Source organism: Hydractinia symbiolongicarpus, chromosome 3, assembly GCF_029227915.1.
Source record: "Hydractinia symbiolongicarpus strain clone_291-10 chromosome 3, HSymV2.1, whole genome shotgun sequence".
NCBI lineage: Eukaryota > Metazoa > Cnidaria > Hydrozoa > Anthoathecata > Hydractiniidae > Hydractinia > Hydractinia symbiolongicarpus.
In genome coordinates, this window is record NC_079877.1 from 12,221,680 (window position 1) to 12,293,051 (window position 71,372).

Here is a 71,372-nt window from a genome sequence, read left to right on the forward strand (position 1 = left end):
TGTAAACAAGAATGAGATATTGTTCAGTTGGTGTTAGGAAAGAAAACAAATAATTATTTAATTATTTTATAAAAATTAGTTCCAAATAAGAATTTTTTGTCAAAATTTTAGTTGATTTTTAATCGGACAGTACCTTTAAAAAATTTTCTCCATATAATTTAAAATTTCTTCTTTATTATTTTCTTAGTCATAATCTATCAATTTCATAAAGACTAGTTTTATTCGACAAAACAATTTTGAAAAGTATTCTGTGAGTATCAAACGGTTTTTCCTTGAATGCTACAAAAAACCGGTAATAGAAAAATTTTAAGATTTGATTTTTTGACCGCTCATTAAACAAGGTTTTGTATGGAGCTACACTAACCGGTTTGGAAAGCCATAATTTAAATGGCACCATAAAATAAACGAAAACAAACAGATTTTTATAGCGCAAAAAAATACAAAAGTAGCTCATCTAAAACCATATGTTCATCTTAATTCGTTTCAATTCATGTAAAACGATTTGAATTTTGTTACCTTACAAAAACTTCAAATTAGCCGTAGGCGAAGAGACGTAAACGTTTAGGCTCCTACTTTAAATCTCGGGACAAGTGTATCGCAATTGATCACTATTTAAAATGTTACCAAAGGCAAAAACCCGCAGATTTTATAAATTTGAAAAAAGTATGTCACTTTTTTACTTTCTTATCGTTCACTACCAATTCCGCCCTTTTCAATAAAAAGGATGAACACCGCTATAATTATTTTGCCGAACATCTTCTTACTGTGAAAAATTGCTTGTATGAATGTTCTGTTCAACGTCAAGCTTTGGGGAAGAAAGTGCAAGCCGTAAATAAATCTGGGGCCAATTTAGGTAAGTTACCTAACCCTGGGTCCCCGAATCCGTTGCGGAATGGACGGGTTGATGACGTCATCAAAAACCTTTAAACCCCAATATCTCTGCAACCGTTTGTCAAAGATACATGAATACATGTCCTAATCACCGTTTCAAGATCTATACGATGAGGTCTCTGCTGATGTCAGCAAAAGTTTTAAACCTTTATATCTCCTTAGGTGATCGTCGAAAACATATAATCCTATACATTATTTAGATCAGAGTTTTAACCTCATTGCGGGCAAAGAGTAAACTAAATTTCGCCAATTTTTTTTTTGTATCCGCACTGCTGACGTTAGCAGGTATAAATTGTTTTTCCACTCTCGCTGGTGAAAAGTAATTTGATTTTTAGCGTGGCAAAAAATTGCTTTTGATTTTTTTTACATAGCTTATGGATATAAAGTAGGGTGAATTATTGATGTCTCGTTAATAGGCGATTTTAATTATTTTTTGTAGGAAGGATTTTTTACTACAGCCTAAAATTATACATTTTGGTTGTAAGACTATTAAATATTAGATATGTAACTATCTATATATTTAAATAGGATATAAATCTATTTTATTTATTTTTTTGTATTTCACATATTTAAAATGAAATTTTATTTCGTGTGTGATTGTCAGTCCATTGTAACTGCTATTTTAAAACATTAAAAAGAGCAAACAGAATGCTAATTTTACTATAAACGGCTAAGAAGATATATCATTGAGATCAGTAATACATTCACATAGCAAGCACGTGTCATAATAATCTTTTCCTCTCTGTAATACATCACAGGGGAGGTCAGGAACTAAGAATTATCACAGTTGATGTTAGGAGAACAAGAATTGTTATTAATTATTTGAATGAAACATCAAATTTAAATAGCTGGGCATATTTTTGTCAAGTAATCAATCAATGATTATGTATCTTCAATGTTTCTTCATTTAACTTAGTTATCATACAATTGCTTTGATTTATTCTAGCCATTTAAAGTGATCCCTCCAGCTGGATCTTACCAAGGTAACCCGTGTTGTAAAAGAACCATCCACTTGTTCTCGATATAACCATACCCTTGGTCGTTTTAGGCGTTTTAACTTTAAAACCCACCGTTGTTAGGGTGTATTGAAATTTGGTGTATTGTGGCCCAATATTTTATTCTAGAGCGTCAGATAACGTTGGGTTAGTGCGTGGTTTAACTTACCAAACTAGCCCCCTTCTCCAATGTCTTTGAAAAAGGGCGTCCAAAAATAAATAATATATATTTTCAAAAAAAAAAATCATAAAAAGTTCTATATTTGTAAATGTTACATTATTTTCCCTATTTCAAAATTCAAGTGAAAGCCGTAAAATGGTTTCATTGCCTTTTTAATATTTGAAAAAATGTCCGACTTCTCTCGACTAAAGTACCTATACTGCACAACTGTCACGGAACACATTTAAGTAATACAGTAGAAGATAAAGCGAGTTTAAATCTCTTAAAGATAACTCATTTTAAATCCATCAGATGTCGAATTATTTTATTAGCAAAACTTTCAATACGATTGACCGTTTATCAAAAATCAAAAAATTCAGTTTTATATAAATTTTTACTTGCTGAGCCAATTAAAATGATGACATAAGTAATATTATTTTTCTTCCTTTCTTTTTTCTTTAATCGTCAGCCAGCACACTACAATATTCGAACTTTTAAAAAAACATTTCTGTAAATTCTCGCTTACTTTGAGATTTTACTTATTTAAAATTAATCATATACTGATATATTTCATATAGGCACCGTGGTCCCTCAGTTTTAAAAATAAATCCTTGTCTTTCTATCCCTGTAAAATTGCTTAAATCAGAACCGCCCTGTTAACTAAAGAAGAAGAGCGTTTATTAGTCTCAGGCGTCTCGCATTTAAACTACCAACACTTTCATGCCAAACAGCAGCAACTAAATTCTAGCTTTCAGCCTAAAGCAATTATAAATCAACGCTTTACAGTAAAGATAATGGCGAAGAAATATGAGAGCATTATCTTAGTATGAATCATTAATTAACATTACCTTAAATTACAATAAATTACAATAACACGTAGTTTCATATTTATTGTAATTTGAATGATAAAGACATGAATGACACATATTTAAAATTCACCTATTATAATACATTTCCGTCATCGTGAAAGTGACAGCTGACATGTCACGATTTTCAAATACACGTGCCCGCATACAATGTCATTTATATCTGCTAGCATACAATTAGTACATCAGGACACAGCATTTATCAAACATTCTATCTGCAAGGCATCGACACCGCCCTTACCGGAGTATTGTTTCCACAGATCACGTCGCTGTAAAACCATTTGCTGTTCTCGGGATTATTACAAAGGAAAAATAGGATGGCAAGAAAGTATAGAAAGCCCAAACCAGCAGAGAAGAGGCACCTCATTTAATGGATTTTAAGATGACGACACGTAACGTCATAATTTTCGTGGTTTTACTCTCGCTTACTTCGTGCAGTAATGCTACTGTAAATTTAAAGATTGGCTTGTACAATTACATCCCAGATGTTGCTGGCGATCAATTGCAATCGTATGCAAATTATATTAAGACAAAGTGGGATGCGCTAGGAACTGGTACAACAATTCAGCTGGTCGTTGATAGTAGTGTATACGACCCTTATGGCGATCTTAACACCTACCTTGGTTCTGGCGCAGGAAGTTTTGATATAATTGAGACGGACATGGTAAGATCAAGTGAATTAATTGGAAAGGTGGTGGAAATACAAGCTGGTGCAGCTTCTGATCAGATCAATGTTACTAGATTTGTTCAAGCTACTGTTGATGCAGTAAAACATAACACTGCTTATTTGGGCTTTCCTACTTTTGCCTGTGGCAATTTCATCATCCAAACCGTTCTTTCTGGACAAGCGGGAGTTTCTCTAGATGGAACAAATTACACGCGATTTATTCAAAGTGCTGATCAGGCTCAGAACACAATGGTCTATGATGGACCTTGTGGATCAGCCAAACCCAGTAATAAACGTGCAAGATTGCTAGGTGGAAAGATAGACAGTTCATCAGGCTGGTATCTCCCCTTTATCTATCTCGACAGCGTTGCAGACATACTTGGACCAGCCAGTGTTCAGGCAGAGATCAACAACGTTTTGGCTGGCAACCCGAATAATGAAACCATTCAAAAGCTTCGAAAATTCTTTGGATACTTCAAAGACAATTGCAATGCAATCGATCAAACTGACATTGAAGATGATGTAGTCAATGGAAAAGACGGGTACTTTTATGGATTCTCTGAGAGATTGAGCATAATTTACAAGAAAGCAAATTATCAAAACATAAGAGTATTGGGATCCATAGCACCACCGTTTGGCCAACAAAATCACCTTTTAATGTACACAGATGCTTTAGTGTTAAATAAAGTCAAATATGACCAGCAAGATGATGAATATAAAGCAGCTGTTATGAGATTTTCAAAATTTCTTTCAAGTAAGTAAAGGCTGTTTTTTTTTTAAACCAGATTTTTATTTATGATGCTTGGAACCTAATTATATTCTTCATTTTGTAGGCGAAGAACTCCGTAAGGAATTAGTGATGGGTAAAGATCTTCAACCAGAAAGAATTCGATACTTACTACCTCCGGTAAAAGAATTTTTTGAAACAACGCAGAATACACTGTATCAACAGTACTATCAAATTATCCGAAATGGTTTTCCCTCGCCTTCTCTTTCCGAAGCCACCAGACAAGGAATGCAAGCTATTTTGAAGCCATTGGTGAATATTTAAAATATTGCACTGTTCCGTTGTAACCGCATCGCTGCTTCTAAGGAAATAAAAATTGAAACAGCAATTTGGTGTATTTTCTTTTATAGAAGTGCGCAACCGCCTTGCGACTGGCATTTTCTCCCTTCGACTGTAACTATTTTTTTAAAGTCACAGACAGATATTGGACGCTCTAACTTGCTTGCCTACAACAAAACCCGGTTCGTTCGTAGTAAATGACTTAGTGTATTTTCTTTTATAGAAGTGCGCAACCGCCTTACGACTGGCATTTTCTCCCTTCGACTGTAACTATTTTTTTAAAGTCACAGACAGATATTGGACGCTCTAACTTGCTTGCCTACAACAAAACCCGGTTCGTTCGTAGTAAATGACTTCAAATGGGCTGACAAGGCACATCGTAGGTGCGCCGGAGTAGGGAATGAAACCTTATGAGTACGATTCGAATGCGCTATCACTACACTATCTCCGCATATCCCTTTGTATAAAAAATACCCCGGTTTTTTATTTCAATTTCAGTAAAAGTCAATGTGATCGTAACAACTGGTTTTCTGATTTCCGAAACTTTCTTTTTTTTTAAAAAAATGAATTTCCACGCACAACAGATTTCTCTAGATTTTAAAATCTTACGAAATTTACGTCTGGGTTGTTTTGTCGTTAATGTTATTGAAAAATAAGTTCATGTAAAATGTTTTATTTGCGATTTACCATATGAACAAAGATTAGTACACGCAAATATTTGTACGAATAAAGTGATGTCTTTTTAAAGTGCTACTCTCTTTTTGCAATAAGTGGTTCCTTCGAATTATTGGATGCGCGGCATGGTTTACCGGCGGTTGAGCGCTCAATGTCTGAAGGACTTTATCGCTGTCGTAAACCTAGTGGAGCTCTTCTCCAATGGATTTGCGACAAGCTGTACATCTGTACTAAAGTGCTAAAACTGGATACGTCGAGCAGATCAAGACGTAAATAACACAGTGGCTAAAATCAGTATTGACCACGGCACTCACTATAATTATTACTCCACAAGTACTTTTGTTGTGACCCCGCCATAGCAAAAACCGTGTTGGACATCTGTAGAGGTTTAATATCCTCTTCAAAAATAAAAACACAGGCAACAATCCGTTGTTAACACCAGGCTGAGCGCTTAGTACAGGTGAACCGTGTTGCACATCCGTATAGGCGTAACAACTTTTTCAAAAAAGCTTGATCGCAACTTCGGTTTAAGTTAAACCACAAATAGCCCGTCCAGCTAAAACACTTACTCATCAATTTTTTGTAAATAAGTTTTCTTTTTCTAACTAACATTATTCTGTATTATGTATGTATCACAAGCCCGGCGGGTATTACTGATTTAGTAACAATATATTCAAACCTAAATTTTGTGTTTTGTTCCCTTTTAAATGCGTTCAAATCTGGGTGAAAATGTTTAGTTTTTTCTTTAATGTAATCTTTTCTACATTTGCTAAATTGAAGTGTCATTATTCTTAAATCAACAATTTTTTTTCCAACTTATATTAAAAGGTTTTATCCCGTCATGGTGAAGAATGACCATAGAATAACATGGAAATATCTAGAATAGTTTTCACAGTATTCATGTCCATTTGCTTTAATACATTATTTATCACACAAGAGCAAATACACTTGCATGATTATGCACTTAAAAGTTTATATATTGCTACGTTCTTTTGGAGCAAATCGATATTACACCTCAACAAGAATTTAGTGGCAACAATCGACAATGATGGGTTAATATGTGCAAACGACTACAATATCGTTTGACAATTTTTTTTATAAAATTATATTTATATATAATCAATTAAAATATTAATTTTGCTTTTGTTGGGCGGTAACTGGTCTGCTTTCTTCGGAAATAATTAATGGCTAAAGGTAATAATAGTATGTCGCAGGTTTCGTATTACTACATTAGTGTATTAGCTTATGATGTTGTTGCATTTTTCTCGCATTTTTTATCTAAATGAAGTATTGTTATTTTTTTTGTTGCGAGAAACGAGTGCAATTTCTTATTTATTCTTTAATTCTACAATCCGGTTGGTTAATAGTTCGATATTGTTTTTCTGAAAAACAAGAAATTTGAGTCAAATTTATTCCATCATCTTTTCATATAAAAGGAGAAACTTTTATGAAACCAACGAGCTCAGGATAAATGAGGTTAAATGTAACTTTAGATGGTAGAGTTTAGTTTATAATATATCGAAGGAGTTTTGTCTGTATAATAATTTTTACGAAATATTACGAAAAATTCGTCTGTTAAGTAACAGAGCATTTTTGTTTTGGAAGGTAATTACCTTAAGGTAATTGGGAGACCATGTCTTGTAATTACGTTATGGTTGAGCTTTTATTAAAACTTCAAATTTTTTTAGAAAAATGCTTAAGAAGAGTCTCTAATAATTACTTCCCCAATTTTTTTTCGTCATCCATTTTGGAATTCTTTTCACATACGTAGAAAATTACAAAATTATTTTGAATATTTGGAGAATTTCATGATCCAGTTTGCAATAAGTTCCATCTTCTACTGTGCACTATGAAATACGGATATTTTTAATTATTTCAGTGTATGATCTACATTTTGAATTTGTTTCTTGCCTTTGAACATACTCAAAAGTACCAAAATTATCATAAATGGCCCTGTTATATCTTTTTCTTATAGCAGAGCACTAGTTAGTAGAGCACTAGTTTGTCTTACAAAATGAATATTTTTTTTTAAGTAAGCTCATTGTGACTCATTATTGTAAATTTTTATTGGATTGCATCTCCCGGTATAGCGCAAAATAGCGCGTGCGCAGTTAGACAAAATCTCTTATTTTGTCAAATTGAGCACACACTAACAAAATAACTATTGGTGGAAAATTGATTGACAAATGGTGGACAAATGGAACTGTACAATACAGACTCAAGAAAAGATGTATTGTTTCCCTGCTACAAAAAACTTGAAAAAATTGATTTTAATCACGAAACTGAATGTGTATTATAACATGTTGTTAGAGCAGAAATATTTCCAATATTAAAAGAAAATTCAATCGATTTTCAAAAAGAAACCTAATTTGGACCTAATCGTGACAAACATAAACAACAAACAAACAAACAACAACAAAAAAATGGTTATGTGGGTTTTTGATTTAAATTCTTTTTCCACAAAACACGTTAATGGATTACTGTTAGATTTCATTTTTTATCGTAAATCTAAAGTTTAGCCGCCTAATTTGCCCAAATGGAATATTGGTCATTAGCCAAATAATCCGTTGGCTGATCAAAACATCCATAACTTCCTTCAGCAAAACTTAAAGCGTTGTTTCCGAATTGAACTACTTCTTTAAAGTTCCTAGACTCGTATGGAACATTTTGTGTTGACCATTTCTCTTTTAATGCCATAGTGCATGAAAAATTTTGTAGATTATTTGTTTGCGTGTAACAAAGAAATGGCAAGGCGTTGGATTCACCAATGAAGTATTTCAAAACATCAGAGAGCATAGGAGTTTTGTCGAAACGAGTTGTAACATTTTTCCACACTCCAAGATTTCTTTGGCATGCGAAATCTAATTGTTCAAATCGAGTTAGCTTGTAAAGCATATTCAACACAGAAGTTGTAATTCTTTGATTGGGAACAAGATCCTTAAGTGTTGAAATCGTTGCGAAGTTGTATCCACTTTACGTATGACAATGTGTTACAAATAATAATTGGGAAGGATAATTAGGATAATTTGGGATAGTGAAAAAGACATTTATTTGGTTTAATCAAAGTTATCGTAAATCCCCTCCATGTTATGCGGAATCGTTAACAAACATTTGTAAATGTGAAATGTGTACCTTTGCAACTGTCTTTAATGTTAAATCTATTTTCTTTTACATTCAAGACATTCTAAATAAGGTCACATTATGTTCTGTAAATCCGTCAATGGAAAAACGAAAAATATACATATCCTCGATCATGATTCCAACATCATGGTCTAAAGAAGCACTTCTGAATTATCAAGTCACTATTTATCCTTGTAGATTTTAATTCATTCCAAAGGAAAAAACCACAATTATCCAAAATAAATAAAAATAAATATTCAATTTCTTGTAGATTTTTTGTAGATTGTTTATTTCACAGGCCTTCGGTATTTCTCGATTAACTTCCTACTAATAACAACAAACTAATCTTAAATGGTAAGCAACAAATTTCTGTGGCAATCTATGGTTACTAGTCGTTAGCCCGTGGAAAATCCGCTGGTTCGCCCGTCGCAGCAAAGCTACCATTTTGCGTGACAGACAGACAGACAAACAGACAAATTGCTATTTTAACACTATTTTAAAAGGCCTAAAAAACGAGCTGTCAATCTTCTACTTTACGTACTAACACGAGAGTCAAACTTATGGTAGGAGAAAAGTAAGCAATAAGCACTAAAACAAAATCTTAATACATCTTCAGTATCGTAGTGAACGCCCAAATATAACAAAAAACGACAAAAAAGTACCTTCCAAATATTTAATATACATAATTTACCCTATATAACCTCTTACCTTACTTTTAAATCGAGTTTTCTGACAAAAAAATTAACTTTTTTGACTTGGCTACCCATACTAGATTATTGTGTAGAAAGCCAGTTGAAACAACAACAAAGACTTATCTTTTTAGGTCTATTAATTACCTTCTTCATTCGGTCCGGGGTTTTACGAACCCCCCCTCAATAACTTTTTATAGGCTCGTTTAAATTGAATCAAACTTAGCACACTTATAGTACATCACAAAAGGAACTGACGGCAATAAATTTTTGCTTGCGTCAGCACATTTTCTGTGACGTCATCAAACGCTTGAAATTTCATCAAAATACTACCAACTGCTTAAAACGCAATTACTTTTGTTCTAAAGCGAATTTTTGCATTCTGTTTGAAGTTTCTAAAAGCTAAATTAAAGTTACGTTACACATTTTCCGGTTTTTACATAGATGAAAAGTTACCAAAAATTGCTTGAAAATCCATTTTTTTATTTTCAGGTAAAAATCCCAAAAAATCGGAAATCGCACTAATCACGTGAGCACTGTACTGCACTGTACAGTATATTTTCTACAAGCTTTTTTCAGAGAGATATATCTGTCGAAATATAACTCCAAAATTGTAAAGAATTATTAAGTGTTAGAAAAGCGTACTGATGAAACACTTTGGATTAGTCAGCCTTAATAAGTTACTCTACAATGAAAAAATCTAATTCAAACATGTGTCACAAAGAAGCAACCGAATTACAGAGCTACTACAATGAAGTTATTGGATTTTTTGTTGAAAATAACAATTTTCAGATGGGTCAATCTCTTAAACCAAGTAAAGTCAAAGATTATGTATAAAAAATTATGCATTGTTGGTGTCATATCTAACTATGGTTACACTACAACGAAAATATATCGCAGCAGAAGATGATAGTGAAAGAGAAAACAAAAATTGCTGATGCTCATATTCAAGTCATTTTATACACAGAACAAGTATGCATTGAAATGTTTGTGTCGATAGCACAAATTAGTGCCTATCAACGCCATGTTTTTTTAAAACGCCACGTTTTTCTGCACAATTCAAGTGGGTTTATGGAAATGTGTGGACATGTGTTATGGTTAGATCAGTGAAGATGATTTAGCTGAAGATATTTGAAACCACATTAGTAAGAATGCAGTGAAAAGATTAGATGCAAATAAATCCTTAAATTCTTTAAGCGCAATTTGCAAGGCGACAACAGAAATAAAGAAAACCTAAATGTACGGTTTAGCACGCATAAGTGCAACATGATAAATTACAAATGATCAAGGTTTTGCTACAATTCGATTCGTTTAGCATACACCTACACGCTTCCATCCATCATTATTTTATAACACAAAAAAGCCCTTAGTTGTACCTTGACACTTATTATTTTCACTGATAGGCTGCAAAGAATAATAAACAAGTTTCTAGCATGTAAAATCATCTCTGTATTCTTCGCAAACAGGTGTGTTCCATGGTTTACATGTATTTCTTTATTTTATTGCTACTTTCCCTCTTTTATGAGTAACCTGGAAAAGAAAAAACAAATTATGCGTTCGAGAAAAGATGAACTTTAAACAGCAAAGTTGATTACTCTGGCACTGTCTTTTAATGGGCTTTGTCGATTTCTATGAATTAAAGAAGCACTTGGTACTAAGTGAAGTGGTGCAGTCATTTATATTTTGTTGTTAGACATATTACTTTCAATTGATATACCTGTCAATGGTTTCCAAGTGAGTCCATAAGGGCGGTTCGGAGGTTTGGAAATCTCTGATATACATCCCAGCAACGGTTTTATCTGGGGGTCCAACCCACAACCTTTTGGACGTGAGCTGAGCGCTCTACGAACTGAGCTACCAAGGAAAGACGAAGAGTTGCAATATTGCACACATTCTGCGCCTTGCTTTTTCACTTAATATATGTAATTATTTTGTTATTATCATTTTTTTATTTAAAATTTTTAACAAGAAGATGAAACATCTAGCCGGGAAAGGTTGAAATACAAACACACAAAACTTCCTTATTATTTTTCTCGTATAAAGACAGCTACCTGATTGTCCATGGGTCATGTTAGGATCTAACTAAGTTTAATTGTTTATTTCAGACAAATAATAATATATTTTAGCAACATTTTCATAACTGCAAGAATGTTATTATAATATGACTAGTCGATAAAGCCCGTGGAAAAATCCACTGAGGTAGGATAAATATGAGAAAGAAGCGTCATTCGAATTTTGATGACGTCAGCAACCTATCCACAAAAAAAAATAGAACCTTGTTTTCACGTCACCTCTATAGCATAAACTGCTGATCAATAAAATGTTTATGATCATGTGCTTTTGATTAGCACTTAATGAGATATAAGGGCTTAAAAATTTTGCTGACGTCAGCAATGACCCGTCAAAACTGTAAAAAAAATTTAAAAATTTGTATACCTGTTGTCTTCATCGTATAGACCTTGAACCGCTGATCAAGATAATGTATAGGATTATGTACTTTTGAGAAACAGGTTTTTTGATGACGTCATTAACCCGTCCATTCCAAAACGGATTTGGGGCCTTAGGTTTGGCAATCTTGCCTAAATTGATCCTAGGTGGTCCCTAGTTACCCACGCGGTGAAACATTGACGTCACCGCCTCGTTTCCAGGTTAATTATCCTCAAAGTTTTAAGTGCACTGTAATGGCGTCATTAATTTAATATAAGATATTGATGTTAAAGTAGTGATATTGACGTCGCGCCGTAACGTCAGAAAATTTACCATATTATACATGTATTTTTCGGCAACATCAAAGGAAAATGAGCACATCCACTTTGCCTTTAACAGACAGACAGACAGACACACTTAGCGTGTTATTATACTAGTCGATCAGGCCCGTGGAAAAATCCACTTAGGCAAAAGCCCAATGAAAAAATAGGTTGCTTTAGATGTTTTGCTGACGTCAGCAGTGCATATACAAAAAAATGTTCTTAAAATCTTACACCAAATATCAAATGTCAAATCGCATTTAATCCTCCACACAAATCTTACACAAAATAAAAAAGAACAGCATGCAAGGTGCACAATCTAGTTGATAAAAAGTTACAACAACGACACTCACAACATCAACACACACAACACCCACTAAACCGACAGTAAGAACACCAACAGTTACAACACCGACAGTTACAACACCGACAGCCACAACACAAATAATAACAATGTCAGAAATAACGCATCTCAAATATGTACATCTTATTAGTGATTATGTTGAAAACCCTCAGTATTTTATTCTGAAATGTCAAAAAGGAGGCCTGAAAGAGTTAGCACAAATCAACAAAAATAAATTTTTTACACATTTTAAATATTGTCTTTCCCTTAGAAGCTTATACAAAAATATAAAAAAGCCATAGTCATTTCGGTTGCATACCATCCTCTTCCACAAAAATTTACAAAAAATGTAAAAATCAACCAGTTAAGAACACGAAAATTTTCTCTTTTAGTTCCCTACTGCCCTTTACCAACAATTTTAAACCTAAATGTCAAAAAATCAATGAGCAAAGAATAAACTTGAATAAACAAAGATCATTATGTGTAGAGCTTGAAACAATAATCAAAATAATGTATAGAACCATGTGCAACACCAACAATAATAATAAAGTCAGAAATAACACATCTCAAATATTTACTTCGTTGAAAGTCTTTAATAATTCAATCAGAAGTGTCAAAAATCATCAAATTTATAGCTGGAAAATCATTTCTTCGATAACATACTATCCTGTTCCCCAAAAATATACACAAATTGTAAAAATGAACAGGTTAAAAACACAAATTTTTTTTCCTTAGTATGATGATCTGTAGTGACCTTTACCAACCATTTTAAACGTGAATTTCAAAAATGAATAAGGAGTAAATTTGAATCAACAAAGATATTATTTTTGGAAAACAGAGTGTATATACGGTCCGTCCTCACGAAAGTTAACACAAAATGTAAAATAGATCGATTTTTGAGGAGCACATTCAAATCACCAAAAATTCAGTTCCTTTAGCATGTTCTATATAGCCATTGCCCATAAATCTTCCACAAAAAGGTTATGAAACATATCATATTATAGAAAAATCAGGCATTTCATAAAATATAAAAAACAAAAAAGTTTTAGTCAGAACAATTAGTAATTTTTTCATCATCACCAAACACAGTTATTACCACAATTTTAAAATTCTTAACAAATACGTGGAACTTTGGAATTTTCTTCCAGCAAAAATGACATCACATATATATATATATATATATATATATATATATATATATATATATATATATATATATATATATATATATATATATATATATATATATATATATATATATATATATATATATATATATATATATATATATATATATATATATATATATATATATATATATATATATATATATATATATATATATATATATATATAGTTTAGTTCTTCCCAACAAAATTTTATAATACGAACTATGAAAAAGCCATTAGCTTACACAACAGCATTTAGTATGAAGGCCAATTCCACAAAATTTGTTCTTTCAGTATATTGCATGTGGTCTTTTCCCCACAAAATTTTACACAAAATTTTAAAAAACAGCAGTTTGCAACACAAACGAAAACACGAACAACCTTAACATCCTTTCATAAATTAAAATAAAATCATAAACTCATGTAAATTTCCAATCAAATGTCTACAACCCCCTGTAGAAATAACCTGGTATTATACATGTAGGCTGACAAAATTTTAACCGGATGTCAGAAACAAAACAATAAAAAATAACTTAACACACATGCTTTAAATTTATTGCACGTAGTGAAAATGTGAAACTAATTAAACTCTTATGGGCATAAAAATACATCCTACTATTCTGCAAAAAGTTCAAGTCTTTATAAGATTTTGTAGGTAGCTAACTAGCTAGCTACAGCTTGTTACATCATAATTCGTGCTCATAAAAGAAAAGAAGTTTGCAAACTAAGGTAGCTAGCTATAGATAATTAAAAAAGAAGGAATAACAATATAAATGATAGGTTAGAGCTAGCCATGAGATGAGGAGCAGGCATTGGTGGCTAACATTAGCTAGCTAACAGTAGGTAAGACACGCGGTTAAATATACTTAAACTGGGAATACTTAGCTCAAACTAAAGCTAGTAAAACACATATAAAGAGAAACAATAGTAATGTAAAAATAATAACATTACAGTGAGCAGTAAGTTCAACATACCAAAGTTTTCCGTTTGTTAGTCAGCTAACAGCTGTATGTTGCATTTTGAATTATAGGACAAACATATTAGTTACGTGCCAGCGAATACATTAGTTATGCAACAAAAACATAAACAAATATGGTGGCTGGGTTTTTTTTAAAAAAAGTGGTAAAATATAAAACTTTAAGAATTTGAGGCTTTTCTTGGAAAATGCGAGTGTGCTTACTCCGGTGACATTAAAACTAAACGTCTGAAAACATCAAAGTTCTTACTATTATTGATTTTAAATCCACTTTAAACTATAGCCTTTATTTTCTACTTCTAACTGTACTACTTTATTTTTAGCTCTAGCTACCACTTCATATTTCACTTCTTGGACTTTTCTTTCTCAGAATTAATTTTTGCACTTTTTTCAAGATGAAGGGGCCGTTCTTTTGTTGTTGTTTTTTTCGGTGTCGAGGGACACGATTTTTGTAAAGAAAGCCGTTAAATTTTTTTTTAGCAAATCAAGTTGCTCAATTTTGATCACGTGATGTAAACAAAGGAAACCCGCTAGCAAAATGGATATAACTTCTTCGGAGACTTCAAAGGAAATTTCGGCTACATCAAGGGAAAATGAACGCATCCACTTTGCCTGTCACAGACAGACGGACACACTTAGCGTATTATTATATAGATGATAGGGTCACTTTTTATGGTAAAATTATTGTTGTTACTTCAAAAATTAACTTTGATGTTTTTTTCTCTATTATTCATTTGAATGCGGAAAGTCTTTCACAAAATAATTACATCAAAATTACGGAAAACTCAAAATACAGTAAGCTTGAGGAAAATCAGGTCGATTTTTTTACGGAGATAAAAATAATTTTAAACTTAGCTATATTTTCTGAGTTTCAAAAATTGCAAAATATATAAAAAACTATACTTTAATTCTCCTTACGCACAATTGTCCTTATTGCTTGAAACTACCTTGATAATAACATTTTTGTTTTAACGTCAACGCTTTTTTCGATTATGTTGTGGGAAAAAAGAGAACCTTCAAGAGTAAGCAGGCACACGTTTGCGCCATGCACGTACTCACAAAGTCTCACGTTCTAAGTTCGCTATATAAACTGTTTGTCGGCTATAGTAACATTACCGTTACTTTAATGAAAGAAAGTTACTCAACAAGATATCTACGTGGTACCAAATTCTCCGCAATATGTTTAAGATTAGGCTTAAGCGAAGCGAATGATGGTTTCCTTATCGACCCATGCATTTTCACAGCCAAAACACTTGACAGATCATGGTTAAGTGGTCGCTTACAGAGTCAGACGCAATAGTTGTTATTTCTTTGCAGACAAAAACTGTCGGGGTTGATCAATTTTGGCGTGATTTACGGTATTTTTGGTATAAACGGTGGTAAAATTATCGCGAACATTTTTGATGTAACCAAAAATATAATGAAGCTAATTATATTATCGCACATCTCATAACCTTTAAACTACATAATAATAACAAGTTGTTGTTATATAAATCAACGTTGCAATAACTATGCTTAATAAACGTTTAACAGGTTCACTGAATTTCGGAAAATAAGAGCATGTTTTATTTTTGATAATGCTTGGTCTATTACTTGCGCAAAAATATCAGGGTGAAATGATTACAAAAAGAAATCAAAAAATTATTACCGATCGCAACAGTTTTTTAACAAACCTTTAACACTAATGATGGCGGTATCATTTGTACCAGAATATTTTGACCTCAATTTGAATACAGCTAATAATGTAAAAGATTTTTACTTCATTGTATTGGATTTTCTTGATGAACATTTTGTATATACCTTTGAAAAGCTTGCTGATAAACGACCACCAAATTTGTTTTTACCAGAGTCAGTTGCTGTTATAGCCGCGTCATTTATAAGCTTTTAGATAAATTTGCACTACAAAAAAGAGGACCACCTACAACAAGTACGCACAGATTTACGCCATGCACATACTTTCAAAAATGTCGCAATGTTAGAGAGCCAAATAAATTTTTTACACGCTACAGTTAACACGCATTAACGTTAACTGCAAATACATCAAAGCGCATACAACTACAGGTTTTAAGGCTTTTTAAACACATGCTTACAACAATGGCTTCAAATAAAGACAAACATTGGTACCAATAACTTATCTTTTATGAAGTGAAATTTGTTAAAGTCGCACTGAATGGGAAATGTCAGGAAGTATTTTTTTCTGATGTTTTAATACTTTTTAAACAACATGCCAGGAATTAAGATCAGGGATAAAGGGTTACATCAACAAGTCAATAAATTATTAATAATAACAAAAGTTTTTAACTAACCTTTAACACTTGTGATAGTTGCAGTATCATTTACAGGAACTAAAGTTGACTTCCATTCGAATGCAGCTATTAATGTAAAAGACTTTGCTTCATTGTATTGGATTTTCTTAATGAACATTTTATACACATTATTTGAAAAGCTTGCTGATAATCGACCACCAAATTTGTTTTTACCAGCGTCATTTACTGTTGCAGACCTTCCATCTACTAATACCAAACCACCTTCGGACAACTCCACACCAAATACCCTTTCTCCATCCTTATTAGTTTCCACTCTCCAACTTAATTCTGCAGTTGAGTTACCAGTTGCTTCTATGTTCTTTATAATAGCTTCAACTGACCCAGACATTGCTGCGAATCAGAATAATATTTTACAAATTTAATATTTTGATAGACAAATCCTTATTTTTTGGTTATTTTTCCAAACTAAGCAATTTTCTGTAAACTTTTGCTTAATATATAATAATTAAACTCCTTATAGTATGATCTGTAACAAGCCATGTATCAGATTATTTCAATCCATGTATCATAAAGAGGTATTTTTGCGATTGGCACGTGTGTAGCACAGTAACAGTTTGATGGCCTGAGGCGTCTAGTCAAGTTTAGTGGTCAGAGTTCTTGTTTGCTTTCATCCACATCTCATAAAAATTGCTCGTTCACACTCTTTTAGTTTGAATATTTCGTAAAGCATGGACAGGATTTTGCTTACTTACGTGCAAAACATGTCGTTTACTACATGACTACTATGTGTTGATAAAAACTTACTTACCTGTCTTCAGCATTATCAAAATTGTTAAATAAATATAAAAATTTACACCATCCAAAGCTGTCATCCTGTATGATTATATGTTATGTTGTATACTATCATTACTATAATCAGATAATGCCAAAGTTCTTTCCTAACCGTAATGATTGCGTTTACTTATGTAATTAACTATAATTAATTATAATTTTAATGAAAAGAAGGGAAGGTTAAATTTTATTTTAATAGCTTTCTTTATTAAAACTTTTATTTCGTATGACGTTTTCGAGTCAATCAATATTTATTAATTGAGGAGAGTTCTAGAGAAGTACCATTAATGGAAAATATGGATTTATATACAGCCCTATAATAAAACAAAGAGTGTGTCCATCCATCTGTGACAGGTAGATGTGTTCATTTTTCTCTTATTTAACGTACATTGTTTTCATTAGCGTTTTAAGCTCTATGGGATAAAGGCATCGGGTATATCAATTTCTTTAAAAAAATTTTTGTATTTTTAAACTTTGTAGCCCATGATTTATCCTTTTTCTGTTTTAAGAATAAACATCACATTTAACAGGTAAAAAAACTATCCAATAAAGGTTTCGTATATCCACTTAAGAGAACCTATATTTTTTACGTTGTTTTTTTGCCTAAGTTGATTTTTTGCGAGCCTAATTAACTAGTTACAATTAATAAAAAATTATGCGAAATCAAAATAGGAGAAATGGGTAAGGATGATACCGATAAAGGTATTAAGTGTAAGATTTTACGAGGGAATTATTTTTTTAAACATAATTCTAACTATAACAATTTGTGCATTATCAATTAGTCATCGAAAAGAGAAAATAATTGTTCAATCAAAATGCGCAAAAATAACGAATTGTCCGATAATGTAAACAAATGCAAGTTGGCGAAATTGAATGAAATAAAATTGATTGCCTTACTTCGAAAATATTTATCATTTTACTGATGCAATATGTTAATTTGACTTGATGAGACACATAATATGTGATATTACTGATTTCTTCGTTAAATTTTTTTGACACCAAAGACTTAGTTTTACTTTTCTTATATATTTGGGGTGTTTAATTGTATTTACCTCTGAAGGCATCAAGGCAATGATTGGGTGTGGACGCTTATCATGCTATTGGTTAGTTAGAGTATTTTCACAACAGAACAGAACGGTCACAACAGAAAATTTAATGTAACCTTTAAAATGATAAAAACAGACACACAGAGTTTCTCACTCATAGAGTACTTTTTCTCTCATAAAGAAACAAACTGATCACAGAAAAACGTAGAGAATAAAAAAAAAATGTGCGTAATATAATGCACGTGACAGTTCTAACATAAAATAATAGAACCACCGGTTCACAACTGAATAAAAGATAGCAAGTGAGCGTCACATATTTCAACACTCCCACTTGACGGTCACTCCGTCACGATAGTCATTTCGTCAATGTAAAATTCAATGTATTTTGGTCACTCCAAGTTCTAAGCGAAGTTTCTCGAACTGTGGTCGAGGGAGTCCCTTTGTCAATAAATCGGCAATCATTTCCTGTGTTGGACAGTATTTCAGCTTAATCTCCTTGGTCGAGACGGCGTCGCGTATGTAATGGTACTTGATGTCAATGTGTTTTGTTCGTGAGTGATGTGCGGGGTTTTTCGCAAGAGCGATTGCACCTTGGTTGTCTTCAAAAATCGTAGTAGCATTTGCCTGTTTGAACCCCATACAATCAAGCAGGACTCGCAACCATACTGCCTCTTGTGTTGCACTGCATAATGAAACGTATTCAGCTTCGGTCGAAGAAAGTGCAACGATTGACTGACGTTTCGATTTCCATGAAATCGTGGAATTTTCGATTTGGAATACGTAACCGGAAGTCGATTTTCGTGTTACCACATCTCCAGCCCAATCAGCGTCGGCGAAGCCACGTAAACAGTTCATCGTTTTGTAAGCTTTCCTTCCCTTGTACACCAAACCATAGTCGATGGTTCCTTTAACGTATCGGAGAACTCGTTTAACACCAACCCAATGTTGCTTTCCAGGTTTCGACATGTGTTGACTAAGCACTCCCACTGCAGCGGACAAGTCTGGTCTGGTCCCAATCGATGCGTACGTGAGGCATCCAATGACAGATTAGTACTCTTTCAGATTGACTGGTTCTTCGTCATCTCTCAGCTTTTTGAACTTTGTGTTGGGGTCGAGTGGAGTAGCTACTGGCTTGCAATCTTCCATTCCAAATTGTTTCAGCACAGATGATAAGAACGCGTGTTGGTCGATTGTACGTACCCCATCCTTACGGTTTCGTTTGACGGCCATCCCAAGAATGTAGTGAACTTCCCCTTCGTCACCCATTTTGAAACGTTCACCTATCTGTTTCTTTTCGGAGAGGAGTTCTTTGTTGTTGTTAGATGCAATCAGCAGGTCGTCGACGTATACAGCAATAAGGAGGATAACTTTCTGTCCGTCCTTGATGAATCGTTTGAGATAGATGCAAGGGTCAGCATCGTTTTGTATGTATCCTGATTCCTTGAGGTATTCGTCGATGGTTTTGTTCCAGCACCGTGCAGACTGTTTCAAGCCATAGAGACTCTTTCGCAATCGACAAACCTTGTTCGGATGTTTCTTGTCGATGAAGCTTTCCGGTTGCTTAACGAAAATCTCTTCCTCGAGATCTCCATTTAGGAGTGCTGTTTTAACATCCATTTGGTGGAGGTTTAAATCAAGTTGATTGGCAATGGCTAGTACAGTACGAATAGAACTATACTTTGCGACAGGTGAGAAAACTTCGTCATAGTCGATACCGGGTTTTTGAGAGTATCCCTGTGCAACAAGACGAGCTTTACACCGGGTGATCTCGCCTTTAGCATCACGTTTGTGCTTAAAGACCCATTTACTGCCTACAATGTTCTTACCGGGGGGTAAGTCAACCAAGTCCCAGGTTTGGTTCTGTTTCAGCGAATCAAATTCATTACGAAGTGCTTCAGACCATAGCTTTGAGTTCACACCGCTTAAGGCTTCTTCAATGGTCGTTGGCTCCTCAGTGTCCATAGCTGCAACCGATGCCGCCTCCATCAGGTTCCACCAATTACCTGTCAGAACGTTCAGTCTGTCAGGTGGTCTCCTTGCTCGTTGTGGTCTGGCATCTTCTTCGGCAGCGACTTGCGGTTCACCGATGTTGTTTCCTGGTTGTTCCGTTTCAGCTTCTGCCTCAGCTTCTGCCTCAGCTTCTCTGAATGTTCCGGTGAAGAATTCGTGAGTTACGTTGTCCGATTTTTCTATGTCAAAAGCGTTCTCTACAAAGATGACATCACGACTTCGAAGCATCTGTCTCGTTTCAGGATTGTACAGTTTGTACCCGTTTTCGTTCGCAGGGTATCCAACAAAAACGCATGGAAACGATTTCTTCTGGAGTTTTCCATTACGTTTTGATTCAGGAATATGCACGTACGTTTTGCAGCCAAACACTTTTAGGCCACTAACTTCAGGCTTTTTACCGTGCCAAAGTTCATAAGGCGTTGCTCCCTTCAGTGCAGCAGTAGGACTTCGGTTCCGTGTGTAGGATGCGGTAGATACAGCTTCAGCCCATAGGTTAAGGGGTTTCTTTGCGTGATGCAGCATTGATCGTGCAGTTTCCAGTAGGGTGCGGTTCATGCGTTCAGCAACTCCGTTTTGTTGTTCGGTTCACGTTGAATTCCTCGATTGTTGCAAAATTCGTCAAAGTCCTTTGAGAAGTATTCACCACCATTATCTGAGCGAATGCGTTTTATAGTTTCGTTCTCCACGTGTAATCGTTCGACTTTCAATCCAGTGCGATTTTCAACAAACTGCCCAAACTTTTCAAGCACTTCAGACTTTTGCTTCATCATATAGACAGTAGTGTATCTTGAGAAATCGTCTATAAAAGTCACAAAGTACCTGGAACCTCCCACTGAAGGTACATCCATCGGTCCACACACGTCACTGTGAATCAGCTCGAGCAATCTGGTTGTGGTGCTTTGCGATTTCTTCGGGAATGATTTGCGATGCTGTTTCCCCATTGCACATCCTTCGCAGATTCGATCGACGGCTTCCTTGGTATCGATATTCAGGCCATTTACCATCTCTTTATCGTTTAAGAGTTTGAGGTTGTCGTATCCCAGATGACCGTATCGTTGGTGCCACAGCTCGATTGAATCCTGTTTGATTGTTTTCCCGATACAGCACGTTTCCTCGTTTCGTGGCTTTATCGTGTTAAGTTTGTAAAGTTTACCGTACTTATGTCCAATAGTATACTGCTTCCCCTCCTTGGTGATATCGCAAGCTTTGCCTTTGAACTGCACATCGACTCCCTTATCGGTTAGGTAAGATAAGAGAACAGTTTGTTTTGGATCTTCGGCACGTAAAGTACGTCGTGTAGCACAGTTTTGATCTTTTCATTTTTGCTCAAAATGGTCAAATGTACATTTCCTTTCCCGAAAGCATTCAGCACGTGATCATCGGCGAGTTTTACCTTTATCGGCGTTTCAAAACTGGAATAGTCTCTTAAGCTTTTCAAATTATGGGTCATGTGAGAAGAAGCACCAGAGTCAATCCACCACTTATCCTCGTTTACTTCAGAGGATTTCAGAGCTAGTTCATTATCGTGATCATCGTTAGCGAGATTTGCGTTTTCTTTCTTCTGGTCACTTTTCTTCTTAAAACAGTCACGAGCATAATGTCCTTGTTTCTTGCAGTAATGACATTTACCGGATTTCTTGTTGTTGAGGTTTGACGAAAAAAGGGCATCACCAGAAGTTTCAGCTTCAGCAGGCTTTTTCTTTTCGCTTTCGTGAATAAGCCTGTCCCTAACATAATCCCAGGTTAGATTGTCCTCAGCAATTGTTTCAAGCGCCGTTATTAAATAGTTATACTCTTCGGGTAAACTACTAATAAGAAGAATAACTAGGTCCTTTTCTGCAATAGCATCATCAATCGCTTCCAGGTGTTCTGACAATGTCTTAATGTTGTTTATGTGTTCAGTCATATTTTGACCTCTAGCCATCTTTGCTGAATATAATTTTCTCCGATAGAAAATCCTTTTTGAAAGTGTTTTTTGCTAAAAATGTTTTTCAAGATTTTCACATGCTTCCTTAGCTGATTTCGTGGAGCGAACGTAAATTTGTAAGTTTTTTGAAATTCCCAAACAAATGGCGACAAACGCTTGGTTCTCGCGTTTCTTGATTCGACGTTTCTCAGCCTCCTGCATATCATCCTCTATGGTTTCATCACCGGTTACAATCTCCCAAAGATCTTTTCCGATTAAATACATTTTCATGTTGAATTTCCATGAATGATAATTTTCAGCAGTCAGCTTCTCAATTTTGAAAGTTGCGTCTTCAGTTGCCATCGTAAAAAAAAAATCAAATTCAACAAAACAAAATTATTTCAGTACTCGATATAACATTAAAAAGTGTCTGGGCCCATAACATGATAAAAACAGACACACAGAGTTTCTCACTCATAGAGTACTTTTTCTCTCATAAAGAAACAAACTGATCACAGAAAAACGTAGAGAATAAAAAAAAATGTGCGTAATATAATGCACGTGACAGTTCTAACATAAAATAATAGAACCACCGGTTCACAACTGAATAAAAGATAGCAAGTGAGCGTCACATATTTCAACATAAAAGACCGGTAAAAAATCGAACTATCTGCCAAGACACTGAGAATTATTGTAAATATGTACATTAATTTAATAAATGTTGCTTCAGTTAATTATTAATTTTAGGCAAAAGCGAAAGGTGTTGTAACATAATCGCACCACGCCATGTTTTAAGAGGAGCAATGCATGAGCCGTAAGAAAGTTACTAGCAATCTTTAGGACTTTGCATCTCCTTACGTACATAAACAGAAGGCATATTATCATAAATATTTTTATTAATTGCAAAAATAAATTCATATGGCCCTTCGGTCGATTTTCCTATAGTTGTCAACCGCACACCAAGCACAGGTTATTTTTTACCTGGTGAGACGTAAAGTTTGCTTCGCTGCTCTTATTCCAAGAATAGCTAAAAGTTCATGGAATGGAAAATAAATTCTTCACAACAAACCCATGCTTCTACAAATAACACGTTTAAGAACGTTTCCAGCATTCAGGAAGAAAAAGACAGGATATAAATTAAACCCAGACGAAAGTACGCATAATACAAGAATTTTCTTGGGTAAGTCAATTTCGCATGATAAACTTTATTGTGGCGTGAAATTACGAACATAAAGGGCGTTGTTTTGGATTAAATAGCGTTGGTACCTCTTCCACCACCTTAGGAGCGTTCATTTATGGCAGTCTCCCTCTTGTGATTATGTTTAAGGTCCACTTTACGTTTGCACTCAAAAAATAAGGTCCTTAATAAAAAAAACACTTGTATGAAGTTAAGCTAAAGCTTGCTGCTTTTTTCTATATTTTTGACTATTTCAAGCTCTCCGAAAACGTTCATTTTTCGCTTCTACCATGTTCTTCCTCAAAAATAACTTTACAATTCGTTGGAGAGCGCTTTATAAAATAATTCTGAGTCAAAGCTTCAGTATGCTGAAGTACAATAACTACGCTTTGAGTATAAAAAAGAAAAATGATCAAAAGGGTTAATAAAGCTAAAAACAGCTATAGCTACAGTTATTTTTTATAAAAAAATGCAACAAATTTTACGAGCGAGCTTTTAAAAAAACAAACCAACAAACAAGATATATATATATTTCATGTTCCCTCTTGTTGCAATATGGTAAATAAATAACAAAAATATTTTGTTGCGAAGTATGATCCACGTGAAAGTCATCATCATTATCTTGATAAGTTTTCGACAGCATATAGAAAAAATAGTCTAGTTAACTAAGATTTCTTGAGGATATCAAATTCAGTTTCTCTCAAACAAAAGCTTAGACGCAAACAAATGTCAAAGTAAATAACCTAATTACTCTCAACCATTCAGCATTATACTTAACCAATAGAATAAAATTGGCGTGGTTACGTGTTACCCTAAGAAATAAATTAAGAATTAATTATATTTGTTTGGCTGAGGCCATTTGCACTGAAAACGAAGGATTTCCCGATATTAACCACGTGAGCAAAGAAAATGGAATTAAGTAATCAAAAAGCGCGGTCACTATTCCACCGTTGGTGTTTAATAAAAATCAACAAGTGTTATTAAGCCACCGCTATAATGACCAAAATAACAATTCTGGTATCAACGAATAACTTCTCAATTGACACGCCAACACGTGGAGTCAGCTGACTTTCTTTTTCGTGTAAACAAGATAATAAAAAAATTTGGAGCTAGAAATTTATTTTTTAGACTTCATGTATTATAAATACATTCCATGTGTAAAATTTATATCACATTGATAATGTGTTACATTTCTGCTTTTTGTGTAATCACCTATATTATAAGGTTACATTCGTCAGTGACATGCATAGTGATGTTTAATTTCCTTTGATGTTACCGTTAAATACATGTCTAATACATATTAAACATTACGACGTCAATAACATTCATTTAACGTGAATAACTTAACATGAACAAATGAAAACATTACATAGACCTAAAACTTTGAGGCCATATAACTTGAAAACGAGGTGGTGACGTCATTCATTTTTTACCGTGTGGGCAACTAATAACCTGATTTTCTTAAACCTTAGTCACCCAATCCGTTTCGGACTTGACGGTTTAATGACGTCTTTAAACTAGTATAGAAAGTGTTGCGGAGCGTGGGACTGAGTCCGCTATGTGCGCAAGCAAAAAATTTTAGATGCCCCTCTCAATTGAATCGTATAATGAATCGTATAAAAAACAAAGTTCCCACGTGCTTCATGGTATCGATCAAACGGTTTCATCTTCGATTTGATGAAACATTTCCTGGACGTGCGTACAATATATATATATAACTACAATTATCCACAAAAATATGGCTCTCCATTTCCTCTCATGTTTAACACTGACCTTTGTGACTCAGCAAGGTAAACGATTACACGTGACATACCTTTATGAACGTACTATCTGCAAAATATCTAGCTAGCTAGCTATGTTCTTTTTTTGCTGACTTTCTAAACTTTTTAGTTCTTGGTTTTTAGAATAAAATTGCCAGCAGAGACAAGAAATTTTGTGGATGATTGTAGCTAGAACAAGCTATGTGATGGGACATTTCTACAGAGTAGAATTATCTCACTCACTGGTGTAGTATATATATAGTTAAAAAATCTGTCCAAAAGAATTTTTCTATGCTGCTATTATGTAGCTAATTTTATGCTAGCAAAAATAGCTAATTTTATGTTAGCTACATTGGTAGTTTTATCCCAGTTAAGTAGTTAATTCTATGCTAGCTTTGTAGCTAGTGTATTATGGTAGCTATATGGCACTGTTTGCTCTTTTTTATGCTAGCTAGTTAGCATAAAAATGAGCAAACAAGAAGTAGCTAGGTAGCTATAGCTATATGCTATCTAAGTTCTATTATTATTCCAGCTAAGTCGGCAGTTTTATGCTACCTAGCTTTAGGTGTGAGAAAGGCGAAGATGTAAAAAAATAGTGATATATTAGCTAGCTAAACAAACCCTTTCTTCGTTTCTTGAAAATGCCCTTCCGTTCATTACGACCAACAAGCCAATATGGCCATATCAACGCAATTTTCATTCGCTATGTATCTGGAGAAATGTCACGTGATATTAGTAAGAGTGACCGTGGCTAAAGCTCTGTGCCGACCTGATCTTAACTGAAAACGGCGTGTCTCGACCAACCAGATTTTCACGGAAGAAATGACCATAAAAAATATTTGGGTAAGTGGGTCAAAAACGCCCACGTTTTCATCAAAATTTCACGTACTAGGGGGAAACGCGGAAATTTGTCACTCTCTAATATATTTATGGGAACGAGGAAAATAGCTCCGTTCGAGCAATGGCTCTCTCTCCACAAAAATCATTTTACCTCTAATATTTTGAACTAGCCGGGAAAACCGGCGTCGAAACGCCGGCGTAACACACAAGCAAGGGTGTAAGCCACAAGCCAAGGTGTGACCCAGCGTTGAACACCCCAAGGCGCGTTTAATAAGAACGACATACTGCGTGACACGGTCAGGTTGAGCGCTTTTGTACAGGTATGCAGTATATCGTAAATCAAGTGAAGTGTATACACCATTGTAGTTTTGCGACTGTAACATATTTTTCAAAAAATAACTTTTCCTCAACAAAGGCTGAAATAAAAACACAGTTTATAACCGTTCTCACTCCGTCATAGCAAAAACAATCGGTCAATATTATTTTATTAATCGTGACACCGGGCTACGCGCTTAGTACAGTTAAACAGAGTTGAACAGGCGCATAGGGTCAATACTTCTTTGAAAAAAGCTCTTTCGCAGACGCTGTTTAAGTAAAAACACAAGAAACAGTCCATTGCTAATACAGGCTGAGTGGTTATTCCAGGTAGGCAGTGTTGCACATTCGTGCTGGCGTAAGTTTAAAATTAATTGTCACAGTCCATTGGCGTAACAGCCTTTTTCAAAAAAACAGTCTGTTGCTAACACCGGGTTTAGCGTTTAGTACAGTTAAAGAAAAGAGTTGAAGAGGCGTAATACCATCTTCCAAAACAACTTTATCGCAATTCGCCCATCATTACCCCTCAAGCTAAACCGATTACTCAACCATTTTGTTTGCAGAAGAAGTCTTCAGGAAAATATTAAAAGATGTAGCTACCTAGCTAACTGTATTTAGCATAAGAATTATTGCTTAAGAATATTGTTGTAGCCAAACTGCATTTTTACAATCTCACTTTTTAGCCAAATATATGAGCTAGCTAAATGGCTACATCCTGAACATAAAAAATGTTGGATCGGATAAAAAGCTCCTATACCAAACAGAATGGTAAAAAGTAAGGCTGTAGCTAGCTAGCTAGCCTTCACAATCTTTGTTCCTATAGCCCAAAATCCTAAAACTGGTGAATCTGCACGTAGCTAAAAAACAGGACAATATATTTATCTTAACATTGAAAACAAACAGAAAACAAATATTCAAAAAATATAAAGATTTTAGAAGATGAAAATGAAGAAAATAAAATTAATTGAGCGCCTATTGTATGCTTGATGCTGTACCTAAATCTAGTCCCTTTTCTTGATGCTTTGGTTGTCGCTGTCCTCCGAGACTTGCAAGAAATGTTTAAACTAACTTTATTTTCCCTAGACATGTGTCTTAATTTGGGGAAGCACCAACGTCTGAATTTCCCTAACCCAAATTTTCAAGGGCCTTTTAAGTTAGCGTACTAACAACTGACAACTAGTTTCAAATTTTCTACTATTTTTCCGTGATTTGAACGTGTGAACAAACCGGACAAACGTTTCTACTGTCAGGAATATCACGAATACTGTAACCATAAAACCAGGTATAATTATTAATAAACCACTTAAGATGTTTAGTGTACAAAGCATGTATAATGTATGCTGAAATTAATAAGTTTGTTTTGACATATTTTCTGTTCCAATTTCTGAATACTCATTGACTGTTGTTGGTGATAAATCGGCATAAACAATTTCCTCTCTTGCTTCCAATTGAAGACCTGTATAATAAGATTACTTTCCGGATTTTTCGAGGCCAAACTAAAAGCATTAATTACATTTCAAACTGTGATGTCAAACGAAGATAAGAAATAATTTTCAAAGTAGACATTACATGTTACACTAATTACTGCTTCTCCTGTAATCATTTCATTCGCACCATTAGCATTGAAAATAATCTTTGTTCCACAATCTTTACGAGTAAGAGAGCTGCGAGTTCTATAAATATATCGATAGCGCCTTGTAAAAGTTTCCATGTATCGAATGTCGGTAGAATATGAATACCCTAGTTCGTTCTCCATTTTCCAAGTCAAAATAGGTTTTGGATTTCCACAAACCTCGCTTAGGAAAGATAATTCTTTTCCTTCATTTACAATGTAACTTGACTTTAGAGAGATCCCACATACGTCAGGTCCACCTAAATTAACAAGTGAAACAAAGCACAAGCTTCCACCAAATACACATGTATCAAGTTTTACTTAATTCTGTTTTGCTTAGTTATAAAGAATTAAGCATAAAGTCGTTCTTATTAATTTCCCCCGGCAAAGGCAGAATCTTCAAAATCGGCTTGGGAGATAGAAAGATAGGTAGAGACAGCCCAGATGCTTCAAAGTTGATGGTATGCAGGCTATTGGAAGAGTTACTGGCCGAGTTGCTAGCTGATTTTCTAGAAAAGTTTTTCTGCTGTTACTATATAGGCTAATCGCTAAGTTGATTTTTTCTTGCTGTTTTCTGTTTACCCAGCATTCATTTTTTCATTTTTTTGGTTAAAGTATATAGTATATATGTAAAAATGTCTCTAAAGAGTTAAGGCGTGACTCAAAAAATTTGTTAACGTCCTTTTGAGCGACTAAAATAGGTTCGCTCGATCAGAAAAAAAAGGTGCATATTTTCCAAAATGTTCGATCATCCACTCAACTACCTGACCCTTTCTTCGTCTACTCTCTTCACGCCGGCCTTAATTCCGCCCTTGGGAAAATTGGTGTAATACCCATCACCGTGCAAAAATTAACGCTGCTTACGACTGGCATAAAAAGCCCCCTTTTATTATGTGAGAGAGGTAAGGCGTAAAAATAAGTAGAAACCATTTTCACTTTCCTTTTACTTTTTTCATCGAAACAAAAAATAAATTGCACGTGCGCATTAATATAATTTAAGCTTTAGAACTTTAGAAATGAGTTTCTTATAAAAAAATATAAGTAACCTCCTCAAATTCTCTTTTTCTACATGTTTTGTATACTGCACTAACACCTTTGTGTTGCAAACACAACCAATTAGTTTTTGGAAGGTGCAATAACTAAAGCATTGTCTTATACAGAGACAGTAATTGAATAGCCATATGTCATTAATTCAGTTTGTAATGAAATTGTATTTTTGCGCCTCATTATCCAAATATTCTCTTTTTCAGATCAGACGTTATCAAAACATCGACAATAAGCATTTTAAAAAAATATTGAGCGATAGAGTAAATTTTTGAACGCCTAGATACTGAAACATTCCAATGCTAATTGCTAAACAAATGAAATATTGAACTATATACTTAGTGATTTCAGAAGTTCTTATACTCAAATCGGCAATTTTACATAACAAGTCTATCATCCAGAATTTCGAAGGTATTGAGTTAAAAAATTTATTTTTTAAAAAAAATATTACTCTCTACAAAATCTGTAATTTTGATGTTTTATTTATTCAGTTGTATTGTTTATACACTTTTTTATAACAGTCAGAAAATTTGGCTATTAGCTTTTTACTTGTTAAGCCTGGAATTTTACAGTATATTACAAATTTTTGACACCTGAATTCTACCAATTGATTCTGTGAAAATGTCTGCATTCAAAAATATCTCCCTTCTTTTTTTTGAGAGAAAAAGAGAAAATCCATAAATTGTTTTTATTTCACGGTTATTGTTCAATAATTTTTAGCCTTATTGTTGTTCTTATAAAATTGTTGTCATAGAGAAAAGAAGTGTATGTAATTTAAGTTAGCTATGATTTAAAGTTACAATAACAATGGAGAATTGAATTTTTGAAATTTAGAATATTTGACGATTTTTTCCACCCATATTACTTCTGAGATTAAGGCTAATGGCGGAAATCTTCAAGCCGCAGTCCTTCTTTTGTTTTGTTCTTATTTCTCGGCAAAACCTGAGTTCGTGTTTTTATTAAATTGCTCTGCTGAAAAAAGCATGTAAATAATATTATAGTTAATTTAATGTGATACGTGTAAGTAGTATGGGGAAAAGAATAAATATTCTCGCACCACAAAGAGGTTGTCAGAACGCGAAGAAGAGTTCTGGGAACGTGATTTGACTCAAATGTTGTTTTAAATATTTTTTCTGTAATTTACTCACAGTTACCTGGTATTTAGCAATTATATACGTGTATCATAGCTTGGGTCAAGATTTAAAGCATTACTTATTGTTGTTGCCATTATTATTAGGCTACTTTCATCTGCCTTTGACAGGCAAGGTGGATGCTTTTGTTCTCATAAATAATATAGCCGCAACAGTATGTCTGTTTTGTCAATAATGGACGCCGGTTTATTTACGTTTTCCAATCATGCGATGAAAGTAAAGATAAGTAGGATTTTCTTTCCTGAATAAAATCAAATGTGTAAATTAAGGCATTTTTATTTGCAAGATTTTAGAGTAAACAGCAGTAGATTGCTTATATACAAACATTTTACTGAGAAAGAATAATTTTGATGTGCATTTTGTGTTTGTTCGGGCAGGAAGAGAGGTTTTAAAAGAGCAGAGGCTTTAGAATGAAGCTCTACTGTTAAGGAAAGATTTGAATATTATTAAGCAAGGCAAACTCTAGATAAGCAAACACTCTTGCTCTAACGGTTGTCTACACTCTTTTCTTCTTCCGGACTGGCAACATTTCTTTATCGCTTGATCATAAAATTTATTAGGGTTTAGGAAAAGTTTACTAGGGAAATCTTAGGTATTAAAAGTAACAATATACAAGGTGAAGCTAAAAAGTAGAAATGGTGCCACTATAAACCCTATACAATAAATTTAGTAGAAATAAAGTTTTTAATTTGAAATCGTTTTGGGGTGCTTTCTGAGCAATCTGTTGAAAGGAGGACAAAATATATTTATATATTTAATCTAAATCTTGTGTGGTGGGCACGGTGGTATGGTTGATGAGAAAACATCCTCGCTTTTATCTCCACGTTGATTCTTGTATATCCCTCTGATGTTGACAGATGTGGTTCTTAGTATTACTTGGGAACAGTTTTTAAAAGTATTACCAGTTACTTCAAACGTATTTGCAGTATTAAAAGTGAGTTGATATGTTACTTTACAATTTCCAGTATCCTCTGTTTTCCAATTCACATGGACACAATTATCTTGATGGTAATATGCTATGGCAGTTGCAACTGCTGGTGTAACTAAAAAAATATACATTATCTAACAGGTAGTGATAGTGTTTAAAAACTTTAATATATCGTACACACGTTTGTTATATTAAAACATTAGTTTTTATTTACACGTAAATAATATACAGCATAATGGCAAAACAGTCACTCACAATTGATGTTGATCATCGTTTGTCCAATTACTTTACCATTGCTGCCAAAGGCACGAAAATCTACTATGTGACCGCATTTTGTTCTAGTTAATGCTTTTGTTGTAAATGTGTTTCGGTAAGTTTTTGTCATATTTTCTATCAAAACATAACTTTCGGTTGGCATATATGTACTGTCGCTTGACATTTTCCACTGAACATTTGGTTGAGGATTACCACAAACATCTTGTTGTAAAGTCAGTGCTTTTCCTTCAATCACATTGTAGCTTTTAGATATATTTGCACCACAAAAAATAGGACCACCTACAACAAGTACGCACAGGTTTACGCCATGCACATACTTACAAAATGTCGCGATGTTAGTCCGCATTAAAACCCTTTACACGCTACAGTTAACACGCATTACCATTAACTGAAAATACATGGAAGCTAATAATACCACTACAGGTTTTATGGATGCAATAACTTGATAAAGTACAATTTTTGAAAGTCGCACTGAAGGAGGAAAAGTCGGGAAGTATTTTTTCTGATGTTTTAATACTTCTTACACAACATGCCAGGCATCAAAATCATGGATAAATGGGTACAAGAACAAGTCAATAAACTGTCAATGATAACAAATGTTTTTAACTAACCTTTAACATTCGTGATAGTTGCAGTATCATTTTCACGAGTTACACCTGACGCCATGCTGAATACAGCTAATAATGTAAAAGACTTTACTTCATTGTATCGGATTTTTTTGATGAACATTTTATATATACCATTTAAAAAGCTTGCTGATAATCGACCACCAAATTCTCTTTTACCAGCCTCGGTTACTGTTCCAGACTTGTCATCTATTACTACCACACCAGCTTCATACAATTGGACACCAAATAAAGTTTCTTTTGGCTGATTAGATTCCACTCTCCAACTTAATTCTGCAGTTGTGTTAACAAGTGTTTCTTTATTTCTTGTAATAGCTTCAACTGACCCAGACATTGCTATAAAAATTAAAAATTACAATTAGTTCTGTTAATTTAATTATCAAATCTAGTCAAGTGCTGTGGTCTAGATGCAATGTTTTAATGCGCATGCAATGAAATTTTGCATAAAACGGCATATCTTAATATACATAGCCCCAGATAAAGTTGCATAATTATTTTGAGTGTTCTGCCGTCAAAGAACATTCTTTTTCTCTAAAGTTGAATTTTTTTTTTAATTTAAGTACGGTTGCATCAGTTCAAAACTTATTTCTTAAACATTAAAAATGTCCTGAACGAAGATATATTATACCACATAACTTAGACATTGTGAACATATCTTGTCTTGAATAATCTGACACGTGTATATGCTGACTTTAAATTAACATATTTTATTAGATTAGTCATAAGTCAGTGCAGTGCTAGTAAAACATGTCTGAAGCTACCGTCGTATAAAATATTTCGGTTATAAAAGCAATATAAAAATGACAACTATTTCATTGATTCATTGATTTACATTGATTTACTTACCTGTCTTCAACATTACCAAAAGTGTTAAACAAATATAAAGGTACTTCTTTTTTACACCATCTAAGGCTGTCATTTTGTCAGATGATGTCAAAGTTCTTTCTCACTTTAACAATTGCGTTTATTTATTGTATCGTAATTTAACCATAATTGCTTACGATTGTAATAAAGAAAGAAAAAGTGAAATTTCATTTTAAATGCTTTCTATAATGAAACGTTTTTATTTCAGATAACATTTTTCAATCAAACTATAGGGTTTAGGGAGCTGGGAAACTAAGAAACACCATAAGAGGAAAAAATTTGCATTTTATATACATTACAGTTAATAAAGAAAAACTTGTTAGATTGCAATATTTGAGAACATGCGTAAGAATAATATTTGTAACTAGCCGGAAGACCCGGCGTCTAAACGGCTGGTGAAACCACAAGTAACTGTTGTTAAACACCCTGAGAAGCGCTTATAGAAAACCGCAAACTGTGCGACACCGTCAGGTGGAGTGCTTTAGTACAGGTATGCAGTATGTCGTGAATCGAGTTAAGCGCAATGAACATTATAGTGCTTCTGGTGTAATATATTTTTCAAAATACAACTCTACTGAATCTCTCGTCGAAAAATTTTCCTGAAACTAAAGGTTTAATAAAAACACAGATTAAAATTCGTTGTTACCACGTCATAGCAAAAACAGCTGACCAACCTTTTTTAATTTTCGGAGAATGTTTCCGGTAAAAGTTCAAAAAACATGTACAGGTAAAAGATGTCACACATGTATATAGACGTAACACCATTTTTAAAAAACTTTATCGCAGCATAAACGAAGCCGGTTAAAAACGGGGTCTGCCAGGATCCCAAATAATGCTGCGGGGCCACGGGAATTTCTGCGGGTCTCGATACTTGCGAAGCCATGTTGCTGAGAGACAGACAGACGGATCCTTTTTGAGAAAACAAAAAATTATCAGTATATGCATTGGTAATTTCCTTTCAAAGTAGCTCAAATAGCTGGAATTTAGAAAAGGAAAATTATTGTCCAATTGAAATGCGTAAAAATAGCCAGTGGTGGAATTTTGTGAAAACAAATCACAGGGTTTGCGCAATATTGCGACAGGTCTACCTCAGAACCTCTTAAAGCGGACTCCTGCTTATCATGCACTTTTTTAAAAAGACAACTTTTTCTTTTACTTTTTTGAGTTAGGATATATCATTAAATCACGAAAAGGTGAAAAATAATAACATTTAAAAAAAATCCATAATGGCGACCGTACAGTGACCGATAAGATTCAATTTTGAACAAAACCGATGGGGTGATAATACAGGAACTGAGGATGATATAGACTTAAAAATTGGTAGGGATTTCCTTTTTTGTCGAGCTGGTACTGGCACCAAGAATCTTTCGATATCGGACATGAGTCGAGGTAGCCAGCAACATGATACACGCTTTTATTATAGCTTTCAGATTTCCCACGTTCTGACGAAGACCAATTCCAAAGTAAATTCGCGATTTGTCTATCTTTGCATCCGTTAATCTTCCTCTCCCCCCTAAGTCGTCAACATTTTTTTAATTTTTCGTAGTCTGCAGCCGATACTTTTTTGATAGTGACCTATATCTTCACGTTTAACCATTTCCTTCCTGTCATTTTTATAAATATCTTTCACTGCAGGGTAAGCCTTACTATCGCCATCTCCATAAAAGGATGTGTAGTAAAGTCCATATTGATCTTCCAAATATTGTTTCGGTTGAAGATTCTCCGTAATTCAAATTACACACATGTGACGCCTTCCTTATCACGTATTTCATAGGGTCCAGTTTAGCTATTTTTTGCATGCTGGTGCAATCTTTACAATTCTTTGAAAAAATAGAAGTATCAAGTTCTTTTCGGAACCTATGGAAATAGTAGTAATAACACCAAGTGTTGATTAAAATCCTTGACGCTGCCTAGCTCCGTCAACTGATACACCAACGTCGGCAGTTTTTTTCCCTTTGCCTTAGTCAACAGCTGCTTCAGGAATACTTTTCTCCGTTATTTCTTTGAAACCTAATTTGATTCTCCTGGTTGTATGATCATATCCATCTTTCGAGAATGGTGAAGGTATGTCAAGAAAACCACACAGCGTTTTTAAACCGGAATATCCGACTCCAATAGTACCCACAAGTACCGACAAAATGCTAGACAATAATGACATTTCCAAGAGCTTAACCCAGATATGGATGTACCCTTTTGTATTTCAAAGGTTTTAATCTCTTTAACCTTTTATAAAGGAGTAGTATTAACTGTTTTTGCGACTGGAACATGTTCAACAATCATGTCAATATCTTGATTTGGAAGTGCTACTTGAGTAATGTTGTCCTCAGTGTAAGAGACTAAAGACAGTTGTACGTTTAATATATGACCAAACGTATCGGCCTGAGTACCGCACAAATTACAGACCATAAACCCAGTTTTATTAAAAGTGCCGTATATGCCGTTCTTGGCGAATAACGTACCTCAGAAAAAGACGTAAGACTGAGGAATAAATTGTTGTTGTTTTTTTTTAATTTTTTTCCTAGTTAAGTGAAATGTAAGGCTGATTACTCATTGTGGGTGGCCTTTCGGAAAAAATGAAGTTCATATTTGGACACTACGACAAATTCTGTGCAAGATAGGTGTATATACAAATTCCTGCTGTAAATGTAAGACCAATATAATGAGATGCCTTATATAAGATGAGATGGCTATATAATGCTGTTGTAGGAAATACTTAATAATCAGTGTGTTTCTGCCTCCTTTGTCTTCAATTTCATTTTCACTGCTATAACTCGGGGTGCCTAAAAGTGCAATTGTGTTAGCAATTCAAGACTTAGAATTGCTATTTGCGTGACCGTTATTGCTATAATTTTGTTACCAATAATTTCTTCGTATCCAACCCTTTCAGAAGGAAGTAAATAAATAAATTAATTGTTAATGCAAATATTGCTTTTAAAAGTTCAAAAATAAATTTAATTAATAGAATCATGTGTCTTTTAACATTACAGGGTGTTTGCAAGCCTCAATAGCACTTGTAGGTGGTAACCAGGAAATATTTTGCCAGGACACTAAGATTTCTTGTAAATGTATTCAAGATTTTGATAAATGTTACTTTGGTTACTAATTTTTTCAGGCAAATGCAAAAGGGGTGTAATAATAGCGTTTTCTCTCTTACTATCAAAAACACGAATTTTTTCATATTTAATCAATTATAATGAATAAAGTGGAATGAAACAGAAGACAATGGAAATGAGACCCTAGGAATGCAGCAACAAAAATTAAAAGTTCTGAGTGGCCGAAAATATGAAGAATAGACAAAAATAATGAAACAAAGTATAGTTTTCAAACTACTTTCTACTTTTAACACTACTTTCAATTTTGTCGTGTAAAAGATTAGTTTCGATCTTTTGTGTGTGTTTTAATTACGTTTTCAAAACAACAACACATCCAAGAAAAAAGCGCTGCTATCATTTTTGTCATCAAAATGAAGTATTGCTTTGATATTTAAATTAAAGGATAGAAAGTTGAGCGGCAGCTAATTTTATTTTTCTCTAAAACACACTTTGAAACCTGACTGTAATTTTAGCATCATTACTTTTAAAATCCTATCGATTATAATTTTCTAAGAATCGTATCGGTCGGGCACTTTTTGTTCCACACATTTAGTGCCTGTTGGATAAAAATGAATTACCAACATGAACAAAATTCCTCACTTAGCTTGTTTCGTTTGAAAAAGAACGTCAATTTTTCTTCAGAACTCTCACAAATTGGGAGAGAAAATATTACAATTGCTTTAGAATATTTTTTCAATACTCGGTGTCTGTTTCATCATTGTCTTCCTAAATCAGCGTAAGGTGTGCACAACCTGGTAAGAAAATAATTCCTGATCTTTTTAGGTTTTTTCTCGTAATTTCTTTTTGGCTCGTAAATTATCCCATTAAACCTTATACCTTCCAAAAATATAGGGTTTTTTCAAGGATTGGTAGCATTTGTAGGTGCAGGAGTTGTTAAACTGGTACTGATTTTTACCTTCTAACCGTATTTGTATCTGTATGAAACACAGCGTAGTATGTATCAGTTGTAATAAAAATATTCCTCCTTCGAATTGTAAATGATAGTTAACCGCACAGTTGCCAGTTGCTTCACGTGTCCATATACCATTTATACAATCATTGTCTCTGTAGAATATTGCATTTTGTATTTTTCGAGGCGAAACTAAAATTTAAAAAAAATTAAACACCTTTATAATCAATGCCAGGGAAAAAAATTAAGTAGTCATTACAGGTTACGTAAGTCAGTGTCTCTCCTTTAATAATTCCATTGGCACCAGTAGCATTGATAACAAGTTTTGTTCCTCAATCTTCACGTGTTATAAGGCGTGTTTTATAACCATATCTATATCGAATGGTTGAGATATTTACATCCGCAACGTTGGTAGATTTTGAATACCCTCTTTCTGTTTCTAATTTTCAAGTTAAACAGATTTTGGATTTCCACACATTTCGCTTGAGACTGATAATTTATTTTCTTCGTTTACAATGTAACTTCAGTTTTGTGAAATACCACAAATATTAGTACCACCTAAGAAAGCAAACAAAAACTTTTTTCAGTTGTTTATGTGCTAAATTTGGTAGTAATCTGGGATGTCAGCCTCAAGGTAGCCATTTTTTTTCTCTGGCAAGATTTTGGAAGTATAAGTTAAGTATTTAGTAAAAACAAGTCCTTAGTAACAATAGATCAATTCCAGCGGGCACATGACGTCGTGCATATGACCGGTGACATTTTTATATGGCCCATTTTAGCCCTTAAAATAAACAAATTTCCTATTCAAATATATGTTGTACCTGAAAATGGGATAGAAAATAACAATTTATTTCTACATATGTCATCTTACAAAACTATCGTATTCCTAAGAGTAAATCATAAACCTTTATCGCCTTTGTGAAATGCTATTTTTTGATTGGGCTTAAAAAGGACGTAAGAGTTGCGCAAGATCTAGTAATAAAAATATTTTTAGGGGAACATGTCGGTAATTTTCATCATCATAATCAGAAGAAGTCGATTTTGTTTCAGTTTTGCTGCCTACCAAAAAAGGCGTTTTTAGTCACATAACTTTACCTTCTTCACTGCTTTGTTTCAAATATTTCTAACATTATATAAAAAACTGTTACTGCAAATAGGGCCTTTTTACCAATATCATGCATCTCCTATCTCCAGTTATATATTTTAACCACTTTGTTATGAATTTACCCTTTCTTCTCGTTAGGTTTAGGAGACCTTCCTAAGTTTTTACTGTAAAGGTAGGCAGTTGACTCGCCATCTGACCTTTTATGTTTTTATGTTATTAAAAATATTTTTAAGTTCTTGCCAGACATTCTTACATGTTTATGTTCCTCAATGGCTTATTTGTGACACGGCAGCAAATACTTTTTAGAATCTCATAACTTAAGTAAGAATTTGTGATTCCGAATTTGTGTCAATAAAAAAACAAGTCTCTGTTACGGAGTTTCATACCGCGCAGGTCTGGGCACTAGCGAAGTGGCTTGTAGGGACAAATTTTTGGCTTGTTTTCTTTTGTCTCGATAGCCCAAATAATTTTCATGGTCAGTTTTTCACAACTATTGCGGTTAGTGCTGCAAAAAGAGGCAGAAATGCAAAATCCTACCTGATGTTTCTTCTACTACTTTTTTGCTTGTAACTGACGTTTTACCTTTAAATAACATGTTTAAAGGGTGTTGCTAGCCCTCATGGGGTATATTGACATGGGTAAGATGTTGGAATCGAAGAAAACTTAAATTACTGACTTTTAAAAAGGAGACAAGAAAAGACATTGTTGATGTTGGTTTTAGCAGCTAGCTAGCTGTATTAAGATACATATACCATACATTTTGTGTTGTGAGGAATAAAGTAATGTTAAAAAAGAAACACTCTTCTATTATTATCAGTGCACTTTGGCAAGAAGAAATAAAAATTACAACTAGCTAGAAAGACATGTAGGACATTTTTCTACAGTAAGCTATGCTATAGCTATGGATCTCCAAGTTTGACATGGATTAACGTGGTAGAGCATTAAATAAAGGATTTATTTGCAAAGTATAGCTAACTAGCTATATGAATAAGAGCACAGATGAAATTGCTTGAAAATAAAATACACACTTCAATAATATAAATAAATGGTTTTGACTTTTTGTTAGAAATTATTATTATATTATATTACATAACTTGTGATGTAACTAGCTACCAAAAATAAGGTTTCTTTCTGTTTTGACTGCCAACTTTTCATAATGAGTGTATCCACAATTTGAAACAATGAATAACCAAGTTTAGGTCTTGAACTTTCATAATATACACTCTTATGTCAGTACTGAGTATCCTTCCTTTAAATAATTGTAAAATCAATATATCGCACCAGTTTAAAAGTAAAAATACAAAGGAAAAAGTGACTAGCAAATGCCTTACGCTCTGCGGGAGATTTAAAAATTTGTCCCTACAAGCGCTTCGCTCGTGCCCAGACCTGCGCGGTATGAAACTCCGTAATAATAATAGCCGTATTCTGGTCTAAATGGTTGCGCGCAGCTTTTTTCGGAAAAGTAGAGCAGGGCTCGATTTTTACGGACCTCCGTTTTCCGGTTGGACGTAGCATAATTTCGGAATATTTTTGGGATCACGCCAGAATCGGAAAAACAACGGAAACATGTTTAGAGGCCATTTTTGGTTTGGAAGTGATGTTAGGAGGTTTGTATTTCTTCTTTCAGTATTTCTCTCTTACTTTGTATCTATAGGAATATTTATTTTCTGTGTGTTTTCACATGTTAGGGTGAATATTTCATCACGTTTTCTAGCCATGTATGAATCTAAAACAAATCAACTTTAAGTTTTTAGCAAGCTAAAAACGTAGATTTTAAGACAGCATCTTGCTTTAAAGGCAGCTAGCTATAGCAACCTTATTTATTTCTATTCTTTTAAAGTTTTTATTTAGTTTGGACTATTGCTATTTATTTTTATGTTGAAGTTGGGTCTACCTAGCTACCTCTGACTAAAAGGTGAAAGTATCCAATTGTAGTTTTTACCTAACTACAACAAAATTCTTATGCTAAATGCAGTTAGGTAGCTTTACCTTTTATTAGTGTCATGACTTTATTCTGCAAAGTTAAATAGCCGAGTGATTCTTTTAACTAGACGGGTAACGACAAACTGTTTCTTGTGTTTTTATTTAAGCCGAAGTTGCAATAAACTTTTTTGAAAAAGGTTCTATGCTTATAAGGGTATTATTCATATACGCCTGTGCAACACAATTGAACTGTACTAAGCGCTCAGCCTAGTGTCACGATTAATTATTATTGACTTTTAATGACTTATGCCGCAAAATTAAATAATAATAACCGATTGTTTTTGCTATAACAAAGTTGCAACGGTTTGTAAACTCTGTTTCTATTTTAGCTATCATTGCATGAAAGTAATTGTTTGAAAAGTATCTTACAGTCGCAACACTGTAACAGTGTATGCGCTTCTCTTGATATACGACACACTGCATGCCTGTACTAAAGCGCTCAACGTGATTGTGTGACACAGTTTACGGCTCAATGGCGGGTCAAACCTTGACTTGTGGCTTACCCCGTGGATTTTTCCACGAGTTAAGGACTATTTTAAATATTTCTCTGTGCAATAGCAACATTGAGTTTAATTTTTGAACACATCACACTTTCAATTATGTCGATTAAATGACTAATTCGACAGCTTTCCATAATAATGACGGTGCTTCTTGACAAAATTTATTGGGAACTGTGCAAGTCTTTTGAATAAAATGGAAACACTAACAGCAATACATACCATGTTTATAAAATTACCATACATATATTTCGTGTATACAGATAAACGCTCCGTGTGCAGGATTTCTTCATTGCGAGTCATGTTTTTACAATTTGTGGGAAAAAATTTATACATCATTTCGGAAAAAATTGGATTTATAGTCATCAATTATGCCTTACAACATTTATTTGCTGTAGTACGAATTTATAATTAAATTTTAGACATATAGCTGTATTATTGACAAGTTCCAAGCTTCGAACAACTACACAGTAGAACTGCTGATATAAACAATTCATTGTAGCAATTTTTTCACTTAATAACTTACTATAGGTTGGCAAGTATAATTCAATTTGGACAAGTCTATCAAAATTTAAGAAGAGGAGCGCGGCGATATTTAACCATCTGTCATGATATGCTCGAAAAACACTGGATAGAGCAAGTTAGGGCCTTGGTACTTTCGGTGGTTTGTAGCTTTCTAACACAGACTGAATCCAATAGCATTGCATCTTTTGCATTTGCTTTTTAATGATTTCATGAAGATATTTTGCACTAAACAAAGAAAATGGCGATAGACATATTGAGAACACATTCAGCAGAAATATAACATTTAATCGAAAAGTTCCCTTTTTTAATTAATCCTTGCTATTAAGTGTTTGACATGGTATTTAACTTGATTTTACCTATCACATTGGTAATTACTTTATTCTTAATTTTAGTAAAAAAGCAATAGAATAAGTAATCAATTTTAACCTCATTTCCCCCATCCTCATTTGCCCAATCCTTTCCGGGGTTTTCAATAACTTATTTTTACTTGATTGCGGGGTTGTTGACTATTACTTAAAACAACCCCTTAAATTGTCGTTAGGATAGTTAGATCGTTAGGATTAAGTTGAAACTTAGAATGCAATTTTATTTCATTAATCCGAATTTATAAGCAATTTTTGGCATGTTTTTATGCAAACTATGTAATCAACGTAGAAAGTGTTGCGGAGAGGTTACCAAGCCAAAGCCATTAAGCACGGCAAGGAAAGGAAAGGGCACGGCAAAGGCAGGTAGGAAACAGGAAGGGGAATCAGCAAGGCAGGAGTAGGCAAGGCATGGGAGGCACAGGCAAGGGCATAGTAGTCAGGCACCGAAAAAAGCATAGGAACGGTAGGCAAAGGCAGGGTAAGTGCTGGTAAGGGAACACTAAGGCAGGGGCACACTAATAGAAAATCTCCCCCCTACAACTTAAAGATTACGTATACTCAATATATCTACGATGTGTATCGTATTAGTGAAGGAGTATACAAAGTGTGAGGTGTAAATTTTGCAAAGTCAATAGCTCAAAAAAGGGTCTTAAATTTGTACTATTTGTACTATTTGCCGAATATGTAGCTATAGCTATGTTCTTTGCCAACTTTTGTAAACGTTTTGGTTCTTATTTTTTTTATGTATAACTTGCCAGGGCCAACAAGTTTTGTGCACAATTGTAGCTAGAACAAGCTATGTGATGGGACATTCTTACAGATTAGAATTATCTCACTCTATGTGTAGTATATGTAAAGCTAGCTAGTTATAGCTAGAAACTCTATTCTTTGTAGCAAGTTTAACACTAGCCATTAGGGTACTGTTTGACCTTTTTTATGCTATTAGCTATCTAACTCTTCAATTCAAGTAGCTAGGTAGCTATTTAAGTTCTATTACTATTCCAGCTCAGTCAGTCGTTTTATGCTAGCTAGCCTTAGGTGTGAGTAAGAATAAGAAAAATGCATTGTCATCATGCGCACCACGTTTTAAAATAATTAATTTTTCTGATTATGAGTTTGGGTTTGTTATAAAAACTGTTCCTTGAATATTTCTGATTGAAATATTGCGGTAGATATACAATATATGGAAATGATGTAAGTTAATAACTGTTGATTTGTAATATTTCGTATAAATTTTGGAAGATTTCGCTTTTTGCGTAACGGTTGTTTGATGCATTTGATTTTGTTGGACACTTTACATTTTTATTTTATTTTTATTTTTATTCGTTGCACCTGCTTATATTTTCAAATATTTTGGTTTAAACAGGTATAAATATAAAGTAATATAGACTGTGAGCTCCCTCGATCCCAGGGACTTTTGCGTTTTTGCCGTCCCGTTATAAAAGAAAGACAAAAAGCAGAGGTTGGATTGTAAGTTTCAAAACTTCATATTTCTGTATTGTATGTTTTTGTGTGGTATCTCTTACATGCATTTAATGAGTAATCCAGTGGATTTTTCCACAGGAGTACGGCTAGCCTATTTTATACAACATAAGAAGCTCCTAGTTGGAAAATTGTCTCATGAACAATCAAAAACTTACACCTAAACAAACCCGACAAAATCGACTTTATTCTTCTAAATTAGAGACAATCTTGGACAAAATATGAACGAAATTTTTAATTTTTCTGTTACAGTCATTTCTATTTCTTTTTTTGCGTCCTTTTAAGATTTAAACTCCGCTTTAATACGACATTAAGCAAATAATGGTTAAAAATGCAAAACCTGTTACAACGCCGATATCAAGATTGTCCATTTTTATAAAATAAAGATAACATTATAATAACAATATTATGACCATAGTTATATTCCTTTAGAATCATTTTCACTCTGATGATTTTTTAAGTGAATTACGAAAATTATTGAAAATAGATAGACAGGATAACCAGCGTCTTTCTTTAGAAGGAAAATAGAACTGTTCTTTTATAAAAAGAAATTAAATCAAGAACACAGTGGGTTACATTTTTTATCTATTTCTGTACAAAAAATGAATATCTCATAATAAATATCTTATCTACGTCTCAGCAGAGTTTAATTTAAGGAATTTGCAACTTTCACCTACATTTGCAAAAAATTTAATTTTTGAGTTCTTTCGTTTTTCTTATAACTTCTTAACAAAACCACTTTACAGGTTTGAATTTTGAGTATTTCGTTGTACACATCAAAATTTCCTCTTTAGGCGGATTTGAGCAAATTCCAAACAAAAGGATTATGCGAAAGAAAAGTGCAAAAACATGTATTTGTAAAAAGTCTGAAAATAATTAATTAGCGTAAAAACTACTTTGCTAATTATCTGAAATAGATCGAATGGAGTTTACTCCACATAATATGCAGCAACAATACATTTCAAAATAATCAGACTGTAATAACCACATAATAACCATATAACCTTTCAGGTTTATTTTTACTTTTAATAAAGTAAATTGCTTATTTAAATTTTTTAATTGCTTAATCAAAACCAATAAAAAAATTTAAGGACAGGGTAAACAGAATGGGAATGTTCTTCCAGTGGCTTATTTTTGTCTCGAATTGTTCTCTGTTCCAACTTCTGCATACTCATTGACAGGTGTTGGTGATAAATTCGCATAAACAGTTTCCTCTCTTGCTTCCAACTGAAGGCCGGTATAATGAGATACCGCGTTAGGAAATACTTCATAATCTTGGGCATCTTTATTTTCGTCATCTTTCTTTACGCTTTCTTTATTTCTGCAATTAGTCTGAGAGCCTAGACAAATACGTGTGCGCGTAATTTCGTTATTTATACTACTACAAGGGTCTTACTGTAATAATAGCAAATATTTTCACCTCTAAGCTTCACAAATCCATAAATACATATATTTGCTACTTGGGTGACAACCAGCGTTATAATTATTGTTACCAATAACTTCTTCGTACCCAACATTTTCACTAAGACATGTATTTATGGTTGAAATTCACATGTTACAAGATTCCCTGATTTAATTTTAAATTTTTTATTTTGATTGAAGAAGACACATATACCTTCAAACGATGTAGGCTGTTTGCAAGCATCGGTGACTTTTGTAGATGGTGTTGGAGTTGTTAAACTGATATTCACTTTTGCTTTCTGGCCATAATTGTTTTTATATGAAGCCCAAATAACTACACTGGAAACATTAAATATGTTGCATACAGCGTAATGTGTGTCGCTTGTATTTAAAATATCACTTCTTTCTGCAAATTGCAAATGGTAATTAAGCGCACAATTGCCAGTTGCCTCACTGGTCCATGTACCATTAATACAATTATTATCTTTGTAAAACTTCACCTTTCGGATTCTTTGAGGCGAAACTAAAAGCATTAATTAGATTTTAAACTGTACAAGTCAAACGAAGAAGAAGAAGAAACAATTTTCAAAGTAGACATTACATGTTACACTAATTACTGCTTCTCCTGTAATCATTTTATTCGCACCAGTAGCATTGAAAATAATCTTTGTTCCACAATCTTTACGAGTGATGTGGCTGCGAGTTTTATAAACATATTGATAGCGCATTGTAGATTTATCCATGTATCGAATGTCAGCGGAATATGAATACTCTAGTTCGTTCTCCATTTTCCATGTCAAAATAGGTTTTGGATTTCCACAAACTTCGCTTAAGAAAGATAATTTTTTTCCTTCGTTGACAATGTAACTTGACTTTAGAGAAATCCCACATACGTCAGGTCCACCTAAAATAACAAATAAATTGAAGCACAGAGTTTTGGCAAGTACCCAAATATTAGGTTTTATTTAATGCTGTTTTATTTTCATATGGAGATTTAAGGTTAAAGCTGTTCTCACAAAAACCTGAGCTCTGTTCTTATCCAATTTTCTGTTGACAAAAGCGTGTAGATGATATTATAGTTAACTTAATGCAATAACATTTGTGTAGGTGTATGAGGGAATTAATAACTGTTTTCTATACCGTTCCAAGGACTACGTTCTCCCTTCTAACGATTTCGAAAAGCAAAGAGATTGTCTGAATGAGAAAAAGAGAGGTGAGAACTAGATTGAACTAAGAATCTATAATGTATATTTCTTAATCGCTATAATCTCCTATAAGTTGCTCAAAGTTAATTAGTACTTAGCAATCATATACATACATCATAGTTAATTTTACGTATTTCTAACCCCTTGCATTTCTATGAATATCTTGTGACCAGCTGATTAAAGGAACATTTTTTAGGAAGGCATGCGTAAAAGAAACACAGTGAAACAACAGTTATTATAGAGTGTAAATTGAAACTTTTAATGACTTATAAACCGGTTAGCCAGGCGCTACGGAAAAATAGCGACCAAGGTTGTGACGTCATGGACCAAACACAGTGAGGTCCATTCAAACAACCAAGGTAGCCTAATAAAAGCATAGAAATTAAGTCTAAAGTCAAAAAGATTGACATTTGGGTGAAGAATAAAATACATGTCTATATAGAAAACATGTCTTCTGATAATAATAATGTTCAATCAACTGAAGGAAAAGAATTTTTTTCGAACACAGTGAAATGAGTGATTGTATTTGTTATGAAATTAAACGAGCAATTTGTTGAAATTAACGATAAAAAAGCAAAGAAAATGTAGCTAGCTAGATACATCACATTAAACATACTTTTATAAAGAAATAGTTGATGATAATTGGAGAGTGGTGTTAGGTGGATTTTTGTCGCTACAGGAAATAACGGCCGCTCACGTGATCGATATTAGCCAATAAAGACAGCAGATACAAAAAAGACATTACACTGCCAGGTAATCACAGTATTTCTTAAATATATTAAAATTTTACAAAAATATTTTATTTACCAACAAAACTTACTCACAAGCTGAAAATACTATACCAACGTTGACAAAAACAAATTACACTAATTGTAATAAAAGTAAGTTATTTGTTAATGTTTTGTAGACGTAAAGGAGCAACTTCTTAATTTTTATATCATACATTTCAAACCCACAGTACTAGGGACAACCACGCACTTTGTATTAATGTACGCGTTACCAAACAGTGAAATTAGAAAAAAAAATGAAATTTTAAAAAAGCGGAATAATTTAACCCTATTCTGTTCGGGGGAGGGGGGGGGCGGATTATGCCCCACGCTGAGGGTTTATTTTAGTACCTCCTTATTGCCTTGTTATATGGCTTCGATACTGAGCTTCAATATATATCTATTAGACACCTGCGTGATAAATTTTTAGAACCTATACCTTTAAGAGGCTTGGATATTGGCCATTACTCGAAACAACACCAAAAAATCTCAATGAAATCGTGATAATGAAGGAAATATAATAACTCCTGTTAGAATTATCCTTAGAACTTGAAAATTGCAACACATCTTTTTTTCATCAAGAAGAATCATTTAGCATAACTTGGACACGCGACTAATCCGATATTCCGATTTTGTCGGGTTTCACCAGAAAATCACGAAAAACCGGATTTTCGGACAATTTTTTCGCAATTTGCATATTTTGAACATTTTAAACGAGAACTTTTAACTTACCCACAACCTCCTTTAAAACCACTGTTGCATTTTTCGCATGTAAAACTGGTGATTGAAATATAACTTTTAAGTTAAAAGACTTCTGTTCATTGTACTGGATATTCTTAATAGATAGTGCATATATGTCTTTTGATAAGCTTCCAGATAGTCGATTACCAAACATTGCGTTACCAGCAGCTGTTATGGTTGATATAAATTTAATTATTTGAACATTGGGTGATCCAAGAACATACACATTTGCTGTAGATATTTCTTCCCCTACATCAAGGACAATTCTCCAGTACAAATTAAGAGTTTCATTAAATGGAAGTTCTAAATTGGTTTTAACAGCTTCAACTGTGCCACATATCACTAAAAGAAAAAAAATTACGATACTGTTTTTGCATTATATAATCATTAATCTCAATGGAAAGAACATATGACAATAACTTCAAAACCAGCATTTAAATGCATTGAAAATTAAACCCGTAAGAAATAAGCTCATACAAGTTACATGGTAATTGTGAGATAATCTTGATTTGGCTAGATATAGATGTCGCGTTATTGACTTCAACGTCTAGAACATGGGATGGTAAAAAAAGTTAACAGTGCAACAATAACTAATAAATTCTACTATAGTTTCCGCACTCTTCAACAAATTACAAATGAGTTAACTATACCATTTGGTTTTACATACAATTATGTCACCTGAAGTTTCTCTAACGTTTTGACAGAGCTCTTTAAAACAATTTTGCTCCTCTTTATTATAAGATTTGTAGCAAGGGGTTTTCGAAAGAAACATTTCGTTAGATCTAAATATACTTGTCCTTAACGTATTAAAGTGAATTTAGAAAATTTTAAAAATTGAAAAAATCCGTTTTCTTGAAAGAATGATAACATCACTAGAAAAAAAATTACGTCTACATACCATAGTTTTTGTCATATCATAGTTATATGGTAGTTATAGTGGCGAGTTACTGCTATAATAATTGTCATATTAATTTTCCTACTTTACTTAGTTACTTTGCCAAGTTTTATATTTATTGCGTTTGTTCTTCCGTGAATTTGATGAGTATGGTTTACTTACTTTCCCGCCTTAAGAAGGAGAGTCAAAATACCCTCTAACATAGTGTCAACACTTATCCCGAATAGAATCTACACACATTCAATCGATTACAGTAGCTACAATCGTTGCCAAAAGTGTTGAGACACTTTTTGAAATTTGAATTATTTCCATCCTTTCATCGCCGCACCCCCGACACAATGTTGTACTCAGGTTTTTTGAAGACAGAAGTTTGTTGCAATGACTCTCCAACTTGTGTAAAGTTATTGCCTTTTCTGCCACTAATGGTTAGTTTTTGCATTTGTCTCAACTACTTTTGGCAACGATTGTAGGCTTTTGGCAACGATTGTGGTCCAGTATTTATCCATGATGATAGATTATACACTTTATGGGACGTACCGTACGTTATTTTCAGAAATTTAGGGACATCAGCTCTCACCTACTGTTTATTATTTATTTGGGGTCATAATATATGAGGGAGCGGACATTAACTACAAAAACTATAAAAGCGGATTTCTTAGGAAATATTAGAAAAATGTGAAAAATCTTTCTTATAGATAAAAATCAAAGCCTTAAACCATTTTCGAGGACGAGATTGCCTCACATCGACTGAAACTGCAAGTATTTATATTTTTATTTTCCGGTGGATGTAGTTTTGAGCTTTTTGTTTAAAAGTAAAAAAAAAAATCAGAACATAATTTAACTCGTAATTCGTAAATGGACAAACCTTATTCTAATCCAAAGATGCTATAAAGTATCAAAAGACCCACAAACCATATCGATAGGCATTTGGTTGTTACATCCTTTTCTAACAGGAACTTTTTAAACGAACTTTGAACTTACTCACAAAGAATAATATAACGACGATATAATGCTTGGAAACATTATCCATCAATATTGAATAAAAATCTCTAAACTTGATTGATATTTATATGGTATTTAAAAGTTTGATGGAATTGACCATCTATTTGTAGCATATGTTGAAACTGAATGTCACCAGAGTTTAAAAACAATAATTTAATTCCAATAATTTATCTCAGGGGTTCTAATTACCTATTACTACTCACTTTAAATCAACAATTTGGATACCTTTTGCTACGAGGCATGTTCGAAACTCCTTAACAACAAATTCGAAACTCCTTATAAAATTCTAGAAAGGATTATGCTTTTAAAGTTTTGATATGAAATGTTGTCCATCGCTTCCAAACAAAAGTATAAGATACGTAATCGTGAGGAGAATGTTGAAATGCACCAAGTCAGTGAATAAGTTAATGATTGTGGTTTTTTTAATATACGTTTCATTGACTAATAAACAATACTTAGAACTGTAACATCACACTTACCTGGATTTAACTTTACCAAAAGTGTTAAACAAATACAAAGACTCTTCATGTTTACTTCATGCATGACATATATTATGTAGATACACGAAGTACAAATGTGGCTTCGGTGTAATTTAAACTGTTTTGCTTTGCTTGTATAATTCCATCAATTATGTTAACTGTCTGTAGAGCTATTAAGTCATTCCTAATCACCGTTGAAATTAAAAGAAAAAAGGAAAGTGATATTGTTTCTTTTTTTTATTTTTCTTAATAAAATCCTCGTTTGAAAGGGTTACTTTATCCGAAATCATTGCGCTGTGATCGATTTTACCAACAATCAACTTTAAAGTAACTTATAAACTACTGCTTCAATTGGAGTTAAACACAATATTATGCTTCATTTGTCTAGCAGGGAATAAAATTAAAGGGGAAGAAAGACACCTTCAGTCTCTAGAACAGAATGTAATTCAAAATTATTACTTTTGCTTTTCATTTGTTTTCACCAAAAACGAGACCAAATAAATTTAACAGCATGGAAATAACTGACGCGTGACTAATTAGTAACCGCGTGAGGCAAAAATGGGACAAATGTTCTACAGAAAAAAAAACGGCAAACGTAAATAGAAGTTTGTGAAAAACACATGGCCATGTTGTTCCCCAAATTGTAATAATTGCCCTAATTTGTAATACCTGCCCCAATTTGTAATACCTGCCCAAAATTGTAATAACACCTGCCCCAATTTGTAATAAAACCTTGCACCAATTTGTAATACCTGCCCCCATTTGCAATAAAGTTTGCCTTAGTTTGTAATAGTTGCCTCAATTTGTAATAAAACCTGCCCCAGTTTCTAATACCTGCCCCAATTTCTAATACCTGCCCAAAATTGTAATACCTCCCCAAAATTGTAATAACACCTGCCCCAATTTGTAAGACCTGCCCCAATTTGAAATACCTGCACAATTTGTAATACCTGCCCAAATTTTTAATAACACCTTGCCCCAATTTATAATAATAGAGTTGCTCCAATTCGTAATAACATAGAAAATACTATAATTAGTTTCCCGCAGTTTTAGCTAGCCGAATTTATATGACACACTATCTGCCAAGAATTTTTTATTAATGTAGCGCACGTGCTGTCAAGGATATAATAGCCGAAAAAATGGTTGAAAGAACAAACAGAAGTTTCTTTTCTTTTCAAAATATATACAAAAGTAAAAACGTTCGATCAATTTTCTTTTGACCATATAATAAGCAAGATTGCGTACCATCCAAACGTTAAGGCTTGCAACGCCAACGCGGCTTGATTCAATCTTATCAATCTACCTATTTTACATTTCTGTGGCCGGTTGGGGTCGTTCGATAGAATTTGTTTTAATGGAAGTGAAGTATCACTGCATCTTCTATCACTGACATCAATCAAGTGTTTCGCTTTGGCTGTCATTAAAGGTGGTATTTAATTTTCTTTAAATAAATCTTTGGAGCCTTTTCGAAATCATCTTCCTCATGAACCAATCCATTTTCATCGAACACCTCTTTGCTAACATTTCCCTCATCAACCAATCTATTTTCATCGAGCACCTCTCCGCTACCATCTCCCTCATTAACCAATTCGTTTTCATCGAACACCTCTTCGCTCCCATTTCCCTCATCAATAAATTCATTTTCATCGAACACCTCTTTGCTAACAACTCCCTCATCAACCAATCAATTTTCGTCGAACACCTCTTCGCTAGCTTCTCACTCATCAGCCAATCCATTTTCATCAAACACCTCTCTGGAACAATAAAAAAAAACGATTAGATTAGACATCATCCATTCATTTTTTTAAAAAACGCTATTCTATAAAAACAAAAAAAGTGTGCAATCAACAAAAGACACGTCCAAACAACCTTTTTGTACAAATGATGCACGCAAATTAACTGAAGATCTTTGATAAAAAAAATTGTTCATATTATAAAAAGGACAAATTTGGTTTTGAGCTGAAGGGCTTTCCACCTGTTTCATTTTACTTTCAATACTATTCGTCTTTTATAAAAATTAATGCATTAAAAATAATGATTCCATACCTTCCTATTGTCGTATAACGAAACATATCCAGTTTCATCTACCGTGAATCTTCCCTTCGATCTCCAAAATTTCACAACAGAGCTTTTTTCAATCCTTGAGCTATCTTATACAGGCGTGTTAAATCTACCACTTGCAAGTTTGACAATCGCCGCGTATTCTTCGTCACCAAGCGGGTGTATATAATCTTTTTATGATAATGTTAAAGATATCAAGATAGGGAAGAATAAAAGTAACTTCATCGTTAATGTTGTTGTTTACGCCAATCTCATAGCAGAGGATGTGCTAACCTCCTCCCTTTAAAATCCTATAAGCGTATTTGCTACTTGTGTAACTACTAAAGTTGTAATTGTGGCAACCAACCATTTCCTTTTATCCAACCTATTTTCTAGGTATAAAAACAAACCTTTAAATCTTCAGTATCATGATATTTGATTTTTACGCATGCATAAATGTTGTTTCGGCAAGTTCAAGAACAAACTTAAAAACGTGGCACGTACCTTCCAATAATGAAGATGTTTGCATCCATTTTTGGTTTGAGGGAAGGGGTGGGATGGGTAGACTAATATTGATTTTACTCTTTTGGCCCGCTTTATCCTTATATGAAGCCTAAATAAATACCCTATATTGGCGTAGTTATATTAGATAAGTTGCGTACAGCGTAGTCTGTGTTACTTGTGGTAAAAATATCCCTTTCAAATTGCAGATGGTAGCTAAGCGCACAATTCCCGGTTGCTGCACGTGTCCATATACTATTTCTACAATCATTATGTTTGTAGAATGTTACTTTTTAGATTTTGCGTGACAAAACTAAATATATTATATAGATATTAAACTTTTTCAAATAAAAATGCGAAATAAAAAATATTTCTTGTAAGTATTTTTTACATGTTACATCAATTGCCTCTCTTGCGATCATTCCATTCGTCAGGGAAAAGTAGTATGGAAAACAAACAAAAGAGACGAAAGGTACAATAGTGGCTGTCTTTTGTTCTGGTACGAAGTCGAGTAAAAGTTGATAAACTAACAATTTACCAAATCCATAGAGAAACCTTTAAATTTTCACTACGCTTGTGAAAAATTGTTACATTAAAAGAAACGTTTTTCATTGAGTAGCTATGCAAATTTGTGATAAGAAAAAGATCGATTGTACTTCCGTAAGTAATATATTTTGAACTTTATTTTGTTACTGACAGTGTGTTTATCTGCTTTTCCATAGCATTACATCAAATCAGTAAACATCAAATAGTAACAAAACGTTATAAAATATTACACAAATCGTTTTATTTCTCCTAAGAACGTATTATGTATAATTTTAAGCTTTACAGCAAGGATAAATAGAAGTTTTTTATAGGAGGCTTCAATACCCAAATATAGATTGTTTGAGAAAGTATATTAAACTAACTTGATATATATAACATAAACTACTTTGGCTAAATCACTTACGTCAAAACCAGCAGTAAACTTTGCAATGGCCGCTTATGTCAATAAGCTTCCGCGCACATTTTTGACCAAAAATCAAAATGGCAGATAATGTTGTGGTGGTCGAGTTGAAAAATATTACAATGAATGTCGACTTATAAAACAGGTTGTTCTTTATTGATTATTATCGAAATGACGAATGATAGCCTTAGCATGTGTATTAATTTATTAGGAAATTCACGTTTAGGATAACCAGTTGATTTTAACCTAAGACTTGTTCATCCATCTTAGTACTTCCTATAGTTGGTATTTCATCCAATTCAAATGTAACATCTAATTGAAATGTGTTGCGTATGTGTGTCAGTTTTTCGTGCTCGCGCGTAGGGACATGCACGCTTCTGGCTTCCTTCATGCATAGTTCTAAACTGTATAAATAGGCTGTTCTTTTTTGACGATCGCTAGTTTTATTTTAGCCGTCACAGCTAAGTTGCCGCTTTGAAAATGTATACTGCGAATGTTAAGATTAAGAAAGAAAGGAGCTCTTATGTGAGAGGCTTATGTTAAAGGTTGTTTAACTTAAAAGTTTTAAGTTCGAATAAAGTTACGTATATATCTTACAGTTTCACGGATATTTAGCGGTCGCGTTAATATCGTTTAGTAAGTGTTTATTTGTAATTATTTTTGTTGATTTGTTACTAATTGTACATGCATTGGCGTTTGCCATGGGTGTTTGATTTTGCTGTAAATATAAAAAATTTTTACACAATCCGTTCTTTTTGTGACACTTTGATATTCTTGTGTTCTTTGCCATAGGCTACGTTGTTCAGAAGTATTGTGTTCTTACAACAAAGTGCTTAAAGAAAATATTTTCAAGTTCAAGACACAACATATTTAACTTTATATTTAAGGGAAACTTAAGTTCTAATGGTTAACTTAAAAATCGTGATTCACCTGAATTCATTTCTCTACCAAATAATCTAAACAACACACCTGCTCGTTCTTTCCCTGTCTCAGTAGGTTGATAGCTAGCGTTCTTTGGATAAAAGTCCAATCAGTTTTCGACCTCCATTACTAAACTTCGCTATATCCCAAAGAAAAAAATTTAAAGTGTATACCTGGCTATAATTGTCTAATACATTTCTAATCAGTTCTTTTTGGGACGTTATATCATCATACCATATTCTCCTTTATAAAAAATATTTCTGAAAACAACATAAACTTTTTTTCTCGCTCGACAACAACAGTCGTTCTACAACAACAGTTTTGTTTTTTACACTTCAGATTCGAATTATCATTCGAATTCGATAACACAAATATGGAAAATTGCACCGAATATTAAGTGAAAAATGAAACAAATTAAAAAAATTATGTCATCTTAAAATCCCCCCTGACGGTTTTCTCTTAATACCTCCTTAACGATACGTTGCATGGCTATAATACTTACTGAGTTTCAGTATTTATCCATTAGGCACCTGTATGTCAAATGTTTAGGTCCTACGCCTGCCAGAGCCTTTGATATTGGCTATTACTCTAAACTACCCCTAAAAATGACACCCTTATAACTGAGAAAAAATAATAACTCTTGTTAGGATTAACTTTAAAACTTGAAACTTTCAACACAACTTTGAAGAAGAATCATTTTGAATAATTGGGACACGTGATTAATCTGATTTCCCAATTTTGTCGGATCTTTCCCGAAAGTCGGAAAAACCCGGATTTTCGGGCAATTTTTGGCTCGTTTTATGCAATCCACGTAAAAAGCGGAAAATATGTTAAGTAACTTTTATTTAGCTTTCAGAAACTTCAAACAGAATGCAAAAATTCCTCTGGAACAAAAGTAATTAAATTTTATGCAGATAGTAGCATTTTTAACAAATTTCAAACTTCTGATGACGTCACAGAAAATGTGCTGACGCAACCAAAAACTTATTCTCGCTATATTGTTCCTCTTATGATGTAATATAAGTGTGCCAAGTTTGACTCAATTTGAACAACACTATGAAAAGTTATTGAGACGCGGCGGAATAATTTTTTCCGAGTTTTGGGTAAAATCCGACAAAATCGGGAAATCGGATTAGTGACGTGTCCAAATTATTCACAATGATTCTTCTTGATGAAACAATGTCATGTTGCAAGTTTCAAGTTCTAAGGATAATCTTAACAGGAGTTGTTATATTTTCCCCATTATAAGGATTTCATAGAGATTTTTAGGGGTAGTTTCGAGTAATGGCCAATATCAAAACGTCTGAAAGGTATGGGACCTAAAAATTTAGCATGCAGGTGTCTAATCTATATAATAATACGCTTGTGTGAGTAGCCATGTGAGTCCACGACAGGCACAGTACGGGTCACTATGACGTGGCGTTACGCTAAAATTTACCAAGTTAAAAAAAACGCAAATCAGGGGGTTACTATATAATCATTTAGTTCTTCTTTCTTATTACCTTAAAAAATAAATCTCTATTTTACTGAAAGCTTTATTTTATTGAAAATAATTTTTTTTTTATTCTTAAACATTTTTATTTTGTTTTGTTTTTATTTTAAAAGCCCAACGCTGTTGTTTTTGGGGTTTTATTACCGCAAGCAAGTCAGTCCGAGGACGCAAACATAAGATATTTTAATGGCAGCCTCACAGTACTGTGCATGTCTAACTACCATGTTATGTTTCTAGGATGTGTTTCTTAAATTTATTATACTAGAATTGTTGAATTTAGGTTTTGATTAGACGATAGCAAATATGGCTACTTTGGGTATTTTAAAATTTTTTGGCTACCTTTGTGCTATGATGGTCCTCAGACAAAAAAGTACAGCAACATCACTCCAATTAAAATAAGTTCTCCAAACTATATTTTATCAGAAAAAAATTACCTGCTATTCCTAGTTTGGGTAGAACTTGAAATATCGTATTCGATTTCGTTGCAACCACAATTCCAAGACTAATCCAGGTTGTCTTTTTCAGCCATGTGTCACCGCAGCTTATCGCAAAAGGAACTTGCTATTTTGGGCTTTCATTCATCCAGCATGGTTTATTTCTCTAAAAAAGCTGACCAAGCTCCCCCCTTTTTTCCACTGGGCCTAAAATTTTATGTTTTTCAAAGATATTCTTCGCTGTGTTCCGCATCCCTTGAGCGCCAGAAGCCATTATGGAATTCGGCAACCACGCGAAATTTCAGAAAAACCGGCGCATGAGCACACTTTCTTTTCATCGACAAATGGCCGTGAACGGAGTCGTTTTAAATATAATAATTTAATTTTACACCTGGATTAATGTCCACGCCGTATCTAACGAAAACAAGTTGTTTATCAACTGCAACAGAAAAGCGGAGCGAAAAAGGTTGTCTGTTTTTCAAAGTAATCCTGGAAAAGGTTTTTTGAAACATTGTTTACTTATCATGAGGTGTTTACTTATCATTTGTTTTTCTATATTTTCCATTTTTGTGTTCTGGGACCGAGGTTGCTTCCTTTTATAGAAATTCTATCAGATTCGAATATGAATGTAATTCGAATCTGAAATGTAAAAAACAAACTGTTGTGTTGTTGTCAAACGAAGTTGGTGTTGTAGTTAGAAATTTTTCTAACGTTCGATGATTTAACATCACAAAGAGAACTGATTGGAAATGTTTCAGGCAATTGTATGCATCTTCAATTCGTTCTCTTTGGGATGAAACGAAGTTTAGTATTCATAGTAAAAAAATGATTGGAGTTTTATTAGGAGAACGCTAGCAAGCTACCTAGTGAAAAGAAAAAGAAAAGCAGGTTCGTTGTTTAGATTATTTAGTAAAGAAATGAACTTGGGTGCATAACGAGTTTCTAGCCGTTTCTTTCAAAGCTAAATTCTCCGTAAATATTAACTTTGTTGTTGTGTCTTGAGCCGGAAAATATTTTCTTTAAGCACTTATTTTGTAAGTACATACTCTGAAAAATGGGTCAGAAGTTTGAATATCCTAAAAATATGTCTAAGCTTAATAGTTTGCTATAAATATGAAAGTGAAAAAAGTTCAGAACATCGAGGCTGAAATTATAACCCACTATTCTTATACAGCGTGTATATCCTAGACAAGAATTTGCATAAACATGTAAAAAGTAATTTTTCCGTTGTTACTGTTTTTAACACTACAGATTGTGTGATTCAGTATTGATGTCGTTATAAAAAACCTAAACCTAAAACCTAAAGTTAAATCAATGTTTAGATCTGTTACGTTACGATCGTTTGAAATATAATCGATTCTTAAATTCGAAAACGCTGTATTGTTATCTTCTTTGATTTTATGCGTGATTTCCTTAACTATAAGTTTGGGTCTGTTCTTTTAATATTTTGGATTGAGATATTTCCATAGATATACAACATACTAAATAATTCAAGTTTTTATATTTCTCTTTGTGTTTTCAACTATTAATTTCTTGTATTTTGAGTATAACTTTGGAAGGTTTGCCGTTTGCAATAGACTAAACAGCTGATTTTGTATGACTTTGAAAAATGTTGGATTTTTTCAATGTTTGGTATCCTTTTTTCCCCTGGTGTATTTCTGGAATGGCTTTTTTTGGACATATGTTTTTGTTGCACATGCTTATATTTTTAGACGATTTCTTTCAGCGGTTATAAACATAAAATAAGGCGGATTGTGAGCAACCTCGATCCCGGGGCGTTTTTCTCTTTTTGCCATCCCGTTATAAAAGAGACAAAGAGCGCGGCGTCGAGGTTAAAATGTGAGTTTTGAAAATTCAAATTACTGAGTTCTATGTTTTTATTTGGCACCCTGAAAAGAACTCAATAAAAGATTCAGTGGATTCTTCCACAGGAATTCGGCTAGTAGATAAATATTGAAACTCAGTAAGTATCATAGATATGTAACAAAGCAGTCAGGAGTTATTAAAAAAAACCGTCAGCGGCCGGGGGGCGGAATCCGTCCCCCCCGACCGAATAGCGTTGCCCAGTTGACCTTCTCTAATTCGAATCCCGAGGGGAAAAAGGTTTTGTCCGAATTATAGAGAGATTCGAATAGTTAAAGTCTCTCTTGTTCGAATTTTCAGGTTTGAAGGCTGAAAATTCGAATTAGACAAAGATATCGGAATTTTTCAAAAATTGAAAAAAATAATAAAAGTAAAATGTAATCAAGAATGAACAATTTTTCTTTGATTCTTTCTTTCTTTTTCTACCGTCCAAGATCTAGTACAAACTAGTTGCTGAAAAAGTGTTCGATTTACATAGTTTCCTCTTAGTTAGATTTTTTAAATCAAACATTTTGTTCAATTTGTGACGTATTGAAAGTGTGCTAAGCCTGTGAAAAGTTATTGATGGGTGGCGTAACCCTTCCCCCTTCTCGGATATAATAAGTTCAAAAAACCCCGGATCGATTAGGATAAAATTGACAGGTGTATACGGGAATTATAGCCAATATTGCAAATGTTACCTATATTTGCAAAAGTTTATGCGGCAAATTCTTTTTAAAGCAGATTATGTTTTCTGTTTTTTCTCATACCTTGTCGATAAAATATCTGTATTAGGTTCTTCTGATTTCTTGAACATTTCGCGAATATCTTAGTAGCAATGATAATCTCGTTTTAGAGCCAATTTAAGGACCGTCATAATCTTAATAATTAGAATTAACTTTAAAAAAGTGCTAGAATTGCAAAAAGAAATATTTCCAAGAAATCCAAGAATGGTCAATACGCGAAAAAAAAAGGCTTTGCGAAATATCTGAAACAGATCAATTTGAGGTTACGCCATACATAGAAAATGTAGCAGTAACTTTAAAATAGTCAAACTAGGCTATAATGACAATAAGACGTCCATATATCTTTTTAGAGTTACGTTAACTCTTCTGATGATAATATATTTATTCTCTTCTTGCATCACGAAGATCAGTAAAATTGGACAGGAATCGGTGCCTTTGTTGACGAAAAGGACGTAAAATTTGTTTAAAAAAGACGTGGAAATGTGCTTCTACAGAAAAACACAGTGTGCTAAAATTGTTTTGACCTTTTTTCTGTTCCAATTAGCAATCATTAGCGAACCTTTTTGTGGACTTTTTTATATGAGAAAACCTTTTGACATGTAAATAAAATGTGACTACAAAATTTTAAGAAAATTATAAATTATGATAAGTGATTTAAGTGTACTTAGACCTTCTACGTGTTATAGATTGTGCGACCTTGATTCCTCGTAGACTAATTAAAATTAATTTAATTTAAAAAAAAGTCAAATTTAATGACATCAATGGGATACAAATGAAATCATATCTAACATTTTGCTTCTATAACGATCTAAACCTAAAAAGATCCATTTTTCCGGGAAACAATAACGCTTATTTTATTAAGCTTGGTACATACGTTAGGGTGGTTAGGGTGAGGACAAAATATTTGATAGCATTGAGATTCATTTATAAATTCACACGCAACTGTGAAACCAAGATCAATGACTTACTTCCAAGAAAAAAATCTGAAACTGTCATACTTTTGTTGTTTTTAAACCACATATTTTATATTTACAATAACGACTTTTGTTAAAAAAATCATTAGCTGTCATATTTTATTCCTATTAAAACCTAAGTTTAATTTTTTGGTTATCTAGATTGAGAAGTATCTTAGTTTCCACTCCCCATAGTTTGCTATTAAACACTCTTCTTATGTTAATCATCGTTTGTACAAATACCACACCCTTGGTAACCGACTCATGTATTTCAACCGTTTGACTGTAAACAAAAGCATAAAATTAAATCTTTAATGCATAAAAAGCCAAGTAAAGGGTAACCCAGCAGCAATAGTAAAATCCTATTAGCAGCTAATTTACTTTCCGGATAATCCATACCTAGTTAGTACTAAGACAATTACGTATTAATCAGGCATAATTTTTTTAACAGATGAAGGGGCTTATAACATAAAATATTTAAAGGATTTACGAGTTGCAGCTAGAATTTTCACCTTTTAAACCTTATTAACAGCGTGTCTTTTTTGTACTGTATAGCCCTTAAAAGAGGAACAAAGTAAATTTTACCTATGCATAGAAAAAAACGTGTCCTACTTGTAGAAAGTCATAATACAAACACATACAAGGTAAATATGACACGCAATATCGCACATGTCTGAAATAAACCATTCTCCCAGTTTGCCAACAAACACTTTTAAAAGTTCACGAAACATGCCACCGTCCAAATAATGCAGTGAACCCTCCATGGTACATCAAGTTCACAACTTTTTTTGTCCTAACAGGTCTCAATGGAGTTAGAAATAGTCTCACAAAGGTTAATTATTGCATATCCCTGTTATATCGAAAGATGTGGCTGTTAGTACTTCTAGGGAACAATTTTTAAAATATTGCCAGTTACTTCAAAAGTATTTCCAGTATTAAAAGTAAGTTGATATGTCACCTTACAATTTACAGTATCCTCTGTCTTCCAATCCACATGGACACAATTATCTTGATGGTAATAGCTATGGCAGTTTCACCTAATGGTTTAACTAAATGATTATATGCCATCTAACAGGCAATGATGTTTTTTAAAAATTTAATAAATCGATACACAAATTTTTTTAACATGTTTGGTATACTACAAAAAATGTTTATTTATACGTAGATGATAAACAGCATAATGAACAAAACAGTGACTCACAATTATATCAAGTTATTACAATTCCAATTATGTGACCGTAATTTGTCCTAGTTAATGCTTTTGTTGTATATGTCTATTGGTAAGTTCTTGTGATATTTTCTTTCAAAGCAGAACTGGCTAAAGATTGCCACAAACATCTTGTTTTAAAGTCAATTCTGTTACTCCATTCATGCTGTCGCTTTCAGATATATTTGCACCACAAAAAAGAGGACCCCCTTCATCAAGTATGTAGCAGGTTACACCATTCACATACTTATTATAACCAAAAAACTTTCATTATTAATGGACGTAATAAACAAAAGAGTTTGAAGGATATAAAAACCACATGTTACTTGCTAGGTTGATACCATAAATGATTAATGCATGTAAAGTAGTTAAAATTTATTAACAAAATTATCATTGATAGCGCAGCGTACTATCAATTCAATAATTTATAGTGACACTTGCTGATTTTGTTGAGAAGAAGTGGCTTATCATAGCAAAAAACTTGGTTGTAAAAACTGTACTTCAGGAGGATAATTCTTTTAATTTTTTTGCAAAATGCTATAGCCAAATGTTATCATAAACTTGAATTCCTAATAAGCTTTAGGACTTGCAACTTTAGGAAGAGGAGCAAAACTCATAAAAGGCTACTTAATTTTAATAATTTTGATGGCAACAGAAAGTCTCCATAACATGAATAAATATTTCCTAAGAACTTATTGTGATCATTCGGTAAAACTTTCCTCCCTGATTAAAGTATTGCAAGATCATACCCATCTGTTAGATATATTGAAAATGAGGGATTTTTGTTTGTGGTGCCTACAGGCATTTTAATTTAGGTGTTAAAGAGATAATTAAATATTTAAGCAGCAAGATGATCCTTTGTTTCTTTGTGATGGAAAACAGGTGCCACATTGTTCATTCTTATTTCTCCAAATTTAAACAAAATGTGACGATATCAGGTCTATACTTTTTGTAGCATGTAGTCCCTAATTTTACGGGTTCATAAACCTTTGATCAAGATCCAGTTTTGTTTGATTTAATGTATAATAGCTTTCTACTTCTTGAAGGGCTTAGCTTGTTATAGACATAAAACAGAAATAAATTAAACCTGGAATATAGACTTTAAAATTTCGCTGTCATTGCAAAGTTATTTGTTACTTTAAAAAAGCCTGCAACCAGGAATTGGAATAATAAATTACACATTTTGGAAAATAAAAAAACTGTAACTCACCTACAACTTCTTTTATAACCACTGTTGAATTTTTTGGATAATATTCTGGTGCCTTGTAGAATACAACTTTCAAATTAAAAGACTTCTTTTCATTGAACTGGGTTTTCTTGATAGATAGTGTATATATACCATTTGTCAAGCTTCCAGATAATCGATTACCAAACCTTTTTTTACCAGAAATTGTGAGGGTTGATGTTAATTTGATTATTTGAACATTGGTTGATCCAAGAACAAACACCTCTACTCCAAATACTTGTTCTCCAGCAACAGGGACAACTCTCCATTGCAATTGAGCAGTTTGATTAACTGGAACTTCTAAATTAGTTTTGACAGCTTTAACTGTACCACATATCACTAAAAGAAGTAAGATTATACATAGTCATGAATAATGATCAATTTTCGTTCCAAAAACAATGCAAAAATATCTTTAAAATTTGCATTTTAAAATTCACGTTCTCAGAGCTCTTAAAATATAATTATATATATACAAAACATGAGTTCTTAAATAAAGAGTAGAACAACTAACCACAAACAACTATAATATTATGCTTGCAGGCATGAAAAACAAGCCCCTGCTATTTTACATTGTGACAATGCAGGCCATTTCTCGAATAATACTATGCCAGAGCTACAAAAAGGACCCGCTAAAAAATTATAAGTGCTATGATGTGCGAAAAATCGCATTCGTAAGCAAAATTTACAAGTGCGATGTGAATATATGCAAGTGTGATTCACACTTAACTGTTTTTTGTTTACTGCAACGTTTTATGTTACTTAAGCTGTACAGAAATGAATTTTGTAAAACGTATTAACCACCAGTGCAAGGTTGAACAATGTTAAACGTGATGATGTGTTGGCAGATTTGCTATACGTTTTTTGCATTTACTATATTCATAGACATTTTTGATTTCTTTTTCCCCTTTTAAAAATATTTTTTAAACTTTATTCAACATGTTTCTTCTTAAAAATATTTTTTAAACTTTATTCAACATATTTTTTCTTTGGTACTACAACACGAAAACATTTAATATTCTCAATACTTTTTTAACAAATCAATCACAAACAAATGAATGTTACGTAATCAGCGTAATAGCCTTTTTCATCGCCCTTATATATTATAGAAAAGAAAAAAATCATGAGTGCGATAAAAAGCACTCATAAATTATCTTATGAGTGTGAAATTGAATTACGGAATGCAAAGCAAAAATTTTTCACCTATAGTTTTCCTTGTGTTCTTCATAGGAAATTTAACTTACGTTGAAAACAAAAAGAATAAAAAAATGTCAAAATTTTATCCAAGATCGCTGTATATAATTCCGTGTATAAAAATTATGGTCTGAAGATATCTGAAAGTACGTTTTTGTATGATTTTAAGACATGAAATCTCTCCACATTTTGAAATTTTGTAGGTTTTCTTAAATAGTTCATGCTTGCAAGGTCCTGGAATCAAGAAACTGCTAAAATTACAATTTTTTTATTACCACATTTTATTTTCCATTTTTTTGACAACTCACAATCAGTTTGTGTTACAACTGGCTGAAACATTATAGTTAGTCTAATAATTTATGCATGTTATGTAAAAGTCAGATCTCTGAATCCTCTCTTAAGTAAAAATTTTATTGATTTAAGAGCTATAAAATAGCATAACTTTTCTTAATTTAATTTTTTTTACTTCTATTTTGCCACTTACGTTGTATGAGCTCATGATTGTTGCTGCTTATTTCTGTCAGACTGAAGGTCTGGGGATTATATCTTATGTGGTTACCCTTCCTCATTTGGAAGAATAAAAATTGTCATGTGTTTCCATTAGTTCTGGAGTGTTTAAAGTTCTAATTAGAGCTACAATATTTTTTGAAATTTAAAGGGTAAAAGCTTACTTGATTTTGATTTTCAGTATGAATACCGTCATTGTCTAGCCCAACTAGACAATGACGGTATGTGGAGATCCATGGAATTTAGGATCTTCGCCGATCTTGTTATGGGACAGATCTTATTAAGGATATTATATCCATTTCTGGAGATTGTTTCCATAATCAGAGAGATTTTTTATAGAAAAATCAACCAGACGGAAAGAAAGAGTCACCTTATTATAGTTGTCTTGAAAGAGCCCAAAATGGAGTTTTCATATAAAACAAGTGCAGATGTAGAGGTGCATATTTTACATGGTTAACCCCACAAATATTGAGGGATATGCATTGTCCAAGTTTATCAATAACAAAATCTCATCTGAGCAAAAAATCGCTTGGAAAAGGTTAGGGGTATTATAATATGGATATTATAACAACATGGCAGCATAAACTTGGCACGAGTGAAGTTTTGTGAAATTGACTGTTACAATTATCTGTTACAATTTTTGACCAAAGTTTTTGAAAAATCGTTCACGTTATTTAAAAAGTTATGATAACGATAGGGTAACAATTGTTAAACATAAATTTTATGGCTTGCACGTTTAAGTCCCTCATTGGTTGTGGCATTTAGTTGGTGCAATGGCGAACAAAAAACATATGTTGTTGGAATTCAATTGCTAACAACTGCTTGTCACTATTAAAGAAGTATATGCATATTTCTTCAACTGATTTTATGGCTTGTTATTGGAACTTTGAACCTTGCTATAGATGAGTTTCAATGTTTATGTTTTCACGGGATTGTCTTGCACATTTGGAAAAAAAATCAGAAAAATTGGGGCAAAAAATGCAGACCTTAGGTGAAGAAAAATCAAAACATGATTAAAAAACTTTTGTACTCTGGCCACTAGCATCTTTTCACTGATATATGATCAAAATCTGAAGTACATGCAACCTATATCCTAATTTCAAGATCAAAAGATGCCTCCACCTGAGAATAAAGTTTGAAATTAACTGATCCACGGCTTATCACCTGCATTATCAGTCAGGGATAGCAAATTAGGCTATCACGCCAAGTTAGGATAGCAGATTTGTTAGAAGATTTTCCAAAGATTAGTTAGGAGATCATCTCCTATTTAGGTGTGTTTTCTTCTTTTACAATTATCTCAACAACCAAGTCTGATCGTATCACCTTTCTTCGGAGTTTTGTTGCTCCTTACATCATCCTCGTTCAAGCAAAAATTTTTATAGTTTGCTTTACAGGAATACAAATTATATGTTAAAAGTCTTTTGATCTTCTAATTAGACAAGAAATAGCCTATTTAAGCTATGCACCACTATGTTGAGAATATGTGCGCAGAAAAATTAGCCTTTTCGAGAGGCAACCCAGGCCGTAAAACAAACAAGCCGTAACAGAAATAATAAAGAAAAGTTATTCTTGGATCATCAAAATGAGGTTCTATAGAATATTTTTAGCTAATAAAACCATTGCAAATATGCAGAAGGACAGCGATAGGCAGCAAAAACCAGGTTGATAGTTTAATTCGGAGAGATAAATCGCGTAAATAAGCTATATCATAGATTAATTAGACTATCATTGCCTAATTTCCGGTTATCCCTGACTGATTATTTTGTCTGTCAACTTGCCTGAGAAGTCTGGGGATTATAAACAACACGCATCATGATGAAGGTTGTCTAAGGGACTGCAAAGAGGCAAAAAGATAAAACCAGTTTCTAAATTTAGTGCAACAAATATACAACATATCCTCATCCAGAAAATTTTGAAAAAGTATAAATCTTTTTTGTTTTTGTTTTTTTTTACTTGGTACAACAGTTAAAATGGGATTCATTTGAAAAAAATGGCAATCTTTCCTTTCTAGTTAGCTAGCTGGCTAAGGCCACTATAAAAAATATGTTATGTTTACCCTGCAAAAATGAGTCCGTTGGTCAGTTGGGCGTATTTTTTCCCGAGCTTTTTAGATAACATAACAATAAAATAATGTGGAAGAAGTTGTTCTGTTTGACATGATATAATCAATGCCCTTATAATATTATTTGTAAAACTATTTTTGTATTATTGAGACTGTTGAGTATGTAGCACAGACAAAGGTTGTGTGTGTTAAGCGTTTACTCAAGTTTAGTGAGCACAGTTTCTTAATTTTTATTCCTACCTCCAAAACCTCATAAAATTTGCTCAATTACAGTCCTTTAATTTGGAATTATTGTAAAATCTAAACAGACATACATTCGCCATTTTTTGTCTTTGTTTTCTAAAATGTGCAATTCTTTTATTGCGTAAGTAATATTGTCCACTAAAACCGGGGCTTGTGAACGACCTTCTAGGAAGGGTTTCTACGTCTGGTACAGTTCGGCTAATAATCTCAGCTCTCGGCAGACAAGGAGTTACTTTTTCTCTACAGTCGAACTTCCTTGATTATTTAAGTACGGTTGCATTAGTTCCCAGTTTATTGATCCAACATTAGACATTTTTATTAACCTAAACAGAGATACATTTTACCATGTAACCAAAATTTTTTTAAATATATCGTGTCTGGAATCATCGAATACGTATATGCGCTGACGATTGATAACAATACTTTGTTATGTTACTTATAGGTTGGGACCATGTCATGTCTAAACTACATTCCCACAAAATATTTCGCTCACTAAAACATTATAAAAAGGACTAATATTACATTGATACGCACTCACCTACCTGTCTTCAACATTACCAAATGTGTTAAACAGATATAAAGGAACTTCTTCAAAGCTGTCATCTTGTAAAAGTAAATATAATGTTGTATACTCCACTTGCTAACATTTGATAATGTCAAAGTTCAGTTGCGTTTACTCATTGTAACGTAATTAAACCATAATCAACGGAAAGGTGAAACTTCATTTTAATTGTTTAATTTAATGAAACGTTTAGATGACGCTCTTCAATCAAATAATAATTTTCCATTCTAGGGAAGGACAGAGAAAATCATTACATAAGATATTCATTTTATATACATTACAAAAAAACTTGATGGAAACCAATAAGAAAAGATGCTACCGACTAAAATTTACCCTTATTTATATCTGATTTAATATACTTTTTGTGGAATTTACCATTCATGTTATTATCTGACGGACTACTAAATTAGTCCCACAAGTAAAATTATAGGTTAAGATTATTTAGTAAAGTGATACCGGTGAAAGCCAATACACTGTAAATTACAAATCCTCGAAAAAACAGGAAGGTAAACTAAATCTTATGACGGGTTTTAACCGCAGGACGATATTATGCTATCATACCATGGTGAACATGACATTTGTAAATAGATACTAAAAAAGTGTCTTACGCCTACCTTATTGGCAATGATTAAGGAGGAAAAGTTTCAGCAAAAAAAGAAAACCATTATAGAATTTTAAATGACGTCATAATTATTGTAATTTATAAAATCCGGTTATTTTGATCTGCCACTGATAAAACTTACAAAATTTGTTACTTGCTCTAAAATGCCGTGGAAAAAGAAGATATTTTAAATCTTTAAAGTAGGAATGAGTATATGTGCAAGTATCTTTTCCAAAAATATATGTTTGCCAATGCTAGTTTGTTATCCCAGTTGACGTTCTCTAATTCGAATCCCGAAGGGAAAAAAGTTTTGTCCGAATTATAGAGATATTTGAATAGTATAAAGTCTCTATTATTCGAATTTTCAGGTTTATAGGCTGAAAATTAGATTTAGACAGAGATATCCGAATTTTTCAAAAATTGAAAAAAATAATAAAAGTAAAATATAATCAAGAATGACCGATATTTCTTTGATTCTTTGATTCTCTTTCTACCGTTCAAGATCTAGTACAAACTAATTGCTGAAAAAGTGTTCGGTTTACATAGTTTCTTCTTAGTGAGATTTTTTAAATCAAATATTTTGTTCAATTTGTGACGTACTGAAAGTGTGGTAAGCCTGTGAAAATTTATTGATGGGTGGCGTAACCCTTCCCCCCTTCTCGGATATAATAAGTTCAAAAAACCCCGGATGGAATAGGATTAAATGGATAGGTGTATACGGGAATTATAGCCAATATTGCAAATGTTACCTATATTTGCGAAAGTTTATGCGGCAAATTCTTTTTAAACCAGATTATGTTTTCTTTTTTTTCTCATACCTTGTCGATAAAATATCTGTATTAGGTTCTTCTGACTTCTTGAACATTTCGCGAATATCTTAGCAGCAATGATAATCTCGTTTTAGAGCCGAGTCAAGGTCCGTCATAATCTTAATAATTAGAACTAACTTTAAAAAAGTGCTAGAATTGCAAAAAGAAATATTTCCAAGAAATCTAAGAATGGTTAATTCGCGAAAAGAAAGCTTTGCGAAAAATCTGAAATAGATCAATTTGAGGTTACGCCATACATTGAAAATGTAGGATAAACTTTAAAATAGTCAAACTAGGCTATAATGACAATAAGACGTCCATATATCTTTTTAGAGTTACGTTAACTCTTCTGATGATAATTTATTTATTCTCTTTTTGCATTACGAAGATCAATAAAATTGGACAGGAATCGGTGCCTTTGTTGACGAAAAGGACGTAAAATTTGTTTAAAAAAGACATGGAAATGTGCTTCTAAAGAACAACACAGTGTGCTAAAATTGTTTTGACCTTCTTTCTGTTCCAATTTCCGAATAGTTATTGACTGTTGGTGGTGACAAATCGGCATAAACAATTTCTTTTCTTGCTTCCAATTGAAGACCTGTATAATGAGATTCAGTTGTAGGAAATACTTCGTACTCTTGTCTATCTTCGTTTTCGTCGTCCTTTTTTACGCTTTGCTTATTTTTGCAGTTAGTCTCAGCACCTAGAAAATACATGGGCTTGTCATTTCGTACTTTATACTGCTACAGTAAATAATAGAAGATGTTCTAACCTCTGTATTTCACAACTCCATAAATGCATATATTGGCTACTTGCGTGACCACAAGCGCTATAATTATTGCTAAAACTAATTTCTTCGTATCCAATCTTTTGACTAAAATCAACACAATGACTTTTAGCAAAAGAAATTCACACAAAAAACAAAGTAAGTACCAATGCTGTATTGACACAAGTGTCAAAATAACATCGGCTATAAAATTGGCATATACCATGCAACAGTTTTGGACATGTGCAAGGATCGGTAGCATTTGTAGGTGCAGGAGTTTTTAAACTAGCACTGATTTTTATCTTCTCGCCGTATTTGTTTTTGTATGACGCCCAAATAAATACATATGAAGCATTTAAAACATTACACACAGCGTAGTATGTATGAGTTGTATTAAAATATATTTTCCTCCTTCAAATTGTAAATGATAATTAAGCGCACAATTGCCAGTTGCTTCACGTGTCCATATACCATTTATACAATCATTATCTTTGTAAAATATTGCATTTTGGATTTCTTGAGGAGAAACTAAAAGTTTTAAAATGATTTTATAAATTTTCAAAAACAAAGTCAGTGAAAGAAAATAAGTTGTTATTACATGTTACGTCTATTAGTGTCTCTCCCTTCATCATTCCATTCGCACCAGACGCATTGAAAACTAGCTTTGTTCCACAATCTTCACGTGTCACGAGACGTCGAGTTTTATAAACATATCTGTAGCGCATGATTGAGATATTCACTGTCACAACTTCGTTAGAGTATGAATACTCTAATTCTTTTTGTAATTTCCAAGTTAAAACAGGTTTTGGATTTCCACAAACTTCGGTGGTAACAGATAACTGTTTACCCTCGTTTACAGCATAACTTGTATTTAGTGTAATCCCACAAGCTTCAGGGCCACCTACAATTATTTAAAAAAACAAAAAGTCTAGTGATATCTGTCTTCAAGATTGTTAAATGTAAAATTCAGAGTGGTAATATTATATACTGATATTTTATAATAATAATTCATCTTAAGATGTTTTATAAACCGCAAACTGGAACGCCTAACAAACTTGTAAAACGGTATATCGAGTAGCACTCATTAGCGGACTTTTTTAAGTTTTTTTTATATGAAAACACCTTTTGTCATGTAAATAACATATGATAACAAAATTTTTAAAAAATTATAAATTATGATAAGTGATTAAGTGTACTAAGACTTCCTACGTGTTGTAGATTGTGCGACCTTGATTCCTCGTAGACTAATTAAAATTAATTTATTTTAAAAAAATTCAAATTTAATGACATAAATGGGATACAAATGTACAAAAATATCTAACATTTTGTTTCTATAACGATCTAAATCTAAAAAGATCTATTTTTCCGGGAATAAGGACGCTTATTCTATAAAGCTTGGTACATACGTTGGGGTGGTTAGGGTGAGGACAACACATTATATGATATCATTAAGATTCATTTATAAATTCACACGTAACTGTGAAATCAGGTTGAATGACTTCCTTCCAGGAAAACAATCTGAAACCGTCACACTTTTTGTTGGTTTCAAACCGCATAATTTATATTTACAACAACGACATTTGTTAAATAAAGGCATTAGTTGTTATAATTCATTCCTGGTAAAACAAAAGATTTAATTCTAATACTAATTGCAAATTGTGTGGTTATCTAGATTGAAAAATGTCTTAGTTTTCACCCCTAAGTCTCCCATTATACACTCTTCTTATGTTAATCATCATTTGTACAAATACCACACCCTTGGTAACCGACATTTCTACAGTAAAACTGTAAACAAACTCATAAAATTAAATGCATTAAAAGCCAAATAAAGGATAACCCAACTACAGTACAATCACATTAGCAGCTAATTCACTTTTATCATGATAAGTACTAAGACAAATGCGTATTCATCTGGCATAATTTTTTAAGTGACTTTCAAAGGGGGGAATGTCGGAAAAAAAATATTATATTGCAGCTGATTTTAGGGTTTATAAAAGAATTGTGAAATACGGAAGTTTAAGACTGGTTGTATATTTTCTGTAGCATGTAGTCCCTAATTTCAAGGGTTTATAAACTACATTTTTTGATCAAATCCGCAGTTTTGTTAGAATTAATAAAAAACACTTCTTAAAAAAGGTTAGTTTGTTAAACACAAAGGAGAAACAAATTAAACCTGGAATACAGACTTTAAAATTTCGATCTCATTGAAAACTTTTTTGATCAAGTGGCGTTTTTCCGACATCCTTTAGTGATCACGATTTGGTTTGCTGTGTGCGTAAATAGAATCACGTAAAATTCAAAGCTAAAGAGATCCGTCGTCGAGACTAATGTAAATAAAATCACAATACAATAAACGCTGAAATCCAAAATTCTGATTGGCTATCACGGCCTGGCAATATTTCAATCAAACAGTTTCCACAGTATTTAACAAACATGCTCCCTTTATTTTGAAGCACGTAAAGTCGAAACCTGCACCTTGGCTAACACCTGAAATTAAAGCTTCGATGAATGAATGGGACAAATTATTAAGAAAATCCCCCAAAACAAAATCTGAATGTGACCGTAGAGCGTACTAAAACAAAAGAAATCGCGTAAATATCCTGCTTCGGACCACCAAAAGTAGCTATAGCAAAAACTTGCTTGAACAAAACGCTAATGACCCTGAAAACTTTTAGAAAACTTTAAATTTGATTTATCCATCCAGCTCATCAGAAAATGTAACTTGCAAAACGTTTGACATTGGCGGAGACAAGTGTAGAGATAGCAACAAGATCACGCACGGTTTTACATCATTCTTATCAGCAATAGTTCAATCAGTAATGTCAAAGTCGCGGCTTTTATGTGATTCGATTTAGAGA

The 71,372-nt window shown here is 33.2% G+C and overlaps 5 protein-coding genes across 7 annotated transcripts; all 5 read right to left on the reverse strand.

Moving 5' to 3' along the window:
• Positions 1–13,581: 13,581 nt before the first annotated feature.
• Positions 13,582–18,166, reverse strand: LOC130635759 (uncharacterized). Its single transcript, XM_057445220.1, has 2 exons — positions 17,440–18,166; positions 13,582–17,021 (listed from the first exon to the last, which is right to left on the reverse strand). Exons 1-2 carry the CDS (start codon positions 17,501–17,503, stop codon positions 16,666–16,668), a joined length of 420 nt encoding a protein of 139 aa, XP_057301203.1. The 5' UTR covers positions 17,504–18,166; the 3' UTR covers positions 13,582–16,665.
• A 9,612-nt stretch (positions 18,167–27,778) lies between these two features.
• On the reverse strand, positions 27,779–33,139 carry LOC130635758 (uncharacterized). 2 transcript variants are annotated; one of them, XM_057445219.1, is made up of 4 exons: positions 33,000–33,139; positions 32,139–32,489; positions 28,086–28,388; positions 27,779–28,012 (listed from the first exon to the last, which is right to left on the reverse strand). In XM_057445219.1, the coding sequence occupies exons 1-4, from the start codon at positions 33,070–33,072 to the stop codon at positions 27,909–27,911; spliced, it is 831 nt and encodes a 276-aa protein (XP_057301202.1). In that variant the 5' UTR covers positions 33,073–33,139; the 3' UTR covers positions 27,779–27,908. The 2 variants fall into 2 exon arrangements, with proteins under 2 accessions (XP_057301202.1, XP_057301201.1); XM_057445218.1 differs by lacking the exons at positions 27,779–28,012; positions 28,086–28,388 and adding exons at positions 30,886–31,366; positions 31,507–31,806.
• A 10,631-nt stretch (positions 33,140–43,770) lies between these two features.
• LOC130635760 (uncharacterized) lies at positions 43,771–51,612 on the reverse strand. Of its 2 annotated transcripts, XM_057445221.1 has the most exons (6): positions 49,467–51,611; positions 47,082–47,432; positions 44,979–45,281; positions 44,592–44,900; positions 44,397–44,498; positions 43,772–44,316 (listed from the first exon to the last, which is right to left on the reverse strand). In XM_057445221.1, the coding sequence occupies exons 1-6, from the start codon at positions 49,528–49,530 to the stop codon at positions 44,105–44,107; spliced, it is 1,341 nt and encodes a 446-aa protein (XP_057301204.1). In that variant the 5' UTR covers positions 49,531–51,611; the 3' UTR covers positions 43,772–44,104. The 2 variants fall into 2 exon arrangements, with proteins under 2 accessions (XP_057301205.1, XP_057301204.1); XM_057445222.1 differs by lacking the exon at positions 44,397–44,498 and having other exon boundaries at positions 43,771–44,316; positions 49,467–51,612.
• Positions 51,613–61,425: 9,813 nt separating this feature from the next.
• On the reverse strand, positions 61,426–66,470 carry LOC130635415 (uncharacterized). Its single transcript, XM_057444748.1, has 2 exons — positions 66,319–66,470; positions 61,426–62,112 (listed from the first exon to the last, which is right to left on the reverse strand). The coding sequence occupies exons 1-2, from the start codon at positions 66,377–66,379 to the stop codon at positions 61,682–61,684; spliced, it is 492 nt and encodes a 163-aa protein (XP_057300731.1). The 5' UTR covers positions 66,380–66,470; the 3' UTR covers positions 61,426–61,681.
• Positions 66,471–68,028: 1,558 nt separating this feature from the next.
• Positions 68,029–69,491, reverse strand: LOC130635416 (uncharacterized). The gene is made up of 2 exons (XM_057444749.1): positions 68,521–69,491; positions 68,029–68,451 (listed from the first exon to the last, which is right to left on the reverse strand). Exons 1-2 carry the CDS (start codon positions 68,774–68,776, stop codon positions 68,240–68,242), a joined length of 468 nt encoding a protein of 155 aa, XP_057300732.1. The 5' UTR covers positions 68,777–69,491; the 3' UTR covers positions 68,029–68,239.
• Between the last annotated feature and the right edge of the window lie 1,881 nt (positions 69,492–71,372).

Excerpts from the sequence above, each read along its gene's own strand:
- LOC130635759 (XM_057445220.1), bottom strand. The coding sequence starts at position 17,503 with ATGACAGCTTTGGATGGTGTAAATTTTTATATTTATTTAACAATTTTG. Across the intron at positions 17,022-17,439 it reads TTTGATAATGCTGAAGACAG|CAATGTCTGGGTCAGTTGAA; the intron begins GTAAGTAAGTTT and ends TCTGATTCGCAG.
- LOC130635758 (XM_057445218.1), bottom strand. The coding sequence starts at position 33,072 with ATGACAGCCTTAGATGGTGTAAAAAAGAAGTACCTTTATATTTGTTTA. Across the intron at positions 31,807-32,138 it reads AACTATCACGAATGTTAAAG|GTGGTCCTATTTTTTGTGGT; the intron begins GTTAGTTAAAAA and ends TACTTGTTGTAG. Across the intron at positions 31,367-31,506 it reads AACGATGATCAACATCAATT|TTACACCAGCAGTTGCAACT; the intron begins GTGAGTGACTGT and ends ATATTTTTTTAG.
- LOC130635760 (XM_057445221.1), bottom strand. The coding sequence starts at position 49,530 with ATGCATGAAGTAAACATGAAGAGTCTTTGTATTTGTTTAACACTTTTG. Across the intron at positions 45,282-47,081 it reads GGTTTTAAAGGAGGTTGTGG|GTGGACCTGACGTATGTGGG; the intron begins GTAAGTTAAAAG and ends TTGTTATTTTAG. Across the intron at positions 44,317-44,396 it reads TGGATTTGTGAAGCTTAGAG|GCTCTCAGACTAATTGCAGA; the intron begins GTGAAAATATTT and ends GTATTTGTCTAG.
- LOC130635415 (XM_057444748.1), bottom strand. The coding sequence starts at position 66,379 with ATGACAGCTTTGAAGAAGTTCCTTTATATCTGTTTAACACATTTGGTA. Across the intron at positions 62,113-66,318 it reads TTTGGTAATGTTGAAGACAG|TGATATGTGGTACAGTTAAA; the intron begins GTAGGTGAGTGC and ends TACTTCTTTTAG.
- LOC130635416 (XM_057444749.1), bottom strand. The coding sequence starts at position 68,776 with ATGCTACCGATCCTTGCACATGTCCAAAACTGTTGCATGGTATATGCC. Across the intron at positions 68,452-68,520 it reads TGGAGTTGTGAAATACAGAG|GTGCTGAGACTAACTGCAAA; the intron begins GTTAGAACATCT and ends TGTATTTTCTAG.